The following is a 72,089-nucleotide window of genomic DNA, read 5'->3' as shown; positions in this document are numbered from 1 at the left end:
CTGTAGGTTCTGGAAGTTTTCAGAAATGACATTCAACGTGAAATTACGAAAATACCCTTGGCTATTAGGGTTTCGGTGAAAAATTAAAACTCTGAGAAAACTTCTGTAAAAATTCCAGTACGTATAAAACATAATTTGGATCACTTTTTGTAAAGGCATCACGGCCAAAATAATTTTTTAACTATTTATTAAAAATAAAAGAAGTGTTAAAATCTAACTTTAAATTTTTTGTCAAAAACTGTCTGCGTACTGTTTTGAAAATAATCAGAAAATATTCTGTATTTCATAAAAATATTTTTCGATTAAAGGGTTAGATAGAAAACATTTAAAACTAACTTTTCCAAAAAGAATCAACACAAAACCAAATTTGTTGAATCCACGGTTTAAAGTCTGAAAATCGGGAATAGATTTCAGGTCTGTGCACTGATTTGAAAATAATCGGAAAATATTATGTATTTGATAAAAATATTTTTCGATTGCAGATTTAGATAGAAGACACTTAAAACTAACGTTTCAAAAAAGAATCAACGCAAAAACAATATATTTGAAACCAGCACAAGCGTTTTAAGAAACCGTTTTCAAGGAATCCGAACTAGAGAGAAAGAAAACATACCTAATTAGGGTTACGAATTTTCAAACCAAAAGGGGATGAGGGAGGGAGAGCAGAGAAGAAGCGTTAAAAGAAGAGGAGGAGATGTTTAAATATGACTTAATTAAACCCTAAAGGCCCAAACCTTAAAAGCCCAAATCCTAATCCTTCTTTTATTCTTAAAAAAAAATAATAATAATAATTATTACTTTTATTATATATATATATATATATATATATATATATATATATATATAACTACGTATCTAACACACATATCCATATAAACACACACGTTCATACTTAATATATATACACGTACATACTTAACAGACCATTATATAATATATATATATATATATATATATATATAATATTATACTGATGAGTACAATATAATACATTTACGTCAAACTATTAATTCATTATATATATATAGACATTATTACTTTATACATATAATTATAGCTCGCATTTATACACTATATATATATATATATATATATATATATATATATATATATCAAACAAGAAAAACAAACTAAACTTATAGCTTCATACTAATCACACAAAAAATAAAAATAAAAATTAATTAAATGCCATAATATCTACAAAGGAAAATATTTTGGGGTTTCACACTTTACTTGTTCATGACAACATAAGAAAAGCCCATTGAGAATTTTCAAGTAAAATTCTATGAAATGAAATTAATCCACAAGGCTCAATGAACACATCATGGCCAAGTGATCTAGGCCATCATATGACAATGTCAAAAAATTTATTGACATTCATTTCATGCTATGTCAAAAAAGACAAATTTACCCTTTTGACAATTTTCGTAAAACTTGTCTCGTTCTTGTTTTGACTTAGCTTCTAGTTTAACTATTCCTACTAGTAAAATTTACCCATTTCATGGACCAAAATGAACAAAGCTTGAGCTAAACGCTTGGACTCAAAAGTTCACAAACCTTTTCCAAGTTTAGTTTAATGCCCACTGACTCCACTAAAGAGTTAACACTGAAAATCTCTCGGTTCAAAGGAATTTATTTTCTACTCAAGAATTCAACCAAATTATGATGAGCGGATCCACTGAATATTATCTATATTTACCCTTCATGAATATCATCAGCTAGTCGGGATTTAGAAAATTACCGTTTTACCCTTCTAGCTGTTATTTCCTCAACTCCTTTGTCGCTTGTGAATAAGTTAGAAACAATGTATTGAAGAGGAGCTAACAAGTCACATTGTTTCATCCAAAAGAGTCAGGACTCAATTTGGACACTGGCCAGTTCATTTATTCACACTCCAAGGAACAAAGCATGAGGTGATATACATTGCATTTCAGTAATCTTGTACATGAATTCCATATCTATGAGATCTGCACAAAGTTACTCATGACATCTTCATAACTTAGTACTTCACCAATAGGTCCTGTTTGGAATCACATAGTGAGTTCGAACTCTGACTTTCTCAAATGAGAATACGTAAGCTATGAAATGACATGTCTCATTTCAGGATTAAGGTAAGCATGATGCAATTCATACGTAGTGACTTCGAGACATAAGAGGTTAAATGGTTTGTTCTTATCTTGTCTCTAGAAGTGCACTGGTCAATTCAGTACCTTCGGAAGATACCTAGAAGAACTATAGAGTCTCCAACTCTCAATGCCCCATAACCAGACATCATAGATTCTCCTAACAATCGTACTAAGGTCAATAGCCCTTTGACCCATAGATTGCGAATATATCGTTTTAAGTAAACTACGAAGAGTTCGTTCATGTAAATCTACATTTGTCTCTTCGCAAGTTGTTAAGTTTGTTTATGGACTAAAGACTAAGGTTTTATCATAAAGCTTCAAACAGACAAGGAAGAATGAATGAACGTTTCAACTTTTATTAATGAATAAGCAATTACAAGCAAGAGTCTTCGTGAGACTTTATTACATCAAATGTACAAAATAAAGACTACAACTCTTCTTGTGGACACCATTGACAACACGCCGCACACTCCTTCCTGTGCACCACACAAGTCTTCTGGGCAGCCTGTGCACCGCACACGGGCCGCACAGGGTGAGCGCACAGGGCTGTGCACCGCACAGGGGCCGTACAGGGAAAATGCACAGGGGCCGCACAGGGCAAACGCACAGGACTCTGGAAGTTTGTGCATTGCTTGGTTCACCTTGAACCACCTATCTTGAGCTCCGGGTGTCGGAATTGAGATCCGAAAGATGTTCTGAACTCCTTGCGATTGCCCCGTCATCCTCCAATGTTCTATTTGTCATTTTAAACTTCCAAACTCTGAAAATTAAGAAAAACACTCCAAAACACATGAAAACACTCTCAAACTAACTTCTTTTCACTTCCGAAAGTACAAACAAACACGTTTATAACGCGCTTATCAAATACCCCCAAACTTGAATTGTCGCTAGTCCTCGAGCGATAAAATAAACAAAATCACACAAAAGTAATAAACCTAAAAATTGGTAGAACTTGGTGTTTCACGCCCCGACCGATAATTGCTCGCCTGAACCATAAAGCTTAGACTTACATACAAGTGAGAATTCATGATTTTAAACTTCAGGTCAACTACTAAATGCGAAAGAAAGATTACAAGCTCGAGTTGCCTTGAGTCTAATTTCAATGCTTTCGTATCTCGCTCACTCTCGACTCCTAAGGCTTTGTAACTCTTCCAACCCCTCTCAATAAGCACTCTAAAGTCTAATTTCGTGAAATTCGGCTCAATACACCTATATGCCCCCTCTTCTCCCTTAGTCTCCACTAATCTACACACATCATTTCTAGTCAATCGGTACATCTTTAAGGCTTGTAATGTTAGGCTTAGGTCACGGGTAGATATGGATATTTTCACGGCTCATGGCTAAGCTAACTAGGGTCACTAATCAACTCCTTAGACTCACTCAAACTCTCCTCCAAGTCAAAACTACTCATTTAAACACCGTCAACAAACTCAAAACATATAAACATAATATACACAATGCTAAAGATGAGCGTTCTTCATTGCATTTTTTTTCTTTTTTTCTTTTTTTCTTTTTTTCTTTTTTTCTTTTTTTCTTTTTTTTTTCTTTTTCTTTCTTTTTTTTTCTCTTTTTTTTACATAGCGAGTGAATAAAAACAACGACGGTATTTAACGAGCTTTTGACATTTTTTTTTGTGACTCGGAAGATCGTTCTACGAACAAGTCATATAGAAGTGAAAAAACGATGAAGTTCTAGTTAGCTTAACGGGTTCTTTGTGGGAATGTCTTCTTTGGTTAAGCTCATTTAGTGACTTAGAACGAGATGGGTCGTGTTTGGCTTTTTCTAAAAAGGGTTCTAATGGATATCCATGATCGGGTCGGCTTTTTAGGTCCACGTGGCTCATCCTAGTGCTTACTTCATTTCAACTTAGATTAGTGTGTAATTTATTTCGCCTCGATTAGGAATTAGAGAAGGTTCTAGTGTGTTGTGGGTGTTATCAATCAAGTGATCGGTCAAGTTACTATCCAAGGTTACCTAAAGGGTTGAGACATGCATCATTCGGGTCAAATATGGAAACTCTATAACTCGACAAATTCTTTCTCACCTAGTACTTCATGAACAAATCTCACCTCTAAAGCTAAGACATTACAATATCATCGGCAAGCAACATAACAATCAATCGAGACAATTCACACTAATTTCTACCTAAAAACCTCAAAAACACATAAATTATCCTAATATATACAAATCCACAAAACAAGAATCCCCACAAACTTAAAATCTACATTGTCCCCAATGTAGTTCAAAGAGCACAAATGGGAAGAAAACTTATCTTGCGGGGGTGGTTGAACTCCCCTACTCATTGCCGTCGCGCTCAGGCGACAGTGAATCTTCTTTTACGCGCTCTTTTTTTTTCTCCAAACCTCTTTGAACGGTTTCGACCAGTGTCTTCGCCATTGTGGCAACCCAAAACTTTGGATTATTAAAAGATTAGTGAAATCCTATTATGGATTTTTTTTTTTTTATCAAGATATATTAGAAATTTTTTTTTTGGTATAAATATGTACGTATATAGCCTATGTGTAACTTTACACTAATTATTTTATCAATGATGTGTAAGTGTAGGTGTTGATGTGTAAATATTCACGCAACAATTAACAACACACATGTATATATACAAGTGGGTGATAATAATAAGTATTCTTTTCTCAGGGTATACATATCTGTTTATTTTCTACAATAAGCAACAAACATATTAAAGTATGAGCACGTGAGATATTTTGCACTGTTAGTGTGTATATATATTTTTTTTTCTGCCCGAGAAAGTAGTGTTGAGCAAGTGGTTTTTTTTTTCTTTGCACCGCTTCTAGAAGAATACATGCCTTGAATATAGCAACTCATCAGTTATATGAAAAGAAAATAATAAATAAGTTTGCGATTTGAACTTGGAAGAACGAGTCTTCCGCCTGTATAATGATATTAGGAAAGAAAATAAAATAAAATAGTATATGTTATCACGTTTTGATTTTATTTTGTTCAGCGTTCACAGCCTATAAATAACTCTGATCCTTTTCATGAGAAAAACTTTTTTCTCTCTCGCTCACAAAATTCTGCCTACTATCTTCATCAATTTTTCTTTAACCAAAGAAAAACCCTAAACGCCTTTTTACCTCTTCCGAATTCTTTTTCCTTATCTCATCAAGAGTTGTCGTGGTCAGTTCATACTCTTCCTTTATTTTTATTTTTATGCTTTTATTTCGTTTTTTTTTATGTGAAAAATTAGGTTTAATATTTCCTGTTTAGAAATCAGTTTTAAGCAGTGTCAAAATCGCACGTTTTAAAATAGCTAAAAACGGTTTTTGAATCTAATTGTTTTACAGATTATACTTTCACATGTTATTTAATTGTGGTTTAAATTTTAGAATTTTTCGAGTTCTCATTATTATTTTATGAATTAATTGCGATCAGTGCGCAGACTAGTTTTTACCCTGATCTTTTTACAACAAAACGTCTTGTTTATATATCTACAAAATTCTTTTTGAGCTAATTTTTATACACGGCCTAGTTCTATATGTGTATGATATCTACTCCAAATTTTAGAATTTTTGGATGCCCACAGAATATATTTGGGATAAAATCCAAACGGTGCGCAGAATCGTTCCAAAACAGTTTTTGTTTTTAAAAAGACTAAATATTGCTTTCTTACACTTTTTATTTTTTTAAAAATAATCTGAGCATATTCTGTACATGCCTCTGAAGTAAGAAGTGTTCCAAATATTATTTCGCTCTCACAGTAATTTTTATAGATTTATTTTTCAAAAAAAATATTTTATCGACCCCAAGGGTATTTTCGTAATTTACACCTTCAGCCGGAATTTTGAAATTTCCAGAAACTAAGTCATGTATTAAATCCCTTTTTCTTACCTGATAAGTAATAGTCAACCTTTTCCGTTTAGGTTCCGAGTCATTAAGAGCATCATTTTCCTTCGACGGTCTTCGATCGTAATTCCGATATCCAGGTGAGAATAATCTCACTGCAACACGGATTAGTTCAAAATATACTAAGTATTATGTGATATGAAGTATTTATGTATTGTGTGAATTTTTGTGTGTGTGTTTGTTCGGAATGTGCTTGGTATGTTTTGGCATGACGATATGTGAGTTATGTTATCTTATGCTGTGTGTATTAGAATATCTATAACACATCTTATCTTGCTAGCTATGTTATCATGTATGTTTTTTTTTATCTTATGTCGCTCATGCTTTTAACGTAATAAACACGGTTAATAAGTTAAGTAAGCAAGAGAGTCGTACCGCCTCGAACTACGGAGGTAACTAGAGGAATTTCTTGAGCCGAACTACGGGCTCACGTAGAGAGTTCCTCATATGTTTATGTATGTGACGGGAGGTCGCAGCCCCATGGTTCGTTACCAAAGTGTACACTGAAATAGGTACGGCTACTCTAGGGGACCCCCGAACTAAAATACGATAGACGTTTAAATAGGGTATCTTATGTCACGGTTAAATTTAAAATACTAATAACCGGTTCATGCATTTTATTTTATTACTTATGTTTTGTGAGTTATAGTTATTCTCGCTGAGCGTTAGCTCACTCTATGTTTATACGTCCGTGTTGTAGGTAAACAACATATGAGCAAGTGAGGAGGGTGGATCAGCGGCGGCGATAGCGAGAGGGTTGGGTTATGGTTGCCGTTTTGGAAAATAAAAAGACTTCCGCTTTGCTTTCAGTTTTCAATAATCCAAACCCAAGGTTTTATTTTTCATGGTTAAAGTTATGTTTTTTTCAATTTCGTTAAAGGTTACGACTTTATTTATGGTATTTATTTCACAATAGTATTTTTTGGGTTTTAATTTCCGATTATGCAACTTCGACTTTTTGGTTGTTTTCGTTCATCAAGTTTTAAATGAAAATTTATTTTTAGGTTATGAGTTTCCAAACTTATATTTTAAGTTATGTTTTAAAAAAAAAAAATTTACCTCCAATTTTCTTAAAAAGTAAGATAAGTAAGACGGTCCGAAAAAGTCGGGTCGTCACAGCCATCTCTTGAATGTAGATTTCGGCTTTGCACCATTGTTCGTACCTTTTGTTGATTTGTCCGGAGGAGCACGTGGTGGTGGTGGAGGTGGCGGAGGCGCCGGAGGCATCAGAGGCTGGACTTCAATAGTATTGAGGACATAGACTTCTTCTATCTCCTTTTCGCGCTTTTGGGCTTTGTCGATCCTAAATGTTTCTTCCTCGTTCTTCATGTGAGTCATCAACTCGCCTTTTTGCACGTCGATGCCAGCACCACACGTGGCTAAGAAAGCCATTCCCAAGAGTATGGGAATCTCACGGTTTTCGTCCATGTCGATGATGTAAAAATCGGCCGAAAAAGTAAATTCTCTGACTTTGACGAGGAGGTCTTCCACAAAGCCGCTCGGGTGCCTTATGGTCCGATCTGCCAGTTGGAGAGTGGTGCGCGTGGACTTTAGTTCACCCATCCTTAGTTTGTTGAAGACGGTCATGGGCATGAGGTTGATGCCCGAACCTAGATCGCACAAGGTGTTGTCGATGAAGACATCTCCTATGGTACACGGCAGCGTGAATTGGCCTGGGTCCTTCAACTTTGGCGGGAGCTCTTGTTGTAGAAGCGCGCTACTTTTGGCTGAAAGCGCCACCATGCGCCTTTGCGGGAATGGAATTGGCGGCTCATAAGTATGGATCGACGAGGGTAGCTTAGGAGCTTCAGTGACAGAGGCAGCCTCTTCTTCTTCTTCTTCTTCTTCTTCTTTCTTTGGGCACTCGACGACCACAGCGCGTTGATGTGAGATGGCGTTGCAATGCTCCCTTGGATTTACTTTGGAGGTGCTTGGAAGTGTACCTTGGGGCCTTGTGTTGAATAAAGCAGCCATCTGTCTCATCTGTGTCTCGAGGTTTCGCATCACCGCATCTTGATTCTGCATGTACGTCTGCGTTCGGGACATGAAGGCTGTGAACATCTCCTTCATTTCATCCTTAGGGGTGGGCTGATTTTTTTGTTGAGGCTGGAACCCCCTTTGGTGTTGTTGCTGCCCTTGTTGTTGATTTTGGAACCCCTGGGGCGGTCCTTGATTCAGGAACCCATGTTGATGTTGCTGTTGTTGTTGAGGCTGCGATTTTCATGCCAAATTTGGGTGGTTGTTCCGTGCACCTGAGTAGTAGTTGTTGGAGTTCTAGAACGTTGGACGATTGTAGTTCCCCACGAAATTTACATTCTCGGCTTGACACTCGTTTGCGTTCGGGCAGTCGTCGGTGAAGTGAGGCCCATTACACCAGAAGCATGGCTCTGGTGCTGAGTGCATCGCATGGGCTGTGGCTTGCATCTCCTTCAACTGCTTCTTTAGTTATGCCAATTCAGCCGTCCCTGCTCAAATTGCTTCCACATCAGGTGTGGATGTCGTGGCATTCGCGGATGCTAGGGGTGGCTTCATGATTCGCTTCTCCACCGGGCATTGGTCATTGCATCGTGCCAGCTCGTTTAGGAGTTCCTGGAACTCTGTGGGTGTCTTAGTTAGCACCGTGCCTCCTGTCGCGGTGTTCACCAAAGTTTTCGTGGATGAGAGCAGCCCGTAGTAGAATATTTGAAGCTGGATCGGAAGGGTGACTCCGTGATGTGAGCAACTTTTCAGCATCTCTTTGAAGCGAGCCCATGCTTCGTGTAGAGATTCGCCTTCCCATTGTCCAAAACTATGGATCTCGTTTCGTAGTCGGGCTGTCTTCTCGAATGGGAAGAACTTGGCAAATAAGACATTGCAGAGGTCTTCCCATGATTGAATGGAGTCGGCGGGTAGTGACTTAAGCCAAGACTTTGCTCGGTCGCGTAGAGAGAAAGGGAATAATCGAAGACGAATGGCATCAGTACTTATATTATGGATCTGGAAAGTATTGCATAATTCATTGAAGTTTGCGATGTGCTCATTCGAATCTTCATTGGGGGCTCCCAAGAATTGATTCTGTTGAACCATGTTAATCATCCACAATTTGATCTCGAAGCTTCGATTCCCTTCAACCGATGGATTCTTGATCGCCGAGCGATACCCTTGGACCGTGGATTGCACATACTCCATGAGTGGTCGTTCGGGTGCAGGTTCTGCCATCGTTGATTGCGTCTTCTTTGCTCGTCGATTCTTTTTGCAGGTTTTCTCGATTTCAGGGTCGATCGGAAGAAGACTCGATTCACCGTCCTTTCGCATGCACCTTCACAAAAGCAAAAGAGAACACGAAACTAGATGAATACAAAAAAAATAAAAGAAGTTCAAATAGTAAACTAGTTGATCTAATCTTAATTAAAACAAAATTCCCCGGCAACGGCGCCAAAAACTTGTTGCGATTTTTCCGTACGCAAGTGCACGTAGTCGCTCAAGTAGTAAAGTTCATAAGTACAAGTCGATCCCACGAGGAAATTTTTTAATTAAATTGACAAGATTACTAGCACGAATTGAACCCAATGATTTGATGATTGTGATGGTTATTTAAAATAAACTAAAATTAAAAGCAATTAAAAAACGATAGATTACGATAATGAGAAAGCAAGAACTATGGATTCACAAGTTATTCATCTGGTTTGGATTCGGGAATTAAGCACTAAACACACACTCTTATGTTTGCTAATCACACTCACGAAAATGGTAATCAAAGATTTCTCTCGAACATATAAGAATCTAAACGTATGCCGGGATATCTTCTCTCGATCTCAACCCCTAAAAACAACGGCTAGCATTAAAAACAAGAACGTTCACACGACTCCGAAACAGCCTAGCTATGTCTAGCCTAGGAATGTATCCCGGTAAATTAATCCTTGTGCACAACTAACCTAATCTCTTCCGAGCATCAAGCAATCCTAATATCATGAACACGGTAGCTAATCGAATTCAAGCATTACACACGCAATTAAAATAAACAAACATGATAGAGCATATGAATATTAATTTGACATGATTGAATCCATAACCATATTCCTAACTTGCTACAGTACCATAGCCCTTAATGAATTTAGTGCATGATTGAACGGAAAATAAACGGAGATGAATATAAAGCAATCATGACTAAAACTGAATTATATTAATAAAAACGGGAGTCCCAAAGATTAAGAAAATAGAGATAAAAACTGTGAATGGTGAAAACGATATTGTGGTGACGATGATCCTCTCTGAACATTTCTTCTCTCCCGGGATTTTTGCGGCCGAATGAAAACAAAAAACTAAAAACAAAGCAAAAGATATGTTTCTGAACAAACTAAAGTGTTTTTGTAGGTTTCCTAGGTTTTTCGGAGCTCATATGGGCCGTCGGATCGCATCCAACGGCTTGGATTATAATTAAAACGCGTGACAAAAAAATGTGGGAATCGGGGCCTGTGCGCCGCACACCCCTTCCTGTGCACCGCACAGGTCTTCTGGGCAGCCTGTGCACCGCACAGGGGACGCACACGGAAAACGCACAAGGCTGTGCACCGCATAGGGGCCGCACAGGGCAAACGCACAGGACTCTGGAAGTTTGTGCATTGCTTGGTTCACTTTGAACCACCTATCTTGAGCTCCGGGTGTCGGAATTGAGATCCGAAAGATGTTCTGAACTCCTTGCGATTGCGCCGTCATCCTCCGATGCTCTATTTGTCATTTTGAACTTCCAAACTCTGAAAATTAAGAAAAACACTCCAAAACACATGAAAATGCTCTCAAACTAACTTTTTTTCACTTCCGAAAGTACAAACAAACACGTTTATAACGCGCTTATCAAAGGGTTGATTCAAGAATCAACTAATTGCGCGCACTGTTGTAGTAAGTATGTACGAAAGAATATTTCGCTATGGAAGCAACGAGGCTTAGGGCTCATATGTACCAAGAAATGTATACCGGAATACTTGGCCTTTCTTGATACGATTTGAACCTTGAAGGATTGGGCTCATGAAATGACTATATAAATGGACGCTCATAAACATCGAGTAAAATATAATTCTAATAACAAGAAGTGGGCAGTCTCGGCTCATCTTGTGGAGTGACGCAGAGATTGATGAATCAAATGAATAAGAGGAAATAGAGATTTCGTCTGTTTTTTTTTTCGAATTCGTAGGAGTTTCAATTACTAAGTCCATAGTCCACAAGGTAGCCTTGATAAGATAAAAAATAGATGCCCGTAATAATTAGATAATTGATTACAATCTCACTACTGCAACTTGGTTGCAATTTCTTTCACATCCGTAATAAAGTATTATACGAATAAATTATTAATTGTTTAAGTAACTTTAAAATATCACCCACAAGGCCCAATTGACCTTGTGGTAGGTGTGTACATAGAGGTAATGTTGGTGATTGATGCACCTTAAATGACCAATTAAATGCGAAAAAGAATAATTACGCTTACAAGAGCTAATTATTGACATGGTTATTAAACAAGATCTAGATTACTTAAATAATTAATCATAAGAAACTTCATCAAGCAACCATATCAGATAAAATACGAGTTTAAGAAAACTTACAGTTTTTTACTCAAGAACCGAAAGCTTTCACAATCCGTCTTCGTCTTGAACGTACAAGCCTTCACACGATCAGATCTGGAACTCCTCCTTCAACGACTCGATGTGATGACACCAAAGTCTTCCGAAACGTAATCTCCGAGGAAGATAAGACAAAAGAGTGGGCTTCGTTATGTCTCACTAGATCTGGAAACGGGGTGTTTTCGATCTTTCTCTCTTATTTCTAAGAATGGAATTGAAGCAATTCCGATGGGAGGAAGGAGAAGCAAGCACACGGCCACAAAGGAGAGTGTGTGGGTGTTTTTAGCTATATGGCTAGGTGTTTTTTTTTTTTTTTGCTTCACATCAGCCCTCTATTTATAGCAGTTTAAAAGGTATCTTTATATAATATTCTAGAATATTCTAAAAAATATTATTTCCTTGTATTGTGTTCACACTAGTGGATTAAATCTCAGCCCTTGGATCTCAACAAGTGAATCCTATTTTTCCTCTCATCCATCAGATCAATATCTATGATTTTATTTTATACAACAGTATAAAATATTTTCTGAAGAAAATCTAGGAAATTATATTCTCCTAGATATTCTCCTAAATATCCTCCTAATATTTAGCCTAAATATTAGGAGAGAATATAGGAAAATATATCTCCTATTTATTCTCCTACATAGAACAGAAAAACAGAAAAATACTGGTTACCATACCAGTGCAAAAACGTCCAACACCATAGGGGTAGGCGATTTTTGCTTTTTCAAGGCCTTATAGATTTAAGCCCATTAAACACTTATTTACTTGTCCAAGAATAAATAATAAGTTTATTTACTTGATCTAGCAATAAATAAACAACTTTATTATAAATATTTATTTAATTCGCAAAATACCCTTTTTTGGAATTTAATGTTGTCAATCACTATTACAGCAAGTGAGATAATAATAATAATACATACTATTATATTAACGTTCTTATCCGCCTTTATCGAAGCCGAATCGGGGACGATGGACCTAGTAGTAGAAGCTTAACAAATCTGATCAAAAAGACGAAAAAAGTCTTTTCTCTTTTTCGATCGATTCGTCTAATCTTAGTCAACACCGTGTAAGCTAAGACTGAACTCTCCTTTAATACTAGAATTATATTTACTCATCGTAACGAGTGTCCACTGATTTAGTCAGTACGTGATCATGACCCTCCAGGTTTTGCCCATATCGAGATAGGTCAATTTGTTCCATTATACATTTCTCGTTACATATAAGCCCTAAACATCGTTGCTTCCCCAGCGAAAGATTCAATCGAACGTAAGCCAACTTCGAAAGCGTGCACAATCAATCAGTTTTGGAATCAACCCTTAGGTGAGAGAACATTAACCTTCTTTCAGGAAGAGTGGATTCCGTATCTGTAAACCACTTTCTTCTACAATCATGTCCCAAGTTCCCAAAACATCCATTTATTCAATCTTCATTGGCCTTTAACGTGATGAATCAAAGAACTCGGTGACATGACCTAGAAGTCCATGATCGCTTCAGGATTAAGATCAAGCGTCACTGTGACCATCATTTGTGACCCTGGCTAGTGTGTTGTAACGGTCCTTAAACGACACATTACAGGCAAGGTCTGTCCGGGTCGTACACTTACCACAAGTGCAAAATGCTTCTACTAAGTGATCAACCTTCACTTGTGTTCCACATATATGACTTTAGATAAGGCTTTCCAGGCACATATCAGTCATCGACCAAGTTTTAGTTCAACGTCCGATCTCGGATGCCCAACATGCGATTCAGTTTGATACGGAGACTATGTACGATAGTTGTTATTGATTCCGAATGTTATCAGACCTCAACCCACTAATCATATGATGTTAATAAAGTAACTTCTTATCTTATATAGTAACCATCATCTTCTAGTGGACAATATTCCTAATAGGTACATGGGCCTTGGTGAGTAATCAATGTAGTAATTATTTATGTGAGCATCATGGAGATATTCTCTACTATTCTACTTATAGAATAGTATATTTTATTGTTACAAACAAATAATATATTAATGAAAAATTAGTCGAACTAAGCCATTTGAAACGTTGGTATTGCGATTGTTCGTGTCTGATACCATATTATCAGGGCTTATCTGGACCTTGGAGGTAAGTGAGCCTATGAAGTGAATTGAGCCCTTTGTCAAATTGAGTTCATGACAAGAATTTTGGCCGACAAGTGGTATGCGAAGTTGATGACATTTGTGGAGGAGTACGCGGCATGAAAATGTCCGCAGAAAGCAAGAGTGCGCAGCGGGTATAGTATGGCGCGGATTGGACGTGCCGAACACCAACTCCGCAACGTGATGCTTGGTCACTCCATGTTAGACATTCTGGTGTGGCTTGAAAGCGTGCCCTAGACTTCGAATTTTATAGTCTTAAATTTTTCTTGGTGTTATTCTTTAGTGTGAGTATCGTTTTTTTCTATGATGTAAATAACGATACTTTAACACTTAGCTATTAATTTCAGATAAATTAACTCTATGAAAAAAAAAATTTTGATTTTATAATGAAAAAATAAATTAGGGTAAAAATAACTAATTTTAATGTTTTAACTGTTAATTCCTGGTTGACTAATTTTTTTATATTAAAATTAACATAAAATTAATTTTTTCAGATAAAAAAATTAAAAAATACATATCATTGTTTTAAAGTAGGACTTTGTTAAGATTTTACATAAGCAGGACCACATGAAAATCAGTGGTAGATTTTTATGCATTTGCATTGTGAAGTTGAAAAGTTTATTTGATATTCAGGGAGGAAAAGGTCAAAGAAATTTAATACGGAAAGGAAAATAATTGATTTATAGCTTAGCTCGGTCCATTGATATAATGTATGATAAGACATGTGTGCATGTACAAAGCAAAGACAAAAGGCATACGTGTAATGGACAGCTACCTAACTTGGCCCCTTTTTGCCATCAAAAGTAAACCTTTTGCAATATAAAAGTAATTCACATACCTTTTTGAAGCTTATCGAAAGAAAAAGAAAATAAAAGTTTTAAAAAATATATAAATAAGAAAAAGGGGATTTTGGTGCTTGTAAGAAACCTAACCAAATTGTCAAAAGTAATACATTTCTTGATCACTATCCTAAAATTAGCAGATAAGAGGTGGTAATTTAATTTTGTTATTTCCAAGTTAGCCAAAATGAAGTGCCTAATCTCAATTTATTTAGTCAATTAGTTGACAATGAACTAACCCAATACAAAAGAGAATGTGAACTTCTCAACAACAACAACAACAAGAGAGAGAGAGAGAGAGAGAGAGAGAGAGAGAGAGAGAGAATATTTACTCATTAGTGATAAGTGACTAAAAAGTGTTATGGCCTGATAAATGTAAATCACGAGCTCAATTGACCTTCAAGAGAGTATGTCAAATCCGAATTCGTAAATGTTAAGTAGTTAGTCAAATCCTTGCTCATAAGTTTTATGGTTATTAAACCAATCAAAATAGTTAAAGCTTGAGCCCATTACTATTGTTACTATTATTATCCTCACCGGTCGGCCAAAGATTCTAAAAGATATAGAGAAAAAGGGAAGAGAAAAAAATTATTGCTGCTTTAATAACATCCATACATGTCTTTATGTGCTCCTATAAAAATTCAACTGAAAATAGATGCGGAACAAAGGGGAAATTTTGTGCTTTCTAGTGATTGCATGACAATTGACGTGCTCTATTCAATCTCATCACACAATAATATTAATATGTTAATTTTTTTTTTTTTTAATCTAAGAACATACAACTATATGCGACTATGCGTGTGTTTATGTGTGTGTATAAAAGGTATTTCCATTTGTCTTCGTCCACAAAAAAGGAACCTTCTTTTTCCTACGCACTAGCTAGGCCAAAGCTCTTTCCTCTATTCAATAAGTTGTTGTGTTGACATGACTTGCGTGTTCACTAGCGACCACATATTTGCAATATCCTTCGTTTTCATTTCCCCACTTTTGTTACTTAAAATCTAAATCCAATACCTTAGATTAGATCTTGACCGCCCATGTTTGCCTGGTCAAGCAACTTTAAGGAATATTTTTTTGGTTGGGTTGAAAAGCCTTTTTTGTAAGCCAAACTAATCGTTCGTAAGTTGGGCAAGGCACCTCTTAAATTATGTTTATACCGGGTACCCAAATTTCAATGTGACAAACTCCTATACTATTATATAATGTGAAAGGTCTTAGTGACGAACTCTGAAGCTTTTGACTAATCCTCTTAATTTTGTTGTGTGCTCTACCAACTTAATCTAAAAGGCAGAGTTTTGATAAATATCTCTTTTTATTGTTGGTGCATGATTGTAATGCTCACTAAAAGAAAAATAATTGATAAGTGGTCAAATATTTATCTAAAACCAATCAGAGCGAAAGGTGGATCGTTCTAAAACACCAAAGAGTAGCTATATGCTTGTAATTAAATTAATGCTTAAAACCGCACGTGCTTCGATGTCAAACCCTTGCTATTGTCGCACATGAATGAAATGGTGATAGGATTCTTGAACTCGCCATCTTCACTTTGTCTGAAGTCGAATTCAACTGTACTTCACATGAGAAAAAGAAGAACGTGAACCAGATGAAAGCAAAAGAATTTTCTCGATGCACACTCTACTTTTGACATTAGTTTGATTTCTTTGTTAATTGGAGTCTAAGTCTCAAATCTTTAGAGAGAGAAAATTAGATAAAAGAGAGGTAGAGTTTTATTAATTTCAAAAAAATTCACCTCAAGCTTTATGTGGAATGAGGTATTTATATGAAATCCAAGGAAAGAGACTTAAATGGCCCTTGGAGCCAACTGGGCCAAGGAATAACCTATGCGCAGATCTTGGTTTATGGAAAAAAAAAAAAAGGGGTCCTCGCCAAGAAGATGGGCCGATGAACAACTTGCACAATAAACCTGTCATGTCATGATCCCTTGCACAATCAAGCTTGTTTGACAAGATGTCGTGCACTATGCTCCAAGATATGTTGAAACATCTTTACTACAGTGTTTAGATTTGTATTTCTGGCAAGTTTCCTATTTTGCCATAATGTTTCGCGAAAAACATTCTTCTTACATTTTTTCCGCATGAATGAGTAAGAAAACCCTAATTCCTTTTCCAAATGTGTTGATTAATATAAAAGAAAGAGGTTATGTCCTTCGTAGTCTTGACTCACACTCTTAGAGTCCTTAGACGTGAACGATCGGCGGACTGGGAAGCTAATTGTGTCCGATGTGTAGTGTGATTCTCTGAGCATTTATTCCTGCTCCACTGAGTATTAGAGAATTGTTATTTTTGTGATTTCCTGAATGAGTATTCACGAGTGTTGACATTGAACATTACTAAACACTTGGGAGAATGTTTGCGAGCGGAAGTGAGGGGATCTCAGATTCAAGGTGGGTCTGAGTTGAAATCCACGGGTAGTAATAGAAAAAGAGCTTTGAAGCGGGGATCGTTCATATAAGTTCATTGTTGTACTATTGACTACTTTTCATATATTGAATTTTCTTTTCACTTGGCACACTGCCACCTGAGTAGGTGATGTTACACCCAACATGGTTACTGTTGTGTGGGATTTTTCCCCATCCAAAAAAAAAACATCAAAGCCCAACTCAACCAAGGATGCATGGCGACCCCGACCCAAAGAGTAGAGCCCGGGATTAAGACAAGTCGAGCTCACCACTAAGGGGACCTCACATCCTGGCGTCCAGGCGAGCTCGACCTCCAGGCAGGCTCGACCTCCAGGCAGGCTCGACCTCCAGGCGAGCTAGACCTCCAGCCATGATCGACCTCCAAACAGGCTCGACCTCCAGGCGAGCTCAACCTCTAGGCAGGCTCGACCTCCAGGCGAGCTCGACCTCCAGGCAGGATCGACCTCCACGCGAGCTAGACCTCCAGCCAGGATTGACCTCCAAGCAGGCTCGACCTCCAGGCGAGCTCGACCTCCAGGAAGGCTCGACCTCCAGGCGAGCTCGACCTACAGGCAGGCTCGACCTCCAGGCGAGCTCGACCTCCAGGCAGGATCGACCTCCAGGCGAGCTAGACCTCCAGCCAGGCTCGATCTCCAGGCTCGACCTCCAAGCGAGCTCGACCTCCAGGCAGGCTCGACCTCCAAGCGAGCTCGACCTCCAGGCAGGCTCGACCTCCAGGCGAGCTCGACCTCCAGGCAGGATCGACCTCCAGGCGAGCCGGACCTCCAGGCAGGATCGACCTCCAGGCGAGCTAGACCTCCAGCCAGGCTCGACCTCCACGCCAGCTCGATCTCCGAGCTCGACCTCCAGGCAGGCTCGGCCTCCAGGCGAACTCGACCTCCAGGCAGGATCGACCTCCAAGCGAGCCGGACCTCCAGGCAGGATCGACCTCCGGGCGAGCTCGACCTCCAAGCAGGCTCGACCTCCAGGCGAGCTCGACCTCCAGACAGGCTCGACCTCCAGGCGAGCTCGACCTCCAGGCCAGGTTCGACCTCCAGGAGGAAGTCCAATCCAAAAATTGTGAAGGCAATCCAGCCCTGCCAAGGGCCAATCCCTCCAGTAGTACCCACAAAACCGGAGGACACCTCTGGTAAAACTCACAAAACCGGAGGACACCTCTGGTAAAACTCACAAAACCAGAGGACACCTCTGGTAAAACTCACAAAACCAGAGGATCCCTCCGGTAAAGCTCACAAAACCAGAGGATCCCTCCGGTAAAGCTCACAAAACCAGAGGATCCCTCCGGTAAAGCTCACAAAACCGGAGGATCCCTCCGGTAGAACCCACAAAACCGGAAGATCCCTCCGGTAAAGCTCACAAAACCAGAAGATCCCTCCGGTAAAGTTTCCATAACTTTTCACATTCAAAATCCTATAAATACCTCCATTTTTCCCTTTTGGAGGTAAGTTTGGCTCACACTTACAAAACCTCAACTTCTCTCTCTAGAACTCAAAGCACGACACCTAGACTAATGTTGAGCGTCGGAGTGCCCGCCGGAGGAAACCCCTCCGCGGTCCTTTAGCTCACTCTCTTCTCTTTCCTCAGGTGACGGGTCGTCGAAAATCTTTTTCCGGCACGGCGGAGGTACAGGTGTTGGGGCAACTTCTCCGTTCGACCACCGCGCGGTCATAGGGTCCGGCCCTAGACCGAACCGCGGACCGGTTTTCGTGTTGATCCATTTTCAGGCATTAACAGTTACCATATTCTATGTCATTTACTTTTATGACTGTTTTACATTTATCCATCTTTTGCATCGGAAGAAATTGTCGCATACATTGACTCTATATTGTGTGCGCCATTTTGTTTGTGACTAAACAGAATTTCACCTACCCCACACTAACTTGAGTTTTAGAGTTGTCGTCTGAAGATTAACCATGTAACCAACGACAAAGCCACTGTTAGCCCCTCTAAAAAATTTACACTTTTTACCAGTTTTTTTATTATTTTTTAATTTTTTTACTCTAAAAATTACAAATTAGCTCATCTTGATATTTTTTTTTGCATATTAGACCCCATATTTTAGGTTTCTAGTATCTTCCCTACATGTAACTCCGTAGTTCACAATTCATCATCTAACAAGAATGATAGAAAAATGAAGTCCAGGAGATCAGAAGGGTAAGTTCGAGAACCGATTCTAATAAGATTGAGTAAAATTGTGGTACGTGCATATATGAGTAAAATTGTGGTACGTGCATATATGAATAAAATTGTCATCTCTATAAAAGACTGAGTAGCCTTGCACTCTCGTTGTTGTGCTCTTCGGTATTTTAATTTCAAGTCCGGCTATACTGGTACATAATAATGTTGATGAAGGTTGTAATATGCTCGTATAGCCTAAATAATAAATCTATCAAGTAAATGAGAGAATATATATGAGGATATCATTGTTTTAGTAATATTTTCTTAGCCATTGGCCAAAATTTACGGTGATCGCTGGCCATATAAATTGTGAAATTATCTTTTCACATCTACAGTCAGAACAATGTTAGATCAAGTGTGGAAAATAATATAGAAAGTTGTCCGTTTTGTGTTTTCACTTTTGTCTCTAGATTGACATCTTGAAGCAAGGTGCCAAATATCACTATGTACTCAGAACCGAAAAGTCATTCTTATTTTTCCATTGGTAAAATATCACTTAAAAATGCTCATGTCAGCCTAAACGTGTCAAATTCGTTTTTTCTCTTGTAATTTTTTATTTTTTTAAATAGTGCAGGTGAAATATAAATTCCAAGCGAGCTTAATGGATAAGAGAAAAAGATATGGTCCTTCCTTATCCCGTTCGCAAAACTGGCCACGTGTCACCGTCGAACCAGTATATACTATATACACAGAAATATATATTGCTGAAATCCACGAAGGACAGCCACTGGAAGAAGAAGAAGATTCCTCTATTTCTTTGGCCGGAAATAAATAAATTGAGTGTAAAGCAACGGAGATTAGATTAGATTATTCTCTTCTTTTGAGTTTTTGAGTATCTCTACTATTCTCACAGTTGGCACGTGGCTATACATAATTCGCTGGGGATCAACGGCAAAGATGTCAGTGGAACTTTTCCCAAACTTTTTGAAGATGGGTCCCACGTCTGGGAGCATTTTGATGACGTGGAACGTGGCATGGTGTTAAGCCTTTGCTAGCTGTACAAGACACCCCTGTGGCATCTTGCCACGTGGTTAATGTGCAAGTGGGTTTTTGACAGCTTTTATTACACCAACATTTAAATATATTATTTTGACAGCCATATAAATATATTAAGAGAAAATAACGTCATAAATACTTAATTTTTTTTTTTGTTTAAATACAGTTTAATACTTAAATTTTTTTGTCGGCTAAAATACCAACTATTTGATTTTAGTATCGTCGTTACTAGAGCGGCGCAAAAAAAACTGGTAAAACCGTAAACCGGACTGAACCGTTGGTTTTTAGACCGTTGGTCCGATTTTAAACGGTTTAAAATTTCACCAGTCCGGTCCGGTTTAAACTTTTAAAGGGTCCGGTCCGGTCTAAAAAGTCTAAACCGCGGTTTAGACCGGACCGGACCGGTTAGTATTTAAATAAAAAAAATTAATAACAAAATATGTCTAAAACGGTCCGGTCTAAGACGGTCCGGTCTAAAACGGTCCAAACGGTCTAAAAAAAATCGGACCGGTTATTATTTATGAAAAATATAAATAAAAATTAGGCTAAAATAAAACGGTCCGGTTTAAAACAGTCTAACGGTCCTAAACAGTCCAGTATAAAAAGGTTTAAACGGTCTAAAATGGGATCGGACAGTTTTAACCGGTTCGGTCCGGTCCGGTTTTTTTTTCTTATTTGGTCAGGTCCGATTTAATTTTTTTAAAACCGTTTAAATCGGTTCGGTTTGATTTTTTGACCGGTTTTAGACCGGACCGGACCATGCACACCCCTAGTCGTTACTACTCACGCCACTAAACACAATTATATTTTGATGTAATAAGGCGCGGACGGCTCAGGTATGAAAGACGAATGAATAACGATTATTTTAATCAATTATATAGTTCAATTAAAATAATAATTTAGCAACGTGATCCGATTTGGGGATGGGAGGTGAGGGTCCTTACAAGCAAGGACAATCATATGAAGTACGAAAAATTTCTAAGGGTCATAATTAAGAAAATCATTTTTTTCTATTATTAAAAATGCTAATTTAACTCATTTTTTTCCATTTGTCATTAAGGTAATTTTTCTAATTTAGCTTCGTCCATGCTTGCAAATAAACCTCCACCATAACCAATTATGTAAAGGGTATTTTGTACGAAATAACCAATTCAAACTAAGTGATTAACAAAATAGCCAAAGTTTCATAATTAAGCGCATTCTAGCCACTTATAGTGTAAAAATACTAATATACCCTAGATATTTGGGTTAACCTGTTTTTTTTTTTTTTTTTTCAGGATTTCAAAATAATTAATCTAGGTGTCCAAATTTTTAATCCACTATTTTTAATGCACATTTTATATATACTAGTTTCAAAACTAATTCCATCATTAAAACTAGGCGACAAATTTTCAAAACATTTGATCATGCCTTCAATTTTGTTGATCCAGTTTCAAAACACACAAATAAGTTACATGATTTCAGTCAAGGTACATGATTTCAAAAAATTTAACCAGGCTTTCGAAATATTTAATCTACCATCTAAGCAGGCAAAATATGTTGAAGTCTAGTCATCTGCAACGAGAAGGCAACGAAATGTCAAAATATTTAATCATGCTTTCAAAATATTTAATCCACTCTTCTATGAAGAAGAAGAAGAAGAAGAAGAAGAAGAAGAAGAAGAAGAAGAAGAAGAAGAAGAAGACAATGGTAGTGGTGGTGATGTTGATCGATTACGATATTGGCCACATGGATCGACGACGATGTATATGGCAATCGAAGATGATGGTGACGAAAATCGTCGACAATGGTAGTGGTGGTGATGTTGATCGACTACGATATTGACCACATGGATCGACGACGATGTATATGGCAATCGAAGATGATGGTGACGAAAATCGACGATGACAGTCTCTAGATCGTCGAACTTCGATCTCCAACGGCAACATAAAGAGAACGAAGACGCGCGGCGAGAGACTCGTCATCGAGGTTGGTGCATTTTTTATGAGAACCGAGAGTCTGGAGGAGAAGGAAAGAGAATTCAAGTCGGAAAATTCTCCGAGAGAATGTTTGAGACTCGTTCTTATCCAATCGGAGAATCATCCAATTACGATTTCTCGGCCATTTGAGGACTCTCCGACGAGGCGACCTAAGGAAGAGAAATCGATCCGGCCAGCAGAGTTGCAGAAGCTGTTGATTCTGCCGGAGCAAATGAATATGTTCGCGGTGGCGACGAGAGGAGACGAGGTCTCTGACGAGTAAGATGATGGCGGATAATTGTTGGAGAGGTTTGAGGGAGCGATATGGGCGAATAGGAGGCCATCGATGGCGCCGGAGGAAGAGGAGAAGCGCTGGAGCATGGCGGCTAGGTTTGTGCCTTAGATCGCGATCTTTTGGAGAGCGTATCAAAGTGATTTGGCTGGAGAAGATGAGTTTGTGCTCGTGTACGTATGTAGAAAATGAAAATGGTATATCGATGATTTTTTTATATTTGCGACTAATCAGTCTCAACTTGAAAAATTTGAGCTATTTTGCTAAATTCAAAGTTTAAATTAGCTAGATAGTTGCATCGCTCTTTAAAGATTCTTCATCTTTGGTGTTCATTTTTCAAGGCGGCGAGTGCCGAAATTGTAGTTGAAAGTAACTATTTAGTTGATGTATCCAGATTCCAGATAATTCAAGTTAAAAAAAAATACAAAAAAAAGGATAAATAAAAAGCATCCATTCCGATCTCACTTTTTATTCATTCAAGGGACTTGTATTAAATCCTTTCGTTTATAATTTTCTTAGGGGTATAATAGATATTTGGCTATTAATTTTAAAAAGGACAATATCCATTTATTAAAAAAAAAAAAAAAAACTTCACTTATAAGATGCCCTTTAATTTATTCGAATTTTTAGGAAATAAAGACATTAAATTTAAAAGAACAGAAAGCAAATGAACCTTTTACTTTTTTTTCTCAGCATAGCGTGTACCAAACTAACCAAGTAGTAAACGCGCTTCATCGACTAGATTCTCTAACCTTTAATTAGTCACCACCAGAATAGCAAAACTAGATTTAAATAAAGTAACTCTCCACTAAACCAAAACATAAAGCTATGGGCTATGAGTAGCTATGACCAATTATTATGTACTGTCAATAAAACCTCAAAAATAAAAAATAAAAAATAAAAAAATCATCGTAAATTTTTTAATAATAATTAATAAAAATAGGAGGTGAGTAACGTGGCAGTGGAAAACAAAGTGTCCAAAACAGAGCACTATCTTTTAAAGCAATGTTGGGGAATCCAACTCCTTCCCCAAAGATCTGAAACCCCTCCACAATCCTACTTGTGTGGTTCACAATATTCCCATCTATTTCTGACGTGGCACCCCATATCTTCTAAATATGTACAAACTAACCCATAAAAGTATAATTCTTTCTATTTTACACCCCTCCGTCATACACACGGCTAATTTTCTATTTCTTTTCTTTCCCTACAAGTACACACACAACATAACTCAAAACTAGACTTCATTTCTCTCTCTCTCTCTCTCTCTCCCACCGATTCCTCTGCCAGTTTGCGTCAAATCCAATCCAATACCAAAGAAAAGTCTATTTTTGAGTTCTGAGTTCTGCTCTTGTGATTTAGAGAAGTAAACGAGAGGTTCGGATAGGAATCTAGGGTTTGTTTTTTCGATTATTTTTTTGGAGCTGGACAACAATGGTGGATTCGAAGGACTCTACGTTGAAGCTGTTCGGGAAGACTTTTTCTCTGCGACGGAGCGAAGAGGCTTCGAGCAACGATGAACAGTCTGCCTCTATCTCCGTCGTTGACTCCGAAGCCGGCGGCGAGAGCTGCTCTGATCGGAAGGCTCTCGTTTCCTCTTCAGATAACACGGCTTGTGCTTTACTTGATGAGAGTTTGGACGAAGAAAACAAGGTTAGTTTGAAATGAAAAAAAGAAAATAAAATAAAAGGCTTGATATTAGTCAAAATAACATTGAATTCCTTCGAAATTCTGTGGCTCTCTGCGTTTTTCAATCGTATACTTGTGTTTGTAGAAACATGAAAATGATCATAAACTAGGATTAAAAAACATAACTCAATTGAATTTTCTTTTTTTCTTTTCTAAAAACAATACTTTCAAAACCTTCCTGAATTATCGTTCAATTTTTGTTTGTTGTTCAGTTTTATTAGGCTAATTATTTAGGAATCCACGAATCTCTCAATTCTCAAGTATTTTTATTCACTGTGCTTGATTTAAACTGTTTATCCCTTGCCTGAATCCAAATTATATACACTCTCTGTCTCTTCCCAAATTTGTTTGACAATTAAACTTGGGGATTTTCATTTTTTATTTCACCGTGCCTTGAAAAACACACCCTGTTCATGTGATTTTTGCCAAAAACATCCACACGATCCCAGAGAATAGTCTCTAAATAAATAAAGTAAATACCCTGATCTCGAGCTTTCTTAAGATTCTTTTGAGATATTCCAAGATAGGTGCGATAAAACTTTCCATTCTAGACTTGTTTGGGGGCGTAAAACTGTGGCTTAGAAATCAGTCTGTTTGAAAATATCAGGAAAACTCAGCGAAAGATCCGAACTCGGAGTGCAAAGAGTCATCGTCCCAGAAATCGTCGAAGAGCGAGGTGATGAGCGAGGACTCGCCGGAGAATAACAAGACGTTGAAGAAGCCGGAGAAGATAGTCCCGTGCCCTCGCTGCAACAGCATGGAGACCAAGTTCTGCTACTTCAACAACTACAACGTGAACCAGCCCCGCCACTTCTGCAAGAACTGCCAGCGCTACTGGACCGCCGGAGGAACCATGAGGAACGTCCCCGTCGGAGCCGGCCGCCGGAAAAACAAAAACTCCGCCGCCAATCACTACCGCCACCTCGTCATCCCCGAGTCCCTCCAGAGCCACCCCGCCGGAATCCTCACCTTCGGGTCCTCGGAGACGCCTCTCGCGGACTGCGAAAACCAGTCGAGCTCGTCTTCCGTGACGGCCTCGAACTCGTCCGATCACCACCACAACCACCAAGCTCCGGCGAGCTTCCCGGGCCCGCCTCCTGCTGCGTGGCCGTACTGGGCTCCTCAGGGGTTCTGCCACTCGGGCTACCCCGTCTCGTTCTACCCGGCGGGCCCGTTCTGGGGCCCGGGCCCCGCGGGGCCGTGGACAGCTCAGCAGCCGGGGGTTCTCGGGAAACGCTCGAGGGTCGTCGACGGGGAGGTTCTGATACCGAAGACGCTGAGGATCGACGACCCGGCCGAGGCGGCGAAGAGCTCGATTTGGGCCACGCTCGGGATCAGGAACGAGAAGACCGGCTCTTCGGGGCTCTTCGAGCCTTTCCAGTCAAAGTCAAAGGCCGACGAAGTGGTCGAAGTGTCTCCGGCGATGCACGCAAATCCCGCGGCCATGTCGAGATCGCTCAGGTTTCTCGAGAGCGCGTAAAATTAATCATCATTGTCTCGAGTCTCTGTTTTTGACTAATTAGCCAGCCTAGTTCTCGATGATCATCGTCTGCGGCGACGGAGAAGCAACGCGAGAGAGAGAAGAAGAAGAAGAAGAATCGGCTACAAGCTCTCTCTATCTGTCAAGCTTAATTAGATTTTTAAGTATATATTTAATTTTTATTTTTTTTTACCCCTCTCTGTCTATGTTTCTCCGTCTCATTGTAAACATATATGATCATGCTTTTTTGCTTTCACCTCAGAAAGTTCAGCTGTGTAAGTCTGTGTACATACCCATAGATGAGATTTCGAGTCAGATTATATATATATTATAGATCATAAAGTGAAAGGTTTGGACGGAACAAAGTTTTGAGATTTGTTTAATACATAAACATTGTGTGAAATTTCAAGTCTTCCCATAGATTCTCTCTCTTTTAACATGCGATGTTATTCCACTAAACACTGTTGTTAGTGCTCTTCAACTTATCATATCGGATAAACCACTTCAATATTCTTTAATTGGATTCATAAAATAAAATAAAGGGAAATCAATCAAAGGGGTCAAAACATCAAGGAGCATGAAATATGGGGGTGAAATTGTGGTGTTCTTGATGTGGGACATTCTCAAGTGAAGTACAAAAGAGAACATGGATTGTTGATAGAGGAGATAAATAAACTCAGACAGCAATAGACGAAATGGATTGAAGTTTGTTTGCTCTCTGAGTTCTGACATAACCGTTAAAGCCGGTAGTCAAAAGTGTACAAAATAAAAATGGAAATGGTTGGTAAATAAAAAAAATAAAAATTGAAATGGTTGGACAGTTAAAATGTTATTTGCAATGATTAGAGAAGTGCAAATGTGTGGAAATGAGGGAAATGTTCATTCTTCAGGCTAGCGTGGATCCCAAAGAAAGAAAGAAAAAAGAAGAAAAGGGAATTATAAAAGAAATTTTAAAAAATAAAAAGTTAAATGACTAAGTGACTTACTAGGGTTAGGTAGGCCAGGCCACTTTCTTCTTCTTTTTCTAGCTTTATTTATTTGTATTTTTTTTTTTTTTTATTTGTGTTGGAGATAGACTTGAATTGGTATGTCGCAAGAGGCCAAGCATCTTTCATTTTCAAGAACAAAAGAATCCCAAACTGCCAAAATCAAAAGGTGGTGAAAAGCAAAAAATAATAATAATAAAAAAAAAAGAAACAAGATAAAGTAGTTGTTTCTTTATTGCCTTTTTATTTTCTTTTTCTTTTTCTTTTTCTTTTCTTTTCTTTATTTTCTTTTCTTTTGTTGTATATTCTTTCTTTCTTTCATTTATTAATTAATACTACTATGATTATTGTCCTTCACTTCATTACAAGATTTTGCTTCTCTCTTTTTCAATATGATTATAAATTATTTATAAATATTCATGAATGTCAGATACTACATAATAAGTGAAGTGTCTGTAATCTACAAGTCAAGAGAAAACATTCATATATTTTGTTTGTTGTTGGTAAGTTACATATATATATATATATATATATATATATATATATGTATATATATATATATATGAGTTGTTATAGGACCGGATGCATGTGCAATTCCACCAGGGTTTACCACACTTCTTTCATAACCGTCTGATTTTTGTTTGAACTTCTCTTTTTGTTCTTTTGCTTCACTGAAAAGGCAACATTAATATTATTATCTCATGCCTCTCTCAAGAAAATTACATAAATATCCAAGTTCAAACAAAAATCAGACAAATATCAAAGTTTTCACCACACATTTAATGAAATACCTAGGATTGGCAATATTATCCGAGACTCACTACCGTACCCGCTACTCGATCTTAACGGGTCGGGTAATACACTATCAAAACGGGTTAATGAGTCAGCGGGTATCACTCGGTAGCAATTAAACGGGTACGAATACGGGTACCAAATATTTTATTCCGCCCCCTTAAAATTTTAAAAATAGTAAAAATATAGTTAAATATAAAAACTTAATAATCCAATACAACTGTAGCTTAAAAATCATTTTTATTTAAGTGTGCTAAAATATATTATGTATATATTTCAATTTGTATTTATATGTGTGGTTATACTATACTGTGTGCGTGGTTGGCTATATATATATAGATATAGATATACATAAATATATATTCAAAGTATTTGTTGCTTCTAGCCGATCCTCTACTTTCTTTTAAAGATTTAGTACAAATTTCATTTTATTAGGGAAATAGCTAATTAGGTCGAAGTTAATTAAATTAACAGTTCGGTTAATTAAATTAACAGTTTAATTAATTGAACAATTTATTTAATTAAGTTGGCCTGGTGGACTATTTCTCTAATAAAATGAAACTTAGACTATTTTGTAAAAGGAGAGTGGATTATTGAGTTACTGGTCTAATTGCCCCTTTATACTATGTGTTTGTATATTTATTGGTATATTTTTATGTAAATTACCGTGTGTTTATATATATATATATATATATATATATATATATATATATATGTATCCTATGTGTTCATATATATATATATATATATATTTGTATGTATATGTATTTTTATTATATAGTGTATTTTGGCTTTAATTTGTTACCTTTTTTCTTTCTTCATTTTGTTTAATTAAAAATATTAGTGTAAATGGTGACGAGTGTACACTTTTGACACCCGTTACTCAATTGATATACTCGTTACTTGCCCCGCTAAATCAAACTGATTAACGAATATAAGTTAGCGGGTATTTTTTAAATGGGTACATGTAACGGATTAGGTGAACCCGCTTCTATCCGTACCTATTGCCATTCATAGAAATACCTCAACTATACTTTTTATTTTATATATTCTAGCACAATTATCTGTGTGTTTCATTTGTAGTTATCTTAACTAACAAAGAACAATATATGTTTACAATATATATTATTGAATAAAAATAACTTGAGAATCAATGATAATGATAAAAATTTATGCTATCTTCTATAGAATTAATAGATAAATATATAACTGATTCGGTTAATTATATAAATTAAAGAGATAATATGTTATAAGTGGTATTTTCAGACTTTAATTACTTAATAAGTAATACAATTTATGAATAAATAAATAAAATTGATCAATAAATGCCGTATTTTTATATAAATAACAGGGGATATTTTTCCATCCCGAAAGAAAACATATAATGATAAAGACATGAAAAGTCATATACCAAGCAAATATAGCCACTCAAAGAGCATATTGGGCCACTAATAAATGAGTTGTTGACGTTTCTAAGAGCAGATGTCAGTTTGGATTAAGCAACTTCACGTGAGTGGTAGTCCCAAACTAAAAGATTTTTCTGTGGCTCTCATTTCTTTGCCAATTCTTTTCTCTTAATTATCGTGGCCACACTTCCTTTGCATGTCGCATCAATCTCTAATTTGCGCTTTTTATAATTGTCCCACATATTACTTCTATTTCTACATACGTGATATGTGATTAAATAATAAGAAAAGGCATCAAAAGTGGAAGATTTTTTTCAAGGATACTGATAAAATATTGGGCAGCCTAATTTAATTATGAATTTGTTTAACATATGATTTAAGGTCTATGTCATTACCTTAATTTGCATTATTATAGGATTCCACATATTTTGCCTTTTACATAAACTATTATGTCCGGTCAATTGTCAAATATAGAATATTGAACATATTACAAGCGTCCTTTTGGGAAATGACACGGTATTGCATATGATTGTCATTATACGAATAATTATATAGACATTATTGGTCAAACATGAGTTTTTTATACATAAAAAAAATTATCTAGTTCAGATTTCAAATCATAATTAACTTAATGATTGTGAAAAAAAAAATAGCTATCGAAATAAAAGCTAAACCATATTCTTAGCTAACCATTAGTATTTTTTTTTCAATAGTTTTTTAGGAGCTTGATAATTCTTTTATAATGTCAATCTATATTCTCTGAGGGGCTCCCTAAAACCTTCTAGGATCGTGTCTTAATGGGTAAGTCGTTGAAGGTCGTGTCGTGTGATTTTTAAATATTTGGAAGACGGTTGAGATTAGTGGACATTGATATGTTCGTCATTGATAGCACTTTTTTGGGTGATATCTCGAATGTTGCATCTACCTTAAACTATAACAAATATATATTTTTTTTATTTTCTAGAAAATGTAATTTTACAGCCTGTTGCACCAGATCACGTAGCAACTCCGATCAAGAACAGATTTCTTGATTCGCAATCAATCAACGCACAGACAAACAAATATGAAAATTAAAGAAGACACAAGCAATTTTCCTGGTTCGGCAATGTGTCTACATCCAATCTTGATTTAGCTCCGATCTTCACTATGAATCAATGAGATTTTTGTTACAAACGATTTTTTTCTTTTTGGTTTTCCTCGCTTTCCCAAACCCTTACAAAGTTCTCTCAAAGTGTTTCCCAAAGACTCTAACAACTCGTTATCAGTACAATGAATGTCTCTCTATTGTTCTCTACACATTACAAGCTATTTATAACACATAGTGTTGCAATTTACATGTAACTTTCCACGTAAGCAACTCTTGCTATTATTAAACATTTGAATACTGCATAAATTGCAGAAATGCCACAAACAGTTTCTGATGCATATCTTCAATCCTTCAACCTTCTAAGTGATTCCATTCCTTGATGCTGGCGTGTCTCTACACTAAAATGAGCTCAATATCTAACTATTCTCCATCTTGATCTCATTTCCCATCACTCGTGATTGGAGCTAGTCTTTCAAGGCATAAGCCTTACTTCCTTTGACCTGTATCAGTTCTAAGCAATGTTGAAACTTGTTACTTGGAACTGACTTGGTCAACATGTCTGTGGGGTATGATTAGTCGAGATCTTCTGAATCTTCACAACACCATAATTCACAATCTCTCTGAAAAGTGCATCTTGACATCAATGAGTTTTGATCTTTCATGAAACACTTGATGTTTAGCCAAGTGAATAGCACACTGACTGTCAAAAGGAAATGTCATTTGACCCTGTGGAAAGCCTAGCTCTGTGATGACTCCCTTCATCCACAATGCTTCTTTGATGGCCTTTGTGATTTTCATATACTTCGCTTCAGTAGTTGATAAAACTACAACTGACTGCAGTGTAGATTTCCAGCTCACATCTCCACAACACACTGTGAAGACATATCCAGTGAGAGACTTTCTTGTATCCACGTTTCCTGTAAAATCATATTCCACAAAGCCCTCAACTCTGATCTCATAGTCATTTTTTCTTTCAAACACTAGACATGTGTCTATTTAACCTCTTAAGTATCTAAGGATCCATTCGACAACAAGCCAATGTTCTTTCCCAGATTTTGACATGAAACTACTCACAACACTAACAACATGAGTAAGATCAGGCCTTGAACAAATCATAGAGTACATTATGCTTCCAGCTGCACTAGCATAAGGTATATCATCCATTTTAGCATTTTCTTCATCTGTATGTGGCTTCTGAGCATTTGACAACCTGGAATGCTGAGCCAAATGAGTTACCACAAATTTTGTAGATTTCATATCAAATTTGTTCACCACTTTAGATACGTAGTGCCACGAAGCAACTTGAGCTTGCTAGTCTCTTTGTCATGTGTGATCTCCATGCCAAGAATCTTATTTTCTAATCCCAAATCTTTCATATGTAACATTGAACTGAGTTGTTGTTTCGGTTTCTCAATCTCTCTCTTGTTAGGATTTATCAAAAGCATATCATCTACATAGACCATAAAATATAAATGATCTCCATTCAGTTTCTTCAACTACATGAACCAATCATAATCACTCCCGAGAAACCTATTTTTGCTCATGAATTGGTCAAAATTCAACTACCATTGCCTTGGAGACTGTTTAAGTTCATAAAGAGACTTTTTTTAGCAAACATAGTTGTCCATTTCCTTACTCAAAGCCTTCTGGAGATCTCATGTAGATGACTTCATCAAGCTCTCCATAGAGAAAATATGTCTTCACATCTAGCTGTTCAAGTTCCCAGTTGAATTGAGCAATGAGAGCCAATATAGTTCCGATTGACTTGTGCTTGACAATTGGTGAGTATATCTCATTGTAGTCAATCCCATCTCTGTGTGTGAAGACTTTAGCCACAAGGCTTTCCTTGTATCTTGATTTTCCAACACCTGGAATGTCCTCCTTGATCTTGACGATCTACTTAGATCTCATAAGATTTTGACCTTTTAAGTGCTTCAACTATTTCCCAAGTGTGATGCTCTACAAGTGAATCGATTTCCTCTTGCCCTGTTTTATGCCATTTGTCTTTGTCTTTGCCATGTAGAGCTTATCTAACAGACCATGGTTAAATCTACATGGTCATCCATTGGTGGTGGTCTAATGTTTTCTCTTATGCTTCTATCTCTTGCAAGCTGATAGTCTAGTTGAGCCTTCAACTTGTTCTTCTGGTTCAGCAACTGGTACATCTTCTTCCACCTAAGATTGTGGCTCTTGTGCCCCTTGTCTCTTATTAGATGCATCAAGCTCCACCTCAATAGTTGTCTATGAAACATCTTCTGACTCAAGCAAAGATTCACAAGCTGTGTGATTTGCTCTTCCCAGAAAATCATGTTCTTTGAAAATGACATCTCTGCTGATCATCACTTTTTTGTGCTCAACCTCTGCACCAGAGCTTATATTGTTAGGAGTATTTTCCCATTGAAGATAGTTACTGAATATAATAGAAAGTTGAATATATTAGTATTATTGATTAGTTGGTTGTTTTCTAGTTAGAATCAATAACAACTATCATGCATAGCTCTGTATTAAACTGAATTACATGATGGGCATCTAAGTTCGGACGGTGAGCTAAAACATGATCGGTGATTGACCAATGCCTGGATAGCTGGATCTAAAATCACATACGTGGAACACATTGAAATGTTGATCACTTGGGGAAACATTTGTTGGAATTGATCTAGGGTTAAGAAAAGATATAACGCTTTGAGCAAGCAGCGGAATTCAAAAAATTTATTTTAAACAAGTAAAACGATTTTACTAACCTAGACAAAGAGCAAGCACATGTTTATATTTAAATTCAAACTATTAAAGAGCATTACTCGTTTACTAACCTTTGTCAAGCTTGAACGTTGAGAAGCCTTAGGAAGGTTGAAACGTTCGTCTCTCTACGCAGCTCGTCTTTCTTCGTTCTTCGGGAAACTTGAGTAACCACGAAAATTTCTATCACATGAATCACTCGAGAAAAAAAGGAATTAGTGTATGGGCACTTTTAAACACGAGGACCCAAGAACAAGTCTAAGAGTCGAAGAGCTAAAACACTAGGTCAAATGTGGACCTAGGTTCCAAAACAAAAACGAAAAGAACTTAGAGAGAGAGAGAGAGAGAGGGAAAGGGGTGGCCAAGCTAGAGAGAGAAGCTCTCAATCTCTGAAACTTTGGAATGAATAAAATGAGAGGAATGATGGCTCTATTTATAGGAGAGGAATTACCTTCAACAAGGTAGTTTCCTCTTCTATAGAATATCACATATTCATGAGCAAATATTGCCCTTCATCCTATAGAGTCACACGGCCAAGGCATGCCTTCTAGAAGCCTTGGATTTGTTTCCTCTTTTATTTTTCTTCTCCCTTGACCCTAGTTGGCCGATCCCCTCATTTCCTCATGGAGGAAATTTGTTTCCTCTTTTTTTTTGGCAAGTATCTTGATACATCAATGCACAAAAATTGCCTCTCTTTTCTTTTGGGTTGGACGGCCAAAACATCTTCTAGAAGGTGTTTCTAGATTTTTCTTCATTTGTTCATGACAACATAAGAAAAGGCCCATTAAGAATTTTCAAGTAAAATTCTATGAAATGAAATTAATCCACAAGGCCCAATAAACTTGTTATGGCCGAGTGATTATATGTCATCATATGACAATGTCAAAAAATTTATTGACATTCATTTCATGCTATGTCCAAAAAGACAAATTTACCCTTTTGACAATTTTCGTAAAATTTGTCTCGTTCTTGTTTTGACTTAGCTTCTAGTTTAACTATTCCTACTCGATATGATTTGTGACAATGATCTCATGGACCCAAATGAACAAAGCTTGAGCTAAATGCTTGGACTCAAAAGTTCACAAACCTTTTCCAAGTTTAGCTTAATGCCAACTGACTCCACTAAAGAGTTGACACTTAAAATCTCTCGGTTCAAATGAATTTATTTTCTACTCAAGAATTCAACCAAATTATGATGAGCGGATCCACTGAATATTATCTATGTTTACCCTTCATGAATAGCATCAGCTAGTCGGGATTTATAAAATTACCGTTTTACCCTTCTAACTGTTATTTCCTCAACTCATTTGTCGCTTGTGAATAAGTTAGAAACAATGTATTGAAGAGGAGCTAACAAGTCACATTGTTTCATCCAAAAGAGTCAGGACTCAATTTGGACACTGGCCAGTTCATTTATTCACACTCCAAGGAACAAAGCATGAGGTGATATACATTGCATTTCAGCAATCTTGTACATGAATTCCATATCTATGAGATCTTCACAAAGTTACTCATGACATCTTCATAACTTAGTACTTCACCAATAGGTCCTGTCTATATCACATAGTGAATCTAGAACTCTGACTTTCTCAAATGAGAATATGTAAGCTATGAAATGACATGTCTCATTTCAGGATTAAGCTAAGCATGATGCAATTCATACGAAGTGACCTCGAGACATAAGAGGTTAAATGGTTTGTTCTTATCTTGTCTCTAGAAATGCACTGGTCAATTCGGTACCTTCAGAAGATACCTAGAAGAACTATAGCGTCTCCAACTCTTAATGTCCCATAACCAGACATCATAGATTCTCCTAACAATCGTACTGAGATCAATAGTCCTTTGATCCTTAGATTGCGAATATATTCTTTTAAGCAAACCATGAAGAGTTTGTTCATGCAAATCTACATTTGTCTCTTCATATGTTGTTAGGTTTGTTTAAGGACTAAAGACTATAGATTATCATAAAGCTTTAAACAGACAAGGAAGAATGAATGAACATTTCAACTTTTATTAATTATTCAGCAGTTAAAAGCAAGAGTCTTTGTGAGACTATATTACATCAAATGTACATAAATAGACACTACTACTCTTCTTGTGGGCACCATTGACAACAACATTCTACACATTTGGTATGTGTAGACCCGGACAGATTTTAGTTGTTGATGTATCGTCCTAGCACCGTTACGACACACTAATCGGGGTGGCTATGATAATTACAGTGGGACTTGATCCAAATCCTGAAGTGATCACGAACTTCTAGGCTGTATTATCGGGTTCTTTGACTCATTCATTAATGGCTACTTGAAGATGGCTAAATACTTATATCTTGGGAATTCGGGACATGATATGAGCGAAAAGTGATTCACAGATACGGAATCTAGCATTTCCTGAAAGAAGGTCAATGGTCACTCACCTAAGGGTTGATTTCAGAACCGATTGATTACTCGTACTTTCGTAGTAATTACGTATGAAAGAATCTTTTGCTGGGGAAGCAACGATGCTTAGGACTCATATGCATCAATAAAGGTATAACAAAATGATTGATCTTCCTCATTATGAGTTGAACCTAGAGGATTGAGCTCATGAACTGACTATATCAATGGACTCTAATAACATCAAGTAAAATATAATTCCAGTAACAAGAAGAGTGCAATATCGACTCATCTTTAGTGCGACGCCGAGATGACGAACTAAATGAATAAGAGAAAATATATGTTTCGTCTAATTATTCGGATTCGTGGGAGCTTCAGTTACTAGGTCCATTGTCCCCAAGGTGGCTCTGATAAAGATGGATAGAGATGCTCGTAATAATTATATAAATGATTACACTCTCACTACTGCAACTTTGTTGCAATTTCTTTCGCATTCGTAACAAAGTATTTTACGAATAAGTTATTACTTGTTTAAGTAACTTTTGAATATCATTTAGATTTAATTGGGCTTGTAAAAGAGCAATTTAAATCAGCCCACAACGCCCAATAAGGTTTGTGGTAGGCGTGTACATAGAGGTACATAGGCATTGCATTTGTTTGATCAAAACTCAATTGTATCTCAAATATGAAATAAATATAATTGAATATGATTTGATTTGGTGAGTATTTATTGTAATAATTATTTATGTGAGTATCATGGAGATATTCTCTACTATTCTATTTATAGATTAGTATATCTTATTGTGAGAAACAAATAGGATATTAATTATGTTATTTATTGAGAGTATTATGAAGATATTCTCTACTATCTTATTTATAGAATAGTATCTCTTATTGTGATAAATAAATAATATATTAATGATGTTATTTATTGAGAATATCATGGAGATATTTCATATAAATCAATTGTTAGTTTAACATATTTTAAAGTGAAAAGTAAATAAATATCATATATGAGCTGGATATTTTATTTTATCTTGTAGATATTTGATTTGTTCTATTATAGAATAAATATATCACATTAATTAAAATAAGATCAAAGGAAATCAAGTAAGTGCATATTCTATTTTGGGTAAGCTAGAAAACTACAAATAAGGGGCTTGAGATAGTGCGAAAATCATCCAACTGAGTGTTTTCCCTCCTCGAAATTCGTGCTCCCATCTCTCCTTGATCTTGGAAGATTTTTTGTCTCTCCCGGAGCTGAAAAAATCGTTCATCCACCTCCCAAAAGAAAAAAAATAATTATTCTGACACCTTGTTTGATCAATTAGTGAGAAAAGAGTTGGCCCACACATTGGTCTCTGTCCTTCCAGAGATTAGATCTTGGAAGACTACGGTATCGATCGATCCGAGCTTAAAGATTCAAAGATCCAAGGAGCAAGGAATTGTCGAGGAATCTGAAGGCTTGGAGATCCAAAGATCCAAGGAGCAAAGAGCCGGGGAGGAATCTGAGAGCTTGGAGATCTAAAGATCCAAGGAGCAAAGAACCGTCGAGGAATCCCGAGCCTGGAGATCCGAAGATCCAAAGAGCAAGAAGCAACTGAGGAATCCGAGAGAAAGGAGATCCATAAAACGAGGAGCATAGAGGTCTGATATCTACCACCTTATTTCTCAACAATTGGTATCAGAGTGATTCTTCGTGTTTGATACCAACTTATGACTTCCCAACATATATCCCTTCACTCTTTCAAGATAGCCTATATAGATACGCTTCAAAGCTCTAACATCAAGTTTTCTCTACTTTACATGTGCATAGGTTGTGTAACCAAAGATTGTAAGCCAGCTGTAGTTGGCTTTGTGCTCTGACCACAAAGGGAGCTTGGGATTCAGAGTTGTAGATAGACATCTATTGATCAAATAGCATGCAGTTGAAGTAGCTTCTGCCCAAAAAGTCTTTGGGAATTTGGCACGTATTAGCATAACCTAACTCTCTCCATTATGGTTCTATTGAACCTCTCTGCAAGTCTATTTCATTGTGATGGTCCCACAATTGTGAGATGTATTGAAATTTCATGATCTCTGCATAAAGCATTGAACTCTTCTTAGCAAAATTCAAGCCCATTATCTGTTTTGAGCTTCTTCACCTTTTTCTCTGTCTGAGTCTCTACGTCAGCCTTCCAATCCCTGAACACTTATAAGGCTTCACTCTTGTGCTTGATCAGATAAACCTATACTCTCCTCGAGTGATCATTAACCAAGGACATGAAGTATCCATTGCCTTCATGAGAAGCAACTCTTGATGGCCCCACTAGATCAGTATGTACATACTCAAGGATATTATGAGTTCTGCGAATTGCTTTGTTAAAATTGGCTCCATTTGACTTTCCAAGAACACATTCTTCACATAACTCGAGCTTCTTCAACCCGTCATGGCCCAGATACCCATTCTTTGTTAGTTCAAGAATGCATCTTTCACTAACATGGCCTAATCTGAGATGCCAGGCTATGGCACACTCTTCTTTTAGATCTTTAACTACAGCTACAGATCCAATAATAATGTTGCCAAGCAAATAATAGAAACCATTTCTTCTTATTCCTTTCACACTACAGATCCATTGGTCACAATCAAATTTCCATTTTCTGAAAGCCTTGGATTCTGACATTTCTCTTACCATCCTCGAGTTGGATTCTAACATTTCTCTTGCCAATCACTTTGCAACCCTTGTTGTTCCCCAAAAAGCACCATACCTCCATTTTTTTCCTTGAAATCTTCAAACCAGATTATGTTTGGAGTCATGTGGGATGTGCAGCCACTATCAAGAACTCATTCCCTCATCGGCGCTCTCATAGCCATCTTCTACAAAAGCTGCATTGCCTAGCTTTTATCAAACACCTTGTTTTTGTCTGGACACTCATTCTCCATATGGCCTGGCTTGTGGCATTGATAGCATTACTTGTAGGGATATTCTTTCTCTTTAGCATTGTCTTAATTTGCCTGTTTCTTGAACTTCTTCTTGTGATTTCGCTTGTCTGGTTTTCCACGCACATTGAGCTCTTCCTCGGAAGACTTCTTTTCTTGCGTGATCTCTCTTTCTTTCAATTTGATCGCAACAAGAACATCGTGAGAGAGAGAGGTCTTGGCCTACTTCTTGGCTTCGACAAGCGTAGAGTAAGTCTTCGAAAGCGCATTGAGAATCATCACTGCCCGATCTTCTTCTTCAACCTTGATTCTGATGTTGGTAAGATTGATCACCACTTTGTTGAATTCGTCGAGGCTCTCTGATATTGACTTGTCCTCCGCCATCTTAAAGCAAAACAACCTTTCTTTCAATTAGATTATGTGGGACAATGATTTGGTCATGTACAATGACTCGAGTTTTCCCCGAATTTCGGCCGCCGTGGTTTCTTTAGAGACCTCATGCATCACTTTGTCACCGAGATGGAGAATCAGCATGCTATATGCCAATTCTATGGCTGATTGCTTTTTTAGATTCTTTCATCTCGTCGAGGAATTTGCCATCGAGAGCTTTAGTGATTTTCATTTGGACGAAGATCACCTTCATTCCATGTCGCCACAACGAGAATTCACCTTTCCCATCGAATCGCTAGATCTTGATCTTTGCAAATCCTATGATTTTCGGCGTCGTCAAGCTCTGTAACCAATTGTTGCACCTGATCACGCAGATCAAGAACAAATTTCTTTATTCGCAAGAATTCAACTCACAAACAAACAAATATGAAAATTAAAGAACAAACAAGCAATTATCCTTGTTTGGAAATTGGCCGAAATCCAGTCTCAATCTTGCTCTGATCTTCACAATGAATCAATGAGATTTCTATCACAAACGGGTATTTTTCTCTTTGGGTTTTCCTCACTTTCCCAAAAACTTACAAAGTTCTCTCAAAGTGTTTCTCAAAGACTCTAACAACCCGTTCTCAGTACAATTATTGTCTCTCTATTGTTCTCTACACATTACAAGTTATATATAACACATAGCATTGCAATTTACACGTAACTTGCCATGTAAGCAACTCTGACTATTATCCAAAGTTTGAATTTTTCAGAAATTGCATAAATGCCACAAACAGTTTTTGATGCAAATCTTTAATCCTTCAACTTTGTAATGATTCCCTTCTTTAATGCTGACGTATATCTACGCTGAAATGAGCTCAATATCTAACACAACCTATAAGCTTTCTCTATATTTATAAATAAAAAACGGAAAAATTGTTAATTCGTCGATATAAAAGCATATTGTTCTCGATAAGATACTATTTAAAAATCAATTGAAAATTAGTGAGTACAATATGAATGTAGGACTTGAAAAGAATATTTCTTTAAGAAAAAAATCTTATTTTAAAATAAATTTTTATTTAGTAAAATTAAAAGATTATAGCTTTATTATTTGGGCACTATAGTTTAATAGCCAACAAAAAATGCATGTTTTCGAAATAGCCAACGTCTGCAAACTTTCGGAATAATAGCCAGACAGCCTATGTGGCATAAGTGATAGCTAATAAAAATTACTTTTATGATCTTAGCTTTTTAAATTCGTTACTTTCTTTCTCGTGGTTTGAATTCGTCACTTTCTCTTTCCTACTTTCTTTCCTACATTTTTTTCATTAAAACTTCAAAAATCCATATCTATCTCATATGAACTCGAAATTGAGTGATTTCAAATCCTACGGATTCGTGGCGCCGAGATCTTTAAAAATAGATCCATTGTGTTTGATGAAAAATCATGTTTAATGCGTGTTTACATGTGTTTGTAATGACTTTTCTAGAAATATTAAATAAATTTCCATTTATTTCCACATGATTTCCGAAAATTTTCAGTTATTTTTATATCTAAGACAATAACGTGATATTTCTATATCTATGGCATTAAAAATCATTTTTTAATCCAACACAATGAGTCTATTTTTGAAGATCTCGACACCATAAATCCGTAGAATTTGGAATCACTCATTTTCGAGTTCATATGAGATATATATAAATTTTTGAAGTTTTGGATGAAAAAAAAAATGTTTGAAAAAAATAGGAGAGAGAAAGTGACGAATTCAAAACCAAACGAGATACAAAAAAGGCCGAATGTAGAAAAAAAAAACCGCTAAATTGATTTAAGGACACTTTTGGAATTTTAATCCATTACCTCAACCGCCACCTTATACATTTTGCTATTTTCCCATAACTTTATAAACGTTGGCTAATTCTCAAACGTTAAGATTAAGATGACTTAGTTAGTTACAAATTTCTAATTATTTAGTATGCCATTCCTCTTTTACACAACTTTCTGGGATCATCTTCGACTTTTGTGTCAACATAAGACTCCATTAACAATCAGTTTTTGCGCTAAAATTATAAATAAAATTATGTAAACTTATAACAAGACAAGCTATTGAAGAAGTCATTATTTGCTTCTTGAAAGGGTATACTACCAATAAATTTGTTACCGTGTCGGAAACTTGTCCTTTCAATACCCCAAATCTTCTCTCAATACATTTGAAAGTTCAGATCTATCTGAAGTAGTTAACATGTTAAATGTTGCTAAGAGGTGTAATAACAATTGCAAAGACAACAAGCAACAAATAGCAAGTAAACAAATAAAAGTAAAAGACACCAAGAATTGTAACATAGTTCGGCTTCAACTGCCTACTTTGGGGGGATATAAATCCCAGTGAAAGTAACTTCACTAGTCAATGTGTTGAGTACAGTAATGGAATACACATGGATGATAACCTTTCGCTATTCATAACTCCAAACTATTCTAAATAGTTACTAATCTAGGCTCCCCCTAGACTTGAGCTCCCCTCATTTTTCACCCTAACAGTCTCTCAGTGTATCAATATATATGAACCAGCAGCAACCACTGTAAAATGCTAGGTTTGTTCTCGTCGGATAGACACAAACACTAGGTAACAAAAGACACACCTTTTTCTTCAAAAAGATTTCGGCAACATAAGTGTGTAACCCTAACCAAGGGTGAGACATTCTCTTTTATAAGAGACAAACAAAAGAAATGTCCTCTGATCCGAAACAGAGACAGATGGCGCACATCCACCGTGTGCAGTTAAAATGCTGTCAGCGAAGCCACGTCGTATCCTGACATAGAGAAATAAATGATGTCCTGTTTGATGCGATGAACAACATGAGGGATAAGAGGATTACCTGAACCAAAAAGTCAAACTTCATGTAACAACAATATTTTTAGCAGCATCAAATTTACATACAATATATAAACATATGATCGTAGTTATTTTGCATTGTAACACTATCATGAACATATATTATTTTTGTACAATAGTTTTTACCAATGTATTATTATCATTACTACAGTTTCATCGCAATAAAAGTAATATATATTAACTAAAAATAAATTAAATTTACTCTTTAGTTAATTAATTTATTGCAAGTCTGGTGAACTATTTTCTTAATAAAATAAAATTTCGATTAAAATTTTAAAAGAAGATAAAGTATTGACTAATTACAATAAATTCTTCAATAATTAGTATTTTAAATCAGAGCTGAGTCGGTGAAACAAATGTGAACTAAATTTGAACAGTTAAAATATGATTATGATATCATCAGATGATAGAATTTTAGAAAATTAGACAAATCTAATTTATACATAAATGTGTATTTGTCCATGGGTCCATTCCATGGAGAAAAAAGTGGTAGTAAACTTTTTTTTCCACCCAAAAAGAAAGTAAGAAAATAGATGTGGTGCGTATGAATTCTGGTAAACTTATGAAGCAAATTTCCTCGTCTTCTAGTGGAAAAGGACTTGAATATGATAAAGCCAATAAACTCGCATATAATAATATAATAAAGAATGTACTAAAAGGAAACAAAAGGCTACAGAATATGAGCATGTTCAAACAACCACGATAATAATATTATTTAAGTTATTAATTAGTAAAAAAAAAATATAACAATCATATTACTGATTGTACTCAATAAATGCCTTCACTTATAGTTACACTAATAATAAATTAGATTATCTGAAAATTCGTTGTTCAGGTGAGCTTTTCCCGTAGATCATGATAACAAAATCCATTCGTGGTCGTTCTTTCTACTTTTATTTTTTTTCCCCCAAAAGTTAGGCTAGTCTGCAATTGAAAAGGTAACACGTATTTTAATAATATTTTCTTTTTCAATTTTACTCCCACCACGCAAAACAATAGTAAAAACTAAAATAAAATAAAAGGGTTCCGCAAAAAATGTATTAAAAAAAAAAGTATTCCCACTAAACCGCCCATATCAATAACCAGCAGAAACCGGTGTATATTTTGAATTCATGATTAAAACCAAAGAAGAAAAAAGTAATTGCAAGGAATATATATATATATATATATATATATATATATATGTATATATATATATATGTATATAAATTAGTTGAACTAAGTCACTTGAAACGTTGGTATTGCAATCTAACCAACGTTTCACCTAAATTTCAAATCTAGCCACGAATGGTGACGTGACTTTATTATTCATATAGCAAATTACTATATTATCCTCTATTAAAATCGGCTAACATAAACATGTAGTAAAGGTTTTGATCGGCCAAATAATACAATTAATGCACGTAAACTTTTCCCTTAAAAAAAAAAGAATACACGTCAACTTTTAACAGTCCATAATATTTTATTTTATTTTTTATAATTAGTTGATTTGAAAATGACATTCAAATATGCGTAATCCATAGTTTATATAAGACAAGTTTTCTTGAGTTAGTTTCAGTTAATTTCCATTTATTTTACATGCGATAAGTTTTGGTTAACTGAAACGTTGGTTAGTAGTTGATTGTTTTCTAGGGTTAATTTCAGTTAATTTTCAATTATTTTACACGCGATAAAATTTGGCTGGCTTAAACGTTGACTAGTAGTTGGTTCCTATGATTTATGTTACATAAGAGTATTTCTGATATTTTCTAATTGTTTATTCTGTAAATGGCAAGATTACAAAATTTACCAAATGTTGACTACATCCTTAAAATCATGTTTGAAATTGACTACATTGCTAGATTACCCATATATATATTGAGGCCTTAAACAATATATATATATATATATATATATATATATATATATATATATATATATATATATATATCGGCCTGACCCAACCTCAAAAGTGCTAAATTTTTTTTAAGGCCTCAATTTTTAGAAGGCCTAAAATAAAATTTGATGAAAAATTATTTTACTAAAAAGGGTCTATTTTATTTCAATGATGCTCTAATGCATTAGAATGGTGATGTACCACCTAAACCTCATTATGCGTCTCCCCTGATACACTCATCCCTAATATATTCATGTATGCATAAATAAAAGGGTCAGATCTATTGATCTTTGATAACCCATTTTCGTTTTCAACAAAAATGCTAATTTGACCGTTACTATTAGGGGGCTTAGTGTACAAGTACATTTTTTGCGCTTAGCTTTCTAATTGTTAGCAGTTTTAGCCATTTTCTTCATTTCCCTCTAAAAAACTTTCTCTCTCCGTCATTTGTAGCTATTTCCTTCATTTACCACTTTTCAAAATTGTGCTTTCTCTCTTTGACTCTTTCTCTCTCATAATCGTATGAAAACCACCATTTCTATCTCTCTTTTTTTTTTTCTCAAAACCATCATTATCCACCATATCTCTCTCTCATTTATTTGTGAAACCATCTTTTTTCATCGTCTTTGCGAAACCATTTATGCTCTCTCTCTCTCTCTCTCTCTCTCTCTCTCTCTCTCTCTCTCTCTCTATCGCTGACACTCTATTTCTTGGTCACAAAACCCTAATTTCTAAAATGGTTGACCCAAAACCACAACCTAGAATGCGAATGAGTTCCACGAAGAAAACGACGACGCCGGTGGAGTCGAAAAATGGTGCACCACCCTCTTCTTCGTCGCAAAAAAGGAAGACCATTGCGCCGCCCACGACGCAGATGAAAGCCTTTGCGAACAAGACGTCTCGTGCAAAGAAGGCCACTACTTCTCCGTCGGATATGAGTTAGAAGAACCATCGAACTACGTACTAGAAAGAAAATCTCGTAAACAAACACCTATTGAAAATGAGGTTTTAATGTTAGATATTTGTATTTTTTTTGGTAATTCACTCGATTTCTTGGTGGATTCGTACAATCGTGATTCTGATATAGGTATTTAATGGTGATTTCGTGGTGTGGATGAAAATGACAAGAACTGTGAGTTGATGTAGACATAGATGTCAACAAATACTCACAATTATTGACATCTATGTCTACAACTACACACAGTGTACACTTTTGTTGACAATAGAAGTCAACAATTATGGGTGTTTATTGTGGGTTTGTTGCCATCTATGTCAACAATTGATATATTTTGTTGACATAATTGGCAACAAATATTTTTATAGATTACCTTACACTTTTATTCAACATGTTGTTACATGGATGGTTTAAGTCTATTGGAGACGCATCCCTTCGGTCCAGAACTCTTCATACAGGCCCCAACAACGATTCAAATGTGTGTAAATAATTTGAATACATAGACTTTCAAATATTATAACATGTTCACATAGATGTCAACAACTGTAGTAATTTGTTGACATCTAATAACGTTTGTTGACATCTATCTCAACATAGATTGTCATTTATTGACACAATGTTAACAAATAATAGTAGTTGTTGACAGAGATGTCAACAAATGACAATCTTTGTTGACATCTATCTCATGAAAATAATATTGTCTAATAGAATATTTTTAACACATGCCCGGTTGAAGTTTACGGAAGACACAGTCAACCATTTGAAAGGAGAATGAAGGCTGTTTAAGATGGAGATCAAGCACGGTTTATAGGATTTAAAAAAACAGTTGTTGGAATTATCCCACTAGATGGTGAGGAAGGAACAATAAGATAAATTCGAACCTAAAGCAGAGATGCCTGGACTAGATGAAGAGCAGAAGGGCAATGAAGAAGAAGACACAAAGATTGAAGAGAATGATGAGAAGAAAAATAAGCCAATGAAGAGAAAGACAATGAAGAAAGATGATGAGAAAGATGACAAAGAAAATGAATACAGTGAAGGCAAATATGAAGAATAGAAGAAAGATAATGAGAAAGAAGACAAGGAAGACGGTCAAAATTTCATAGGTATGTAAAACTCTTACAAATATTTTGCTATGATTTGTTAATATAGATATCAACAAATTTGTTGATATCTATGTCAATAACTTGAGGAATTTGTTGAACACTATGTCAACAGCTGCTATCATTTATTGACATAGATGTCATCAAATACCAACTTTTATTGACAACTATGTCAATAACTACTATCATTTGTTGACATAGATATCCACAAATACATAGATGTCAACAAGTATACAAAAAAATTTATTGATTACCTTACACTTCTTCTCAATATGCTTTTACAGGCCCAGTTGAAGACATCGAAGAAGAAGATGATTGTCACGACCCGTTACCTCCCGTCGCCGGCTCACGAGCCGCGATGGTGGGTGACGTCACAAATCATATAATCAACATATCAATACATGTCATATCAAACAGATACAGAATTAAATCAACATAATAACCGTAACACTTATATTAAACATAATACGATGATACATAAGTATTAAAAGTGGTTATATGAAAAATCCGGGGAAATTTTCTTTTTCTCAATTCAGACTTAGAGTCTCATAACGACTCTATATATGTACATATCAGCTCCTGGGTTTGCGTATAATTACATGAGATAGTTTTAGGAGCGTAGATTACGGAAAAGGTTTAACAAAAGATTATTATACGAAGAAGTTGATCCCGGGTGAGTTCCCATTAGCCCAAAGGTCAAGAGATACCGCCTGGTCTTCATCTTCAGTTCCGTATTTACATCGCCGCCTTGCCCTTCTCTACATTACCAAAGGTCATAAAACTATGAGTCGATTGACTCAGTAAGTGAGAGTCTAACTTAGAAAGTAAAGCAACTAATGCCATGTGATAACATGTGACGTGCAAACAAGCACATAAGACTGCGTGATGCAAATCTAACTAGTCTTAGAGCATGACTAATGTGTGCAAACTTATTTAAGACTCATACGTGTTCGTACCGAAGAAATCGTATGAAATAAAAGTTCAACGATTTATTTTCAACGAGTCTTAAATAAATAAATAATCCGAATCATACAACCCATAATTCCAAAATAATACACTGAAACTAAATTCTCGAACATCTTTAAATAATTAATTCACAATTAGTTAAAATAAACCCAAATCATTAAGGGTAACTCAAATTCTAACGCTATAAAGCGATACACGACTCACGAGTGAGATTGAGATCCACTCTTATCTGAATTCTTTATTTTCCGGCCTCGATGCGTTCGGTTCCGCCGGCTCTCGCTCATCCCGCTCCGATCTGTGAATAAGCCGCAAAATCCAAAAAGAGCCTCTAGTCAATTTCATAATTCAAATTCAAACTCGAACCTTGAAATTCCGATTCCCGGTCTCACTTCGAGATCCGAGGAATTCCCGACACAACAAAAAAAAACGAACCTTAATCCTTAACCAAACAACAAGTTCCAAATGAAAACCGAACAAAACACCAATTTTCAATCAAATCAACATGTCAACAAAAAAAAAAAAAAAAAAAAAAAAACCAAACCAACATGTCAATAAACCATCTCGGCCAAATCAATAAGTCAATTAAAACTTTTCGAATCATCATCGAATGAACCCGAGCTCAACTCAACTCGTTCAACACAGATAATCAAACATAAACTGAGATTAATTCTAAACACGAACCCACAGAATCTTCAAACGAACTTAACAATGAAAAATCTCATAATTTCGATTTTGGACACTAGGTAAAGAACGTTTCATAACTTCAGCTACACAACTCAAAATCCAACGATTCCAGTTTCATAATAAAATTAACATCCATACCTTTCTAATGAGATATTACAAGCCAATTTTGGACCAAGAAAACTATCTCAAAAACATCCCGCAAAATCGGTTCACAGATTCGGAGTTTCCAGTTTTTCCAGTTTTGAAACACTGATTCAAAAATTCATATCTCATTCAATTCTTAACGGATTTACACGTTCTTGGATGTTTTAGAAACCTCATGAAGTCTATTATTCAGGAAAAATATCAACAAATAAAAAATTAACCGGTACTGAATTTCCACGTCGATTTACAGAGGCTGTTCAAAACAGTTTTTGTTCAAAATTTCCACTAAAACTCAAGAACTTAACACAACCAAACCAATTCTCAACATAAATGAGCACCAAAACGAGTCCAATCTCACTTCAATTCCACGAATCAAGCTCAGAAATCAAAAGCCCCAAATTTCCATATGAACCCTAGAAATTTCGGGTTCAAAATTGGGGTTTTTCCCAATTTCCTTTACCTTATTAGAGCTGGGACAAATTAAGGCTGGAATTCGTCTAATCCTCGTCAATTTCACGCCGGATATCCTCGCCGGAGCTCCTGGAATACACGGCCGAGAAGAACGAAGAAAAGGGGTTTCAAACCCTAGAAAGAATTCAAAGGAATTCGGAGAGAAATCGGAGGAATCAAACTCGATCCTCACCTCCAATAGCTTCCCCGTCGTCCCCTCGTTCTTCGGTGGCCGGGTTAGTGCGCGCGCGGTCAATTTTGCGCCGAAGCTCGCTCGCCTTCCCAATGAGCGGCGTGGCTGGGTCGCGCGCGAAGGCTGGGCGAGGAAGAGGAAGAAGAAAGGCAGAGGAGATTGATGATAGTGGTGGTCGGGTTAGTGTTGTGGATTATTGTTGTTGTTCACTCTTTTTTTTTTTTTTTTTTTCTTTCCTCTGTTTTGCAGGTCGTGGGCGCAAGAGGAGGAAGAAGAAGGAGATAAGGAAAAAAAAAAAAAAAAAAAAAAAAAAAAAAAAAAAAAAAACTTCAACTTATACCAAGCAACTTTCGAAATTTATTCATTAAATCCTTCTCTTCTCTCTCAACCTTAAACCGACCCCTATTTAAAACTTTCTTACAAATGGGTCCTGAATATGAACTATATTCTTCGTTCTTATTGGTTGCTTGACATGTTTGAATGCTTTCATTATTTAATTAATAAAGTAAATCTAGATCTTGTTAGATAACCATACTTTTACTTAGTTCTTGTTAGTGTAATTAATTTATTCCGCAACTTATATGATTATCAAGGTGAACATATAATTACAACAAATGGTATTGGAGCGATTGTTCGTGTCCGAAATCGCTCGTGTTTCTCCAACAAGTGGTATTAGAGCGATTGTTCGTGTCTAATATCATACGTGCTTCACCGACGAGTTGTGTCGGAGCAATCGTTTGTGTCCGATACGCCCCTCGTTTCCCAACAATAAATGTCAACGAATGCAATTATTTGTTGACATCTATGTAAAAATCTTTTGGTATTTGAAGACATGTATGTTAACAATTGTCAGTATAACATATACGCCTCCCCTATTGTTTTCCATTATTTTTGCAGCATGTAGATGTCATCTCGTACTACATAAAGAAGAAGCGGATGTGCGGTGAATTGAATTAATCATTCACAATGATGAACGTTTTCTTTCATAATTAATGCGAAACTATCTGATATCACATAGACACAAAATCAAGGTGAAGAAGAGCATCAAGATCAAGGTGGACTGGTGACTGATCAACGTGACACACAAGAGAAAGAAGATCAAGTGGAGATCTCAAATAAGCATCAAGAAAAGGATTTTGAAGAGAGTGAAGAAGAACATTTGAGAGACTATCTATGATCAAGTATAAGGACCAGAAGAACCATTATAAAACCAAACATATGCTCAAGTCGATCTAATAGTTTTTACAATCAATATTGCAGAGCTGGTTGTTGAAGAGCCCATATGCTATACTAAAGCAAAGAGAAGTGGTCAATGGAAAATTTGGCATCAAGCCAAGTGTGAAGAGATGAAATCTCTCAAGAAAAAGAATACATGGATACTTGTCACTGTCCCAAAATACAAGAAAGTGGTGAGGTGTAAATGGGTTTTAAGTTAAAACCCCAGGCGTTTTATGTGTAAAGAAGCCTAGATACACGACTAGGCTAGTGGCAAATGACTACTCTCAAATTGAGGGCATTGACTATCATGAAGTCCTCTCACAAATATCAGACATGCCTCCATAAGGATCATCTTAGCATCAATAGTAATGTTTGATCTGGAATTTGAACAATATTCGATGTAAAAATTGCTTTTCTACATTAAACATCTGATGAAGTATTCATGTAGCCGCTAGAAGGTTTGTAGGCTAGTTCAATAATTTTATATGGGATTATATCAAAATTATGACCATTAAATATTTTTTTAATCAAAATTAAGTATTTGCCTCAAATTTTATTATGACTATTTATCGACAAACTTGTCAATAAATAATTGTGTTTACCAACAAACATTTCAATAAATAAATGTATTTATCGATAGACTCTGTCATAGTTTTTTAATTAGAAGTAATTATGTATTTTGATACAAATAAAATAAAATAAATTTAATGGTTATAATTTTGTAGTTTCCCCATTTTATATGGCCTTTACATCTATTTTAAACCCCATTTTGTTTCCCATTGAGCACGTAACTTGTATAATGGGCTGGCCCGTGAAGTGGTTGAATATAAGGCTTCCAATGGCAATTCGTACCAAATTATGCACCAACTAAAGCGTATTATTTTCAATTTTATACTTGATAATAAGATAATCTAATAAAAAAAAATTAAATTAGTCAGAAATATTTATGCTTTTATTTACATGAGAGCAGGGCGAAGTGGCGAACTGTGACGAGTTTCTATAATTAACAACAAATAGAAAGAAAAACAAACCTTAATTAATCAGATAGTGTCAAACAAACAATCAAGTCAAGCAAATTCTTACATGATTTTGGAAGTTTTATTTGATTTTTTTTTTATTTGTTATTCAGCTTAAGCGAGGTTCTTTAACATATAGGGATTTGAATTTTATTCGTTTGTTATGTTTCTTTTTCTTTGAGTTAAATTTATGGTAACTAATCAACTGCAATAATATTATGATCAATTTGAGACAATATATATATATATATATATATATATATACACTCTAATTTAATGACAATTTCTAATATAAAATAAAGCTGAGTTATTTAGTAAAAGCTAAATTTCAATTTGATTATTTCCTAGGGTAATCAATCATAATTGATTTCATGTATCTATATTTGTCTAGAGCTGTGTATACATTTTTGGTCTTATTTTTCGCTCTTTTTCAACCCGAGTGGAAAGTAGAAAAAGTTATTATGTTTGTCAGAAAACCTAATTCGTGGAAAAAACTTCGAAAGAGACAGTAGTTACCAGGAAATTCTCTTCTCTACATAATACCTATTAACAAAAACGACCTAGGATTATGAAGCTAATAAAATATGATAATTTTGTTGGTTTGTTATAGTCTAGCGGAACTAATATTAGATAAAACGCGAACTTTTAGTCCTTAATTTCCGGTATAAAATAAAAAATAAAAAAATTTCAAATTTAATGCAATAATATGTACGTATGTTATCTGTCTATTGTCGTTACTCGTCTTTTTGCAATATACTGTCTCCACTTTCCTCTCACTATTTCCACGAAACCCTCAATTCGACTTGACTTAACTTCCCCCTCAAGGCTAAGTCATTGAAGTGGTTGACCAGAATAAACTTGAGTTCCAATCTTCCTAATTATTATTATTGTATATATACGTACATTCACACAAGCACTAATTCTAGAACTCAAAATTTGTAACCATGATAGCCAACAGCAGCAATATTGCCTCATCCGGGTTTCCATTTTTCCTCTCTCTCGTCTCAAGCTTGAAGGAATTAGTCCGAATGTTAATCAAACTTGGGCCCATGAAAACATGCGAAAAGAAAGACGAAGCGTTGACCGTTCATGGACCGAGCGGAGAAGGAAATAAGCTGAGCAAAGACGGCGTGAAGGCAGTGATGAAGAGTCTAGGGGTATCCATATCCGACTATGAGCAGAGCGATCGATTCGTCGAAGAAGAGGACGTTTTGCGAATTTTCAACGAGGAAGAACCGAGCTTGGACGAGTTAAAGGAAGCTTTCGACGTGTTTGACGAGAACGGAGACGGGTTTGTTGATGCGTCGGAGCTGGGTCGGGTTTTGGTCGAACTAGGATTTGTCAAAGAATGTAGGAATAGCGAGTGCATGAGGATGATCAAGGCTGTTGATGGGAATGAAGATGGGGTTATTGATTTCAGTGAGTTTGTCAGTTTTATGGAAACTTGCTTCTCCAATTAATGAATTGACTTCCTTATTTCTGCTTATGTAATATTTAAGTTTTTTAGCTTCTGATGTGTATCAAATGGGTTCAAACTCTAGTAATGACACAAAATATCTTCCCAAGATGTAATATTTGTGACTATTATAGTTTGTATATAGTGTTGGATTGTTAAGTCATTGATTTTTCTTGTAATATATACATATATATATAAATATAAACTAATTAATTTTTTTCCATTAATATTGATTAGCCTACACTTTAACCTCACGTTAATTCAATTTGATTTAATCAATAAAGCGGAGTTCATCAGTTCCTCCAAATGTGATTAATTATATATATACCTGTAGGCTGTAGGTGAAATAAATGGGATAGAAAAAGGAACGAAGGAACAGATCGAGATGCATAAAATAAATGGTAATTTAGCAAAATAGTCAACTCAAACCTTTAAAATTGCTAAATAGTCAAGGTTTTGTAAATACTAAGTAAATAGCCACTCGGATGACATGGCCCAATTATATGTTTTTTCATATCCGAAAATTGCCCTTGTTCCGTTTGAATTTTGAATTTTATTTCAAATTTCGGATTATATAACTTCCCGAAATTTTTTGAAATTTATTTCCTGATATAAATGTGAACAGGATTTAGTCTATTAATGATTCCCTTTATGTAGGAACTAATTTGGACGTGGCAATTGCAATTTATTTGTTTCCTATTATATATTATTTTCTTATATTTACTGCTTAATTTATCTTGTCTTGTTTAATATTAAAAAAAAAATTTCAACGCACAAGAATGAATCAGGTCTATATGCTTTTTTTTTGTTGAAATTTTAGGCTATTTTCGCACAGGTTTTCATAAAATTAATATTGTATTTATGTATATTTACTATCACTGTTATGCTGCAGTTAAGCTTCTTGAACGTCAATGGCTGGAAAACCATAATCCATTGTCAGGTGGTGTAAATACTTATGTAATCAACATGATTTACAAACTGTTTTCGGTAGACGGCGTTATTGTGAGCGTCTTATTTCTTACGGCGGTTATTTTTGTTCTCGCCGTCATGGTTGAGTCATATTAACCCTGTTTGCAGTAAATACACTTTAATATTCTAATTTCATTAGATATAACAAATTCATAACTTGACATATTCAGCAGTAAATACATGGAAATATCTTCGTCACAACTTTTTAATGTATTTCGGCAACTTTGAAAATTGACATATTCTGCAGTAAATATGTGTAAATAAAGATTTGGTCAAAAAACCTTAGAGTGTCCGATATTTACTCAGATTTACTGCAGAATATGTCGACTCCTATTTTCTTCTAATATCCAAACACCCAAAATCTTCAAACGCATTCACAATGGTATTACCCATACACTAACACACTGAAACATGATTTCATTTCACTACGCATCAAGATCTAGATATAACACATCAAGATTTATACATCAAACCCGTTCCAACAACATTTAAACATTCAAAAAGATTTACAATAAACATTTAAATCAGTGAATGACACATGCATTTTGTATTTAAATCACAATAGTCGGATCCCCCAAATTTCATTGTGATGAATTGGGTTTTGTGTAAATTTTAGGATTCATGAACAATAATCCACGGATTCATTACACATAGGGAGAGGAATAAGCAATACCATCTATTTTCATAATCGATTAAAAAAAAACATTTTTTTTCCATATTTTAATATGTAAATCCAGGTTGAACATTAGTAAATAAAAGTTCCAATCGAAAAAAAATCACACATGCATACCTGTTACAGCCGGAGAGAGGAGCTGGTGTGAAAAATAGTTGCTGTTCGTCGGTTGTCACCAAAATAATTGCAGTTCGTTGGAGAGAGGAGCTTGTTTATGAAAATATTTTTGGGAGCGATTTTTTTTTCTTAATGGCAGAGTATATATCGGAGGGGAGATGAACGGTATTAAATGCAGTTATTACTTCATCGATTCTCGGAATCACGTTACCTATTTTGTTTTTTTTTTTTTTTTAAGTAAACCGTGTGTTATGGGCGGGAAAGTCTAGGCGTTTTGATAAATTTAGGAGTGTCTTAAATGATATATGGCTATTTATTTAGTATTTACAAAACATTGGCTATTTAGCAATTTTAAAGGTTTGATTTGGCTATTTTGGTAAATTATTGTAAAATAAAAGACAATGTAATCATAAAATAAGAATAAATTAAATATTTGTATCATATCAGATGGAAAATTATTTTACATTTTTTTCATGATTTTTTTAAGGCGTAACGTATAATTTTCTAATCTTGAACAGCCAAAGGCCCAGAGAGTATTTTTCGGAATTTAAATGTTACATCAGGCATTTGTGACATCTTCAAGCATAGACAAAGTGTTTCCGGTATTTAAAATATAATTAAGGTATTTTCGATAACTCATGTATTAATATTGTACTTTCGGAATTTAAATTATCTGTGAGGTATTTGTAAAATATAAATTATAAATTAAATATTTGCGGTATTTAAAAGATAAATTAGATATTTGTAATATTTAAAATATAAATAAGATATTTACGATTTATTATAATATATAAGGTGTTTACAAGTATTTGCGCTATTCAAGATTAAATTAGGATTTCAGATTAAAATAGCGGTATTTATATGAATTATCTCAAAAAGTATTAGAGTTTATTTTAGGGTTTAGGAAATTTAATTAATGTTTATTACTATCGAATTTCATTACCATTTTTAAATTAAATTTATATTAATTGTTCGATAATTTTCCTTTTCTTATATATTATAAGAATAAACTCTTAATATCCATAAACTTATTACAAATATAATATGTGTGCGACTAACTTAAAAACATGTTGCGGAAAATCAGCTTGCACAAAAAGTTGTTACATCCGTGGTGAAATAAATAGCATACAATAGCTTGTGTTGCGGTGAGATTATGTTCGCCCCAACAATATTATCACCACGTTGATGGCGGCTTGGGCCGACTACGATTGCGTGAATATGCAACTTGGTGTTTAGTGAAATGGATTGACTTGCGGAGATATGGCTCTTCGTCAAACTCACAATGAAGTTGGCGAAGTGCACCATTCGGGTCTGGTGATCGCTTGGATGTTGCTCCTTCATCAAATTAAGGAGCCAAATATCTCAGGTCCTTTGAATACGATATTCACGAAGTAGATGATGTTTTGTGAATCGACGGTGAAGATCCAAGTTTGAAACAGTTAAAGGAAGTTTTCTAAATGTTTCATGGGAACATAGATGAGTGTGTTTAAGCGTCGAAACTAAGTCGATCTATGGTTTGTGATAGAGTGTAGTAATAAAGAATGGATGGGAATGACTAAGACTTTGCTCGGAACGAAGATGAGGATATTGATTTTAGTGAGTTCAAGTTTATGAAAACTTATTTCTCTAATTAGTTTATTGATTTCTTAGTTTTCACTTGTTATTGTAAAGTTTTCGTTTACATGTTATGGGCTTCAAACTCTAGTAAAATAAATCTCCTCCAGTTTTAATATATGTATACTATAGTTTTACATTTTTTTTCTTCATATAATGCTAGTCTATGTTTTCAATGAAGCTCATTTTGCTTCAATATTTATTGGCCTAAACTGTAGTATTAATATGAATCATTAAGGATCATAATTTTTTTACGTTATTTATTTCAACATTTCTCACTCCTTTTTTTTATTTCAGTTCTGTGTAAACCATTCATTCTTGAAATTTTTTGTGCTCTATTCTTTCAATGGAGGGATCTATTAGCATTTACAAACCCATTTCACATAATAAACCAAAATGATAATTTGGACAATTCTATTAGTACATTCACAAAAGAGAATATATTGTGTACATTTTTAACCTCTTCTTTTTTCTTCTTTACTTTTTTCACTATTTTTTTTCTCCGAGTCTCATATATGTCAACAATCTGGCATCATTTGACGATTTTTTGACATATATATGTGAACAAACGACTTTAGAGAATAATATTCACAAATAAATACACACATGTGTCTGCATATCAATTTGTCAAACAATTTTTCGTTTTTGTACCCATATATATGTCTTCAATTAACATAATTTGTTGACATATATGTTAACAATCGACACAATTTGTTGAGATATATATCGACAATTGACATGATTTGTTGACATATATGTCAACAAATGACACGTTTATTCATATTTCAATAGGTAATCACATTTACATCTACATAACAAAGAAGATTAATGCATAATCAACAAAACACAACGCATTTTTAGACCGAGTGTCTAAGTGCATCTTTAAAGTACAAAACAATAGTGCATTTTCAAAAACGAATCTGAATTGAATTTTAATAAAGCGTGTGAATAATACAAGATTTCACATACCCAAGATTTTATGATGGCGTTCTTCCGTAAATCAAACGTTTTAATTTTAAACTGATAACTTGAACACATAAAACGCACTTGCCATTGGAAGAATCCCTTCAACCATATTCAGGATACGTACCCACTTCGTCTCCAAAGTCGCCAGGGACTATGATTCAAGATAAAGGCTGTTAGTCAATAAGCTAATGTGAGAAAACTAGATTTCACAGTAATACAACTCTTTCTCAGAGAATGTAGAAAATCAATCTTGTGCTTGAAAGTTCAATATGTGAACTGAGCACTTTCTGTTCAGTTCAATAGAAAAAATAAATAAATAAATTCCTTTAGATGTCAAGGAAAAGTTCACTCTGAACCCTGATAATATAATTTTGCACCGAAACTACTCATTGCCAGCAACAAAACAATAAGTATTCAATGAATTGGTAAACAATTAAGTCGTAAACAAAGTTCATCCCAAATCCAAAAACCATCTTAAAAACTCAGAAAAACACGGGAAAGAAAAAGTTACTTAGCAAGTTATCAAAGATATATCATAAGCCCATGTGAGTGCATCAGTGGACTAATGGGCTTATAATATAAGTCCTCTTTATGATATCATACTCGGTTTTGGTGTAACAAAGTTATGAATTCCGTCACATAATGTATTTTTGCATGTTAACCTAAGGTACTTTTGACCTTAATTTGAAAATTTATAGAATAATAAAATACCTTAATGTGTATATTCATTCCTGCGCGTATGTTTCAATACATATAAGCGTGCTATTAAAGAAAATTTTAATTTTTAAAATGCAAAAAGATAATAAAAGCCACAACAGAACAAATTCAATTTTCATTTTTTAGTAATTCAAATAGAAAAGAAGAAAAACAAAAATAGTTCGAGGAATCAATGTTCTACTTTTACCTCTTCTTAATTATATTTGACATGTTATGAATCTATTTCCCTACTTTTATGCAATACCTAAAAAGATGAAAATTATCAAACAGCAATCATGACCCCTATGAGGCAAATATTAACAAACTTGACATGTTCACAAACTTACTAAGACATTTTACATAATTTTGATGTGAGTCAGCACTAGTGAGTACACCCAGCTATCTGTGTTGATCAGACATTTATACTATGAAATAATATAAAAATAAAAATTATGGATAGGGAATTTTGAAGTATACAGACGAGGTATATGCTTAATTGAAGGATCTTCTGATACATGACAGAAATACCACTAAAGTTAGGGAAAGTACTACTATAGGAGCTCTTTATCTGACCAATTTTAGTGTTCAGGGAGACTTATCAAGAATTACATTATGACAAACTCGTTTAATTAATTAATGTTACGAAGATATTAGAGTATTAATTTTTAAGAGTATTTAAAAGGATCCCCTTGAACTTTTACACGAGTAACACTTTGTCCCTTGTACTCGAAAAACGTACAATAAATCCTGAATCCTTGCATTGTATCAAAATAAGTTCTTCTGTCAAAAAATTTCAAACGGTGTTATGCAATTAAAGGTAAAAATGTATTTTCCTTTTCTTTATATTCTTTTTTATTTTGTTTAAAATTAAAAAACTTATGTTTTTATTATTAGAATTTCTCTCTCTCTTTCTCTCTCAACCTTCAGAGTGCATCACGAATTTGAAATTGCTCATCAATGGCTCCAACACCGCAATCACCATCAAAATCAAATCATAACCATCAAATCATGACCCCCAATTCCAAACCACACCGCCTCCAATTCCATGGCTGGAAACCCTACCCATCTCCAAACCCCAACCCTTCCCCGCCATACCACCTGGTCGAAGTAATCGTCCGAATCTGAGACCACCCCGACCGAAAGGAAATCCAGTCGTATCCCCTCGCTCGGAGTTTCTTCTTCGTCTCGGACCAAATTGTTCACTTTGACCAGAGCGAACGACGAGAAGTTGAATTCTGTTATCGCTGCGAACGCGATTTGAAATTGAAGCCATCGGACCCCGCCCTAAAATCCGTCAAATCTCTTTCCCTACATCTGATCCCTACTCTCCTCTCAAGTCTTTTTGATTGAAACTTTGCTTTGTTCCTATGATGAACTGTAATCACAGTTCCGAATTCGTCATCTTTCTCCACCGTTACGCCACATGGGTATCAATTGAAACCTCAAATCTGAATTTTTTTTCCTCGTCGAATCGTTCTCGGTGAAGCCCATCATCAGAGGTCACGAGGACTAATGGTCATAGTTGCTAAACCGATCCATGAACACGTTTGAAGGATGAATGGTCTGAGGAGAGGAAGAATTGTCGGTGTCGGAGTCGTCGGGCATGACGACCGCGAAGCGGTTTGATTAAGGGTTTTCCGGACTAGTGATTGCCGCCGGAGAGGACGAGTCGTCAAAGTTACTGAAGAGAGTCCGACTGTGGTTGTTTTGGTGGCGGAGCTCCGGTGGCCCAGGAGAGAGCGTTGGGTTTGAGATGATATTGTTCTGGTTTTTTGTCTTTGAGAGAGAGAAAGAGGGAGAGAGAGGTGTGAATAAAAAATTAAAAATAACTAAAAATTGAATTTATAATTTTATCTTTAAATATACAGGTATTTTGATATTTTCCAAAATACAATAATGTCACGTGCTAAAACATGATAAAAATCCAAGTCTGCGAAAAATTGCCGATAGAAGAACTCATTTTGATACAATGCAAGATTTCAAGATTTCAATTGGACGGTGTTATTCAACTGATTGGAATGAATCCAACTGACTTTCATTCAATTTACGAATATTACGAAAAATTGGGTATAAAACCTTTCTAAAATCATAACAAAAACATGCATTTTGGCTGTACCATATATAAGACATACTTTATATCATTTTCGCTTTTTTAAAGTGAAACACTTTGATTGTAACATTATTGTTCAGGGAAAACAAAACAAATGAATGGGAGTCATAAATTTCTGGAACATTTGAAGTCCATGAATGTGCTTTCAAAATACATAAAAATGGTCAATTAATTGATCACAACCTCCATTCCTAAGTGATCTTCAATTATTGATTTTTGCTTCCCAAATGAACAAAAGGGTCATATATACCATGTAAGTTAAAAGCATTTAGACCCTTTTGGGAGTGATTGAATGAGCCCATTAAAAGTGCTTTCTTTAATATTTGAAGCAATTTTGCATACAGAAAGAAGAAATGAAGCCCCACAGAGAGAGCCCATGTGGATGGCATGAACTCCTGAGTAAGATTCTGCTGATTGGGATGCTGAACAGTTTCTTTCACGAATGCATTTGAGAGAGAGAGAGAGAGAGAGAGGTGGTTGGTTTTCAAAATCAGTTGCAGAATTTGTGCCTGAGCTTTTGCAGGCCCATGAGAAAATGATGTTCTGAGAATAGTTGTATTTTTTTTTCTTTTTTGTTGGTTTGTCTTTGTTGAACTCTCATCATTTCCATCATCATCCCTTGTTATATATAATACATTATTGTCACATTACTATACAAATAAATGTATATCTCTAGTCTCTCTGCATTTTCTACACTAGTTTTTTAATATTGTCAAGCTTGCATATATAATAATCTAGTATATCTCCTCTTGAGCCAATCATATTCATTATCTAATCATCATGAGAATTTAACAATAAACAAAAATAAAAGACAACCTATCATAACCAAATAGAATACTATAAATTATTCACGTTTTGGAAAGAGTCTCTCTCACATCATGTGATAATATGTGAAACTTAGGAAAAAAAATTCAAAAGTTGGATATGACCTAGAAGAAGCTGACGCACATTCTCGCTCTGTCGTGCAAAATTAAAACAAGAAATAAACTTGTTTTTTTTTTCTTTTCTCTTTTACCCCCTAAAAATGGTTTCCTTGGCTATGTTGGACCACATCCACATTGAGGACCATTCTGATGATTAATAAATAACATACTTTGTTAAAAATACCTTTTCTTCATCACCACCTTTTTTTTCCTTCCTCTTTTCCAGGGTTGCTCTTTTCTTCTAATAATATTTTTTTCTTTTTCATTTCATGTAGCTCCAACCCCAAGGAAGTCAATGAACTGTGGCTGATTGTTGGGATTAATACTATTATTATTGCTCTCATCAGATGAGACTTCATGGATATTTTGAGGCCTTGTATTCGGTTCCGAGAAGCTCATTTTGTGATCTTCTTGGCAATGATGATGATCATGAAATAACCCAACTGTTTGGGTTTCCTCACTTGGAATATATTCCATTGATCTGCTCTGGCTGATCATCCCCATTGTCACGTCATTGCTCTTGGCACCACCTGAAAACAAAAACAAAAAAAATAAAAGATGTTATTATTAGACTAAAGGTTTTTAATAATAATTATAAAAAAAAAAATCAAATTTAAAAAGAGAGCCAGCAAAATGTATTCATTATTTCATTCTATGGTCCAATGGCTTTAAAAGAAGAGGGATGCAAAACGTATATTTTCTGTCATGAAAATAGAAAAAGGAATTGAAATGCTCAACCAATATTGGTCCTATTTCTGAGCCAAAAAAAAAAAAAACTAACATTGGTCCAATCCAATGACATTAATCAAAAGCTCACCCAATGCCATGAAAGCACAAAATCCCAAATGCCCACATCACAAAACATCTCCATCATTACTAACCTTAACAACATATTTAACAATAATAATAATAAACATACCAGGGAAGAACTCAAAAGGAGTGTTGTATTGTTGTTGCTGCTGGGCACAGAAGAAACCCACGTGTGGATCAACGCCGTAATTACAATTAACCCCTCCACCGCCGAACCCAAAACCCGAGTACTGCTGATGAGACGAAGCAATGATCTGATTAGCATTACTGTGATCCGTTCTTCTGAAGATGGTCTGTGTGAGCTTTCTTCTCCGGTAAGCGCTGGACTGTTCTCTGTACTTTCTGGCCATGATGACGTGCCAGTGATTCTTCACGGCGTTGTCGGTTCTTCCCGGGAACAGCCTCGCAATCATAGCCCACTTGTTGCCGTAGTGTCTGTGGGCTTGCATTAGCCGATCTTCCTCTTCCTCAGTGAAAGCCCTTCTGTTTATCCTAGGGTCTAACTGGTTGAACCATCTCAGCCTACAGCTCTTCCCTGTAAAATTAAAAAAAAAAAGGGTGTATATGTAAAGGTTTTTACTTTTTGGGTAAAAGCGTGAAAATACTGAAAGTTTTGGGTCAAAAATGAAATTTCTCTTTTGAATACCTGATCTTCCTTCGAGCTTCTCGGCGATGAGGTTCCAGTTCTGAGGGCCGTAGAGAGCGACGAGCTCTTTGAGCTTGGAATCTTCAGCTGGTCTCCAATGCCCTCTAGCGCAAAGCTTTGACTGGCCTGACCCAGAGCTGGCTTCGTTGACCTGATCTTTCCCGTTGACCGCGTTGTCTTGATGATCAGTAATGTTGTCGTTGTTGAGGATGTCCTCGTCAACCTCTTCTAGACCCTCGTCGCTATTGTTATTATTGCCTGCGTGAAAGCCCCAGAATGCCCTTCCGTGTTTGGAGCCGAAGCTCGCGTCGTGGGACGAAGAAGATGAAGAAGGCGAGGGTGTTATGGTAATTAGTCTGTTGTGTTGGGTTTTTGGGGTTAGAGAGAGAGAGCCCATGTCTGCGTAAACCATTCCCATTGAAGAGAAGCTTCTTTGTGTTGTGTTGTTGTTGGCCATATTTCTTATTTTCTTTTTCTTCTCATTCATCAAAATCTATATTTCTGACATGAAATGAAAAACTACTGTTACAAAGTCATCTCTCCATGACCGTGAAAGAAGGAGAAAGATAATATGTGTGTGTCTGTGAGAGCGAGATATGTTATAAAGGAAAAATCTTCTTTTTTTGTTGTTGTTGTAAACAGTTGTGATTTGTGGGTTTGGGAAAATAGAGAGAGACCTTGAAAAACACTTCTCTCACACTCACTCGCAACAAGTCACAACTCACAAACGAAGCTCGTAGAAGTTAGAAAGAATCAGAGAGAGAGAGAGAGAGAGAGAGAGCTTTTAAGTAGTTAACAACCCTGACTGACAATATGAGACTTTAAATATAACAAGTTCTCATCTCATTATTAAATACAAGTGTTTTGATTTTGACAAAAAAAATAAAAAAAATATCCCACATAACTCACACGTGTGAGAATGAGAGAGATTGAAAAAATAAATAATAATTTATTGATGAGTTTTTAATATTAGTTTCCTAAAAAAAAACTAACTAACCACTGCTACTATACTACAACTCACTCACTCACTCACACTCTCACTCATTAAACTCAAATTTCTCTCTCTATTCATTGGATTGAAGAAGGTCTTAGGCTGTCTCTCTATAAATTGACAAGAAAGGCTCTTAATGTGATATGTGCTAGCTTAGGGCTGTACAGGGCCTAGACACACATCTTTCTTTTCAAATCCACAGTGAGATCACTTTGCAACCAAATTAATAATATATTTATTAAATTAAAGACACCAAACAAAATGGGCTTTGACACAACACTTCTTGTCGGATACAATTCAATAAGAAACCATCATTATGATTTTCTTATTTGTTTTAAGTTCTAAACTTGAGTGTTTCTTTAGTAAAGTTCTATTGCCCTTGGGATTTTAATTTTATCTGTTATTTATATATTTATATATTTGTTCTTGCTGTCATTTGGGCTTCAATTAACCAACTGAAGTTGACACATAACAAACCAAACCCTTTTTTAAGTGGAAAGATTTTACCATTCTTTAGTATCAACGTTACAACTAATTATAACAATATAGCTCAAAAAAGGCTAGGCTATATTAGTACCTTTTATCTCATCCAAAAAAAACCCCTCTACGCTTTTCAGGGGAACTTTCTTTTGTGCAAAAGGAATTAATCTTCAAATAGTCAAAAGACTTCTTGTAAACTTTATTATTAATATCCCAGATCAGGAACTGAAGATTTTCTGATCGCTCAAACGTTCTCGGTTTATGTGAAATCATAATTATACTTGCGAAATGAAGTGCTTGTGTGATTATTGAAGTCTGTTTTCGTTTTCTATAATCATATTCCGCCTTTAATATAGTTTCGGATATATTCTTTTATTTGTATATTTAATTTAAGAACACTCATATTATGTGTGACGTGTTATTATTTATTATTTAAAAAAACAATGTTATTATTTATTATTGTTAAGAAGAATATTACTACATACGTACGTGCTCTTATAGTATTATTTTTTATAAATATGTCATCAACGGAAATACACAATGTTAAACGGATATATATATGATATATCTACATAATCATACATGAGAAATTTTAGGACGTGGCACTTTTTTATTATATTATAAAATGTCAATTAAATAAGTCCATATATAATAGTATATAATATTAAATGACTAGAATAATCTATTTTGTCTTCTGGAATTCAGTTTTTTCACTCGCTGGAAACCCAATTTCAGACGTTACATTTATTATTTTTTGCGGTATTGAGTCTAACAGGAATGTACTATCCAAGTTATTTGAAACTGACAACTTTGGGTCAAAATCTTTGAACAAACTAGCCCAGTAGCTCTTTGTTATCATGCATGCATAAATATATTTATGTCACATTCCAACCAACAAACTAAATGACCTCACCAATTAAATCAAAATAATTCACTATAATATATACCGTAATTCTTAATCTATATTTATAGTAGTAAAATAAGTAATGAATACCATAGATTCTCAATAACAGTTTGTTGACGATCAGATTCAGCTCATGTGCATAGAAAGAAAGAATGCTTTTTTTTTTTTTTTTTGCCACCTCTCACTCTCATATTCACTGTTATTCTAGTCGCTTCAAATTGGTGTTCATTTTTCTGTGCCTGAAAGTTGAAAAAAATGTATCAGAGGCCATGCACACACAGTCTGTAGCATTGACCTTTGTCCTTCACAAGTAAATTTAAATAACACACGAATCTTCAACAGGGAGATTAGCTAATTGTTCTTATTGCTATAATTATGTGACAAGTATGGGTATAATCGGACAAATATGTTCCATCTCATGATTTCTGGGTAAACCACTTACTATACCTGTATATATATTCTGACAATAAATACAGAAAAGACGCTTAATAGTAAATCATTAACCACAACAATATAATTTATAAATAAACCGCATATATAAACCGATAGACATTCATAAATAAACAATATTAATTTTTTTTTTTAACATTTATGTTTGTTAAACATAGACACCATAAAATTGATAATGTTAATTCATTATAATATGAAAATCACAATAACGTTAATACTCAATAATATAATAGTTAATAAGAAATTCAAGGGGCATGCACGGTGATATAAATATCAGAAGTTGTCCATATATTAATTATGCTGAATAAAAATTGCTTACACAAATATTCACACTATTCAATTCAATAGACTCTCTACTCGATAGACGCATCCGCAGATTTCAGAGAATCATGATTCTATAGACATGAATAGAATAACAAACATTGAAAAATTGAAAAAAGATAGATAATAAGAGTTCTAAACCCTAGACATTATGGATAAGCAACACAACCTTAGAAAAAACCTTGTGACATAATATTAGAAATTATGACCCGTAATGCACGATGGATCAACCAAATGTATTAGAAAACTTGGTTCAAAAGATGCTCTTTCACCCTATCCCAAGTCCACAAATATCGGGAAATAAAAGCAATAGAATTCGAGAAACATCACTCCGCCCTATGAAAGAAGCTCTTGATCAAGCGTTAGGTCCCTTTCAACGAAAATTCCATAGGGACTTGTTGTGATATTTTGGCCTCAAAGAATAGAACATCTAGGCTCATCTAATCATGAGTCACCCAAAGTAATGAGCGGCACACAATGTCTATTCAAAGTAATGAGGGTTTATTGGTAAAAGAAAACAACCCAACGCTATAGAAACATTGAGGATTGATACTCGTGTAATGACTACATCGATTGAAATTCACCTTTCGAGTAAATTATTATAATAATATCAAGTACAATCTCGAATTTTTAGTGGAATAATATTGGCTTAATAAACATTCAATATGGAAAGATATTTTGCATTTTCTTCGTGTTTATGGTAATTGAGATGTTTTATAGCTCTCGAATCAGCTCTGATATGATGATTTTGGATACTCTTCATCAAAAAATAGTTTGATTAGATTGTACTCACATTTACGGAGTAATTATAACACATTTTCAGTTCGTAAAGGACTTTGACAAATTAATTATCTCAATGTTATGTTAAATATCAATGACCTTATTTTAAATTAGCACAAAGCTTATTTAAAATTAAATCCATGGGCAAATTAGGCCTTCTGACCACAAGATGATGTGTCACCATGGACTGATTGTATTTGTTGAGATTTATTCTATAAACATAATCAAATAAATATTTATTTACATATATTGTGACTAATAGAAGCTTCAAACGCGAAAAAGGTTGAGTCTAACACAGTTCACATTTCGCTGCATTCGAAGATAGCTATATAATGTTTATAAATTAAAAAATGGTTAAAGAAATTACTTCTTCCAAAAATATCCGCAAAGTTTTCACTATACTATTAAATAACTAACCAAAAACCTGCAAATTCAAATATATAATAACAACTAATCCTAAATTATCAATTAGAAAAATCGAACTCACTATTTAATAACAGCTAATCCTAAAAGCTGAGCTCATACGCTCGCATTCTTGTAAGTCGAGTCAACACTCGCATAGTCAAAGCCAAAATCACTAGTTCGCACAACAAGACAATGAGACTTTGGGTACTCCTTAAGCCAAACTCAACATTCGAATATTTTTAAGCCGGCTCATAACCCACATATGGTTTTGGCAAGATGAAATACATACACATACATTCACAAACAATTGAGCTACAATAAATCAAATATAACAAAGAAAAACGAGATCATATTTAAACGAGCAAAGAAAGTTTCAAAAAGAAATGCATTATGTTGGCCCAACCAGGCAAAACATCAATTATCATTTCACCCATAAATAGGACTTTGTCAAAAAAAAAAAATATATTGTATGCACAACAAGGAAAAAATCGGAAATCGTACTGGTCCACCCGGGAAAAACAGTATGTCAATGATGTCTATGTGGTTTCCATAAAACGCTTAGAGAGTAAAAACAATTATCAATTGTTTGATTTCAATCTATGGCACATGTTGGAGCAGCAAAAGTACAAGTTCGATCGGCACCCAAGGGCAAGCTCTTGTGAGTTTTGGCTGTCCCTGCAACAAGGCCTTCCATCATCCTGAACTTGTCTAACACCCTTAGGCACAAGTTGTTCGACGTCTGAACCACCGAACTCGGAATAAGGCGTGAAAGCGAGATCTGAAAGTTCGGCATGTGGAATGGCCCCCAACACCTCAGCTCTCTCCTCCTCGAGCTCCTTCATATCTTTCTCCGCCTTGGCAAGTTCAGCTTCCAAGCTCATGATTCCCGATTTAGAGACATGAGGAGTTGGATGTTGGCGCCACATTCGGCCGCATTGAGCCCAATCATCTTAGCCTTCTCCTTCACATCAAGGTGAGCTAGAATCCTCTTGACGATCTTTTAATACTTGACAAAAGTAGCTTCCTTCTCATCGAGAACCCTCCTCTCGACCTCGTCGCCGAAGGCTTGCTTTAGTTGGTTGTGGTCGATCTCCAACTACTTGAACTCATAATCTCTTAAGTCCAGCTCTATGATATTGATATCACGTTCTTTCTTAGCTCGAGCGTAGTCGATCTTTAACCCCTTTATGTACTCTTTTTGAGCCTCGAGGTCGAGTTTCAGCTGATCCACACTCCCATCGTGAGCAGCCGCCTCTTTCTTGAGTCTCTCTATTACTGCCACGAACTCCGCCTGCTTAGACTCAGCCGTCTCCTTCTTGAGCTTCTCAATCTCTGCCGTGAGCTTCGCCTGCCTAGATTCAGCCACTTCCACCTTCTCAAGGAGCTCTTGGACAAGCTCATCCCTGTCCGTATGCTTTTGCTCGTGTTTGAGCTTAAGAAGGTTGATTTCAAGAGAAGCATGAAAATATCAAAGATCAGTAAAAATCAACATTCACAATCCCTCTCTGTATGCTTATGCTCATGTTTGAGCTCAGCAATATTGCTCATATTCTGTCAACTATATGATCTGGGAAAGTTGATTTGACGATTGAGCGCGGCTGACGCCATGAAATCCTCGTACAAGGGTCGGGGACCCTTGTAGTCAAATTTTATCAAACTGGGCGGAGAGCCCGTTTTGGCGACCTAGCCCTCCCCGTTGAAGCTGAGCCCCGAGGCTTCTTTGATGAGCTCCCAGAAGGTGGACCTTTCAACGACCTCTTTTTCCCGATGTTCCGGAACTCCGAGCTCGGGGTCTGCGACCCCTTCTCTTTTGTACGAAACCCACTTTTCGCGCCCTTAAGCATCAAGATTGTAGGGGACTGCTCTGAGCCCTCGTTTCCCTGGGAAAGAACTTCTACTTCCTCCACCTCCTCTTCCTTATCGTTATCTCTAATTTTCTTCTTCCTCCGACCTCCCTTTTTGGGCACGGAGGGGATCGCGACATTGGATTCTGGATGGGTAACCACATGAATGATCAACACCTCATGTTCCTCAGGCACGGGCTTGTTGTTCGACTCTCGGATCACGAACTCGGAGCCCAATGTTCCCTTTTCCTTTGGCCAGACTAGCCTCGGCCTATTTCCTCGCTCTTCAACTTTCTGTTCGCGCCATAATTTCTTCTTCGTCTACTACTCCTTATCTAGGATCTTGATCTTCTTCCTCTCATTCTGATCTTCCTTGTTCTTGATCTTTGTCTTGACGTTCGAGCCAAGCAAACAAGTCCTTAACAATTGAGAAATGTGAGAGTTAATATTTGTATAGCAAATGAAAGAAAAGTGGAGAAATTAATTCAAGCTCGTTACCTGGTATCTCTAAGTTGAGGAAAGCTCGATCAAATCTAGGTGGCGTAAATTCAGACTAATCCACCGAACCCATTCGAAGTATTTGAACTTTGTCTTCGAACTCCTCGTCTGGACGAATGGGCTTGAGTCCGACTGCACAAGAAATCACAAGAATGAGAACCCTCAAAACATAAAAAAAAAACATATAAAAGTGGACCCGAACTAAGCCTAACCAACTTTTTTGGACTACTTCAAACGAATCAAGTGAGAAAATTAACCCACTGAATGCTCAGAGATACTGAAATAAAACTATATCTCCTCCCACTTGTCAGCCTGGGTCGAGATCCCAACAATAACTGATCGATTAGGGTTCCACGAGAGGTAAAAAGTCCCGAGATGACGCGATTCTTCTTGGTCGTGACCAATCGAATCAAGTCGACAATGCTCAACCTAATGTCTTCTTCTATGGCCAGCGTAAGCAACTTGCACACAATTCGCAAGAATGTCGGTGCGAGCTTGGGAAATAGTTAAATCCACTTGCGTCATAAAACCAATAAGAAGATAGAGGACCTAGGCCCGCATTTCTCAAAGAAAATCTCATGAACACAAAGATACCCAGGTTTTACGGTATCAACCATATCAATGGGACCGAGTAAGATCAGCTCGATCTCCGGTGGAACATGGAATTTACATCTATTCCGCTCTAAGTCCGACGGATGGAGCAAGGATGGAGGGCACTCAATGAGGAAATAACCATGAGGGGTGGTCGATTCCCTGAGCTCTCACCCTATTCGCCGGACTCGAAGTTGAAGTCATCAAAAAAATTGGGAACATAAATATATGAGGAAAACAAAATAACGAACGCGATGAACAGAACCCAGAAATACAAACTTTTCTCGAGAAAGGTCGGAATGCTGATTGAAAATCCTACGAAAATCACTAGGACTGATGAATTTCTTGAATAAATCTGGGAACCCTAGCAGAGCAAGAAAATCGCATGGAGAAGATGAGAGAGAATGAGAAAAAGAAAAGTTTTGTTTGCACTCTTGCAAAATCGAATAAATATGAGAGGTAACTCACATCTTTTCGGCTTTTACAGAAACAGAAGGCTAACAGACTCACATTTAATGCGCCGTCAAACTATATCATATCGAACACAATATTTTATTCGAAAAACCGCTTGGTACTCTCGAAGAAAATCATTACTGTTCAAAAATAAAATATTGAATTCCCAATAAAGTGCGCTCCAGGTGGTACAACATAGCATTATACTGAACTCGGCATTTCGGCGAGCTCGCTTTAGAGTTAGCTCGCTCGAATTTTTGAAAATGGGTACATCGAACCGTCTTCTAGTTTATCCACTACTACGTACAGAATAAACTGAGTGACTAACTGTTGATGTTGCACTTCGTCCTCCATCGATAAGCAAGCGTTTTGGCCCAATATAGCCGTAATTGGGTCTAGGCGCACGAAATCGGTTCATTTTTAGAACTGGGATGAGTTCGGTCAGTTTTGGTCAAATATGGCCGTAATTGTGTCCAGGCGCACGAAATCGGTTCATTTTTAGAACTGGTCTGAGTTCGGTCAACTCGACGCACGTATACTTGGGCTGACCTTCAAATTGAGGTACGCCAACTCGCTCAATCAAATGGTGCAACTGCATTCCTGGATACACGGACTACGTATATCCACCATCACATTCACCTCGTAACCGCTTCGCTCAAGACTGGATCTTCGACGACAGGTGTCCTATCAGATAACGCCGAGCCCTACAACCAACGCATGACGTGTCGTCGAGAAGACTGAAATTCGTCAACTGCTTCCTCAACCATAAATATAGGATTATTACACTTTTTTGGGCACGTGATATTGTTTTAATTTGCTTTCGAACTGATTCTTTGTAATTGTCTCATTCAAACAAATATTCTTGACACAAAGCATTCATAATTTCGGATATCGGATTTAATCTCGTTGCGAGATTCTGAGGTCCATCTCAATATATCTAAATCGATCTTTTCAACCACGAATTATCGATACTGCTTTTTTGCGTGATTTTTCACATCAACAACAAAATCACTAATATTTTTACTATTGCTAGATAATTTACGTATCAAATTAATGGCTGGCAAGCAAAAAGTCTTGACCGCTATCTATCACTATTGAAATGCCTTCGTTTTGTATTATTTCGTAGGTATAGGTATTTTCAAGGGCAATGTTTTTACTCATATAGTATGTTAATTGAAAACAAGATGATGGGATGAGACCGGAAAAAGAGCCATAATTAGAATAACTTTTTTTTAGTAACATATAAATGCCAAATATGAAAATATAAACTACGTATTGATTAAGCCCTAGTTGCGGTAGGGTCATGGCTAATTTAATATTATTTATTTAAATTAGTTAGAACTTTTATTTATTTAAATTATTTATTTATTTATTTATTTGTTATGTTTTCTAGAAGGGCTTGTAAAAAGTGGTTGGCTAAACATATATGAATATATGATACAATATACAATAAATCCGTCTGTTATTATTCAATTAATTTATTGGGAATACATAAATATAATATTTGATATAACAAAATCACTCAGTAAACAGTACCCATATATTTGACCAGCCACTACTTCAATTAACTCTGAGAGATGAATTAAATGGGTTATAGCTATTAGCTACATGAGTTATGACACGATATTGTTATAGTAGCAACTCATGGCCAAAATATAATCTTTCAAACCCCAGAGGACGTCTATGCCCTCTTTTACGGTCCAAGGACAATAAACCACTCGGTCTCCAACTTCCCAGACCAAACGAGAGAGAAAGAGAGAGAGAGATCAGTCATCTCATCTCAAATAGAGCCTCTCTCTGGGGGATGAGACTGCAATATTTTGATACTATTATTGTGACAGGTCGAAAAATATTGTCCATTAGCGTATGTAGATGTTTGTGTGTGTGTGTGCGCGCGTGTGTGTTATCGTGTACAGATAGATAATAAAAGAGAGAATATATTGCTCTCATCATTCAGATTTTGGCCTTCATCTTTTGCCCAAAACCATAACCAAAAACCAAAAAAGAAAAATGCCAGACCTTTATTTGTTTTCTTGCTCTGCCATAAAGTCTGATCATCTCTTTGGCCTTTCCCACGTGCGGATGTGTGTGCACGTGGGAAACAATGGTAATAAAGTGAAAATGTGTATATCTAACAGCAGAATGAAATGAATTATTGGGACCAACTGTTTTAGATCAAAAACATCGGATCCCACTTTCCTTTTTTTCCCTCCCACTTGCTTCCTCTAGTGCTTTGCTTGTCCTTGTGTTGTGTGTAACTTTTACGCGCCAAAATCTCACCTAATATTACTGCATTATTGTTACACATCGGATTTCAATAATAATCAGACTGAAACACATTTTGTTGGCAGTAATCTCATCGAAGGGCATTAAAACGGTGTAACTACTTAAGTCGTCATGTGTACTTGACACAAACGTTTTGTGCGTAAGCGAATTGTATTGCTGTTGAGTATAATTATGTAGAGAACCTTTATTGATCATCATTAGTGATAAGTTGATAGCTTCTTCATTATTCATTACTGTTCTCTAATTTCACAGGTCATTATAATATAATATATACGCAAGCAACCTGCTATGTTATTAATAATAATCAGAAGATTATTACAAGCTAAACAAGCTTTAGTGTATGTGTGTGATTAAAGGTTTGAGTTACCGATCCTCTTGTCGCATCTTTAATTTGTGAATGATAAATTATTTATTGCGCGGGTTTACCGACGGAGAAATTGGAGAATATAAAGGATAGTCGTTGCCGATGGATGATTAAAAAATACAACAAATAATAGAAATTTCATACATATATTTGTCTCTTTTATATCAACACGTTAACCATACAAACATTGTTCAATTTACTACATTAATAAAATAAAGACAAATAATAAAAATACCAATAATCTAATAGTTTCATATAAACTCGAGTCTTAGTTGCAACCATGAACAAAGCGTGGATATTTAATTTGGGTGGCGATTTTTTTTTTTTTTTTAAGATTGATGTGTGACTTCAAGCAATTTTTTAAATTTGTTGAAGATCATGATGAAAATAAATTTATATAAAGCAATATCCATCACATTCTAAATCTTTTTGGCTAATGTATTTAGGTAATCAAGATATATTTTTATTTCAACCGGTTATATATATATATATATATATATATATATTATATGTAATGTTATTAAAAATATATTCATGACCTTAAACACAACATATATCAATTTTTGAGCATTTTTTTTAAATATTTTCTAATTATTTAGAAAAAAAAATGAAACTAGTTGTGCCTGGTTGCGCTTGCGCCCATACAGGTTTGAACCTGTTCTAATTTGGAGTAGGTGATATTAATTATAAAAAAAACATAAATAGTGATAAACAAGAAAAAAAAAATAATGGTGATGGGTTAACCAGATATAGAGAAGTAATTGAAAGTGTAACATGTAACAGTATTCGAATATCGTTTATCGGTGGTCACAGCCAGGTAAAAGATTTACCAACAGGTAACCATTGATTACTTATAAAGTTCTTATGAAGTATGTTGTAATCTCTCTAAATATAATGAGCATTTATATTAATACGTGGTAAAAAAAAAAAAAAAATCTCATGTTTAGTCAAATATGAGTGTAAGAGTATTTGACCT

The 72,089-nt window shown here is 35.6% G+C and overlaps 3 protein-coding genes, 1 long non-coding RNA gene and 1 other non-coding gene across 5 annotated transcripts; 3 read left to right on the top strand and 2 right to left on the bottom strand.

The window, feature by feature from the left end:
- Positions 1–8,710: 8,710 nt before the first annotated feature.
- Positions 8,711–8,816, top strand: LOC149403012 (small nucleolar RNA R71). Its single transcript, XR_016296250.1, has one exon. It is a non-coding gene; the product is annotated as a small nucleolar RNA R71 (small nucleolar RNA).
- A 14,826-nt stretch (positions 8,817–23,642) lies between these two features.
- On the top strand, positions 23,643–25,984 carry LOC149403011 (cyclic dof factor 1-like). Its single transcript, XM_089609421.1, has 2 exons — positions 23,643–24,077; positions 24,721–25,984. The coding sequence occupies exons 1-2, from the start codon at positions 23,859–23,861 to the stop codon at positions 25,591–25,593; spliced, it is 1,092 nt and encodes a 363-aa protein (XP_089465547.1). The 5' UTR covers positions 23,643–23,858; the 3' UTR covers positions 25,594–25,984.
- A 20,091-nt stretch (positions 25,985–46,075) lies between these two features.
- LOC149403010 (uncharacterized) lies at positions 46,076–47,964 on the bottom strand. The gene is made up of 3 exons (XR_016296155.1): positions 47,533–47,964; positions 47,350–47,429; positions 46,076–46,356 (listed from the first exon to the last, which is right to left on the bottom strand). It is a non-coding gene; the product is annotated as an uncharacterized LOC149403010 (long non-coding RNA).
- Positions 47,965–50,696: 2,732 nt separating this feature from the next.
- LOC149403009 (putative calcium-binding protein CML45) lies at positions 50,697–51,324 on the top strand. The gene has a single exon (XM_089609939.1). The coding sequence runs from the start codon at positions 50,711–50,713 to the stop codon at positions 51,224–51,226; it is 516 nt and encodes a 171-aa protein (XP_089466065.1). The 5' UTR covers positions 50,697–50,710; the 3' UTR covers positions 51,227–51,324.
- Positions 51,325–58,990: 7,666 nt separating this feature from the next.
- Positions 58,991–61,504, bottom strand: LOC149403008 (uncharacterized). Its single transcript, XM_089609911.1, has 3 exons — positions 60,747–61,504; positions 60,210–60,635; positions 58,991–59,820 (listed from the first exon to the last, which is right to left on the bottom strand). Exons 1-3 carry the CDS (start codon positions 61,231–61,233, stop codon positions 59,558–59,560), a joined length of 1,176 nt encoding a protein of 391 aa, XP_089466037.1. The 5' UTR covers positions 61,234–61,504; the 3' UTR covers positions 58,991–59,557.
- Between the last annotated feature and the right edge of the window lie 10,585 nt (positions 61,505–72,089).

Source organism: Urtica dioica, chromosome 3, assembly GCF_054948205.1.
Source record: "Urtica dioica subsp. dioica isolate 48M chromosome 3, U.dioica_male_clone48M_v1_H2, whole genome shotgun sequence".
Lineage (NCBI taxonomy): Eukaryota > Viridiplantae > Streptophyta > Magnoliopsida > Rosales > Urticaceae > Urtica > Urtica dioica.
This window is presented reverse-complemented; position numbering and strand designations above follow the sequence as displayed.

Bases quoted from the DNA above. Each gene is read 5' to 3' on its own strand.
- LOC149403008 (XM_089609911.1), bottom strand. From the start codon at position 61,233: ATGAATGAGAAGAAAAAGAAAATAAGAAATATGGCCAACAACAACACA. The intron at 60,636-60,746 runs GTATTCAAAAGA...TTAATTTTACAG, and splicing joins GAAGCTCGAAGGAAGATCAG to GGAAGAGCTGTAGGCTGAGA. The intron at 59,821-60,209 runs GTATGTTTATTA...TTTTGTTTTCAG, and splicing joins TCCTTTTGAGTTCTTCCCTG to GTGGTGCCAAGAGCAATGAC.
- LOC149403011 (XM_089609421.1), top strand. From the start codon at position 23,859: ATGGTGGATTCGAAGGACTCTACGTTGAAGCTGTTCGGGAAGACTTTT. The intron at 24,078-24,720 runs GTTAGTTTGAAA...TGAAAATATCAG, and splicing joins GTTTGGACGAAGAAAACAAG to GAAAACTCAGCGAAAGATCC.
- LOC149403009 (XM_089609939.1), top strand. From the start codon at position 50,711: ATGATAGCCAACAGCAGCAATATTGCCTCATCCGGGTTTCCATTTTTC.